Source organism: Cetorhinus maximus, chromosome 34, assembly GCF_964194155.1.
Source record: "Cetorhinus maximus chromosome 34, sCetMax3.hap1.1, whole genome shotgun sequence".
NCBI classification, from domain to species: Eukaryota; Metazoa; Chordata; class Chondrichthyes; order Lamniformes; family Cetorhinidae; genus Cetorhinus; species Cetorhinus maximus.
In genome coordinates, this window is record NC_135912.1 from 4,470,697 (window position 1) to 4,528,608 (window position 57,912).

A 57,912-nucleotide genomic window follows, 5' to 3' on the forward strand; every position below is an offset into this window, starting at 1 on the left:
CCTCCCCTCCTCCTTGCTCCCTCCCCTCCCCGATTCCGGCCAGCTTCCAACCCTCCACCCTCAGTCGCTCCCCCCCGCCACCTTTCCAGCCTCCATTTTCCCTCCATCTTACCCCACTCCGGGTATGAGCAAGATGTTAAGCCAATGCTCCACCTGCCCTGTCAGGTGGACAGGGGAGATCTCGAGTCCACCATTTCGCCGGCCAGCACTTAACCAAAACTTAGGCATCCCATTTTGCTGCTTGTGGGAGCTTGCTGTGCACGAATTGGCTGCCCAATACAAAAAAAGAACTTGCATGGGTGCAGCACCTTTCATGACCAGCAGACATCTTTACAGCCAATGAAGTACTTTTTGAAGCATCATGACTGTTGCAATGTGAGAAATGTGACAGCCAAATTTGTACACAGCAAGATCCCGCAAACAGCAATGTGGTAACAACCCAGATAATCCATTTCCATCGTTCCCAGGAGTCCATGACTGGAATTTTAAGCATATCCCCTCCCAGGGGCGGGCTGGCAGGCGAGTAGTCGCGGGGAGGGGAGGTGGTTAAAATTAGTGTGATGGGGTGGGCTGCTTTTCCAGTCACCTACCCACCTTCCACTGGTGCATTACCAGTGGCAGGATGGATGGTGGGAAGCCCACATACCAATGGGCCACTTGATGCCCTCAAGAGGCCAATTAGGAGCCTCCTGCTGCCACATTCGGCATTTTACCAGCGATGGACAGGTGCCCACACCATGTGGCGAGGGCACATGGTCTGTGGGCTCAGGAGAGGGGGACCCTCTTGTTTGGGCACACCCCTCCCAGTGGAAAAGGCCACCCTCAATTGAACCCTCCCCCTCGCCCCTCCCACCACCAAACCTGCCCACTTACCTCGCTCAAACTCCAGCCCCCACCCCTGCAGTCCCAGCCGTGGCCATCGCTCCCGGTGGCGCTGCTAGGGTGCGAGCTGCCGGCCCTCTGATTGGCCAGCAGCACTCGGAGGCAGGACATCCTCCCACATGGCAGGGTGCAGCAGCCACGACCCCAGAGAGTTAACGTCGCACCCTAGCAGTGCCACCGGGAGTGATGGCCACTGCTGGGACTGCAGCCAGTGATGGTGACCACGAGTTAACTGCCCAAGCATTGTTTGAAATTTAAACCAGGCAGCTTGACACTGATTCGTCAAGACATTGCCCTGAGGAATGAGCCAGCGAATGGCTGTCACTTATTTTGCTTAACTGAAACAGAAGCAACGTATGTACATGTTCTTTCAGTCTGCAAATAACAGGGCCCTGTGTATTAATATATGTATTAAATACCGGGAAGACAGAAGCCATTGTTTTCGTGCCCCACTCCAAATTCCGTTCCCTAACTACCGGGACTCCATCCCTCTCCCTGAGGTCAGATGAGTTCCCGACCTCGCACTCGTGCCATCGTTAAGGCCACCTCTTTCCGCCTTCATAACATCAACCGACTTCACCCCGTCTCAGCTCAGCTGCTGCTGAAACCCTCATTCACACCTTTGCTGCCCCCAGACATGACTATTCCAGCTGATCCCCGGCTGGTTTCCCACATTCTGCCCTCCGTAAACTTGAGGTCACCCAAGACTCTGCCTCCCGTGTCTTAATTCACACCAAGACCCGTCCCCCTATCATCCCCTGTCCTCACTGACCTACATTGGCTCCTGGCCTTGATTTTACAATCCCTATCTTTGTGTTCAAATCCCTCCATGGCCTCACTCCCTCCCTATCTCTGTAACCTCCTCCAGCCCCACAACCCTCCGAGATCTCTGCTCTCCTCCAATTCTAGCCTCTTGTACATTCCCAATTATAATTGCTCTGCCATTGGCGGCTGTGCCTTCAGCTGCCTGGGCCCCAAGCCTTGGAATTCCCTCCCTTCACCTCTCCACCTCACTTTCTACCTTTAAGACACTCCTTAAAACCTACCTCTTTGGTCAAGGTTTTAATCACCTGACCTAATATCTCCTTATGTGTCTCGGTGCCAAATTTTGTTTTATAATACTCCAGTGAGCATAGCTTTTTGGTCATCTGTTTTTGGGATATTGGTTGAGGGATAAATATTAGTCCAGCACACCAGGGTGATGCCCCCTGTACTTCCTCAAAAATACTGATAGTGGGATCTTTTACTTGCGCCTGAGGGGGCAGATGAGGGGGGCCTAGGTTTAATGTCTCACCTGAGAGATGGCACCTCAGACAGTGCAGCACTCCCTCAGTGCCGCACTGGAGTGTCAGCCTTGCTTTTTGAGCTCAAGCCCAGGAAGTGGTTCAGGGGCAAACATTCGATTCACTCACCCACGGCCGACACACAAATCCAACAGTGACTACACTTCAAAAGCATTTCAAAACCCACGAAGCGCTTCAGGCTGCCCTGGGGTCATGAAAGGTGCTATATAAATGCAAATCTCTCTTTAATTGAACTGAACACCTGCAGTTGAACAATTAGTTTCCTCCTTACACCCGAAAAAAATGACTAGACCTTATTGTAAAGTCTATCAGTTAACCTGTGGCATGTATGACAAGTCAATTATTTATCTGTAGTTGCGCTCTGGTAAATGTTTAACTAAAATAGACTCCTAGATTGATGCAATAACACATGACTCTCCCTAGCTCTGTAATCTCCTTTAGCCCCACAGCCCTCTGAGATCTCTGCGTTCCTCCAATGCTGGCTTCTTGAGCATTTCCGATTTTAGCCGCTCCGGCACCGGGGTCCGGGCCTTCAGCTACCTGGGCCCTAAGCTCTGGAATTCCCTCCCTAAACCTCTCTGCCTCTCTCTCCTCCATTAAGACCCTCCTTAAAGCCCCTCCCACCCCCAGAACATAATTTGGCCACATTCTCTGAAATATCCTTTTTGTGGCTCGTTGTTGGGTTTTGCTTGATAATGCTCCTGTTAAGCTTGGGGCATTTTGTTACCTTATTGCAATTTGTTGTAGTTGATAGAAGGAAGGGGGAGGGAAGAGGTGAAGGCATTAGAGAGGTTGCGGAAGAGATTCACCAGAATGGCCCCAGCGTTGAGAAGCTTTAGTTACGTGGATAGATTGGAGAAGTTGGCACTGTTTTCCTTGGAGAAGAGAAGGTTGAGAGGAGATTTGATTGAGGTGTTCAAAATCATGAAGTGTAGATAGTGTGATGAAACCCGTAGATTTTGGATTTCTTTTGTCTATGTGTGTTAGGTGTGGAGCCAGGGGAATTTCACACCTGTGGGAGTGACCTCTGGTTAACTGGAGACTGCAGCATTTACCCAGAATATACCCAACCTGGATACATCAAATCATGCCTAGGAATTGGAGTGGAACCTTGTTGGGAAATATTAATCGATCCCATGGAACAGTTGACGGAGTGGGGTGAACAGTAGCCCATAGGGAGCAGATGGAGAGGAGAGTCAGCTCCATGCAGCTGAGGTGATGCCGTTTGTTCTGCAACGCTAAAGGGTCTGGGGAAACCCCGACACCCAAAATGAAAAGACAGTAAAAACTGGGAAATAAGAGTACTGGTCCGAACTGGCCTTGTATGCCTTAAAATGGAACACCAGTAAAAACTGGGAAATAAGAATACAGGTCCGAACTGGTCTTGCATACCTTAAAATGGAACACCAGTAAAAACTGGGAAATAAGAGTACTGGTCCGAACTGGTCTCGTATACCTTAAAATATTCAGTGACCCCGCCTCCACCACCTTCTGCGGCAAAGAATCCCAAAGTCGCACAACCCCCTGAGAGAAAAATATTCTCCTCATCTCTGTCCTAAAAGGGCGACCCTTAATTTTAAAACACTGCTCTCTAGTTCTGGACTCCCCCACAAAAGGAAATACCCTTTTGACGTCTACTTTGTCAAGGCCATTAGGATCTTGTATACTTTATTCAAATCACCCCTCACTCTTCTAAACTCCAGTGGAAACAAGCCCAGTCTGTCCACTGTTAATTCTGGATGTTAGAGTGTAAGATAAATATTATTGACTGTTTGCTTTGCTGACTCTTGTATAATAAAAAATCTTCTGCTTGGCTAAAACCGTGGAATCTTGTGGCTTTATTCTCTTAATAAGTAACTGGGGTTTCACATTTTGTCTGCTTTAATTAAAAAAGGTCACTGGTCCCTAACCAGATCGTAACAAATTTTGGGGTCTTGTCTGGGATCATACCAAAATTTGGGGGTCTGGTCTGGGATTGTAGGGAAACAATATTACCATTGGTGTCAGGATTGAGAATGAGAGGGCGCAGATCTATGGTGATTGGCAAATGAAGCAATGGAGACATAAGGAAAACCCTTTTCACGCAGCGAGTGGTTAGCGTGTGGTGGAGGCAGATTCAGGCGAGGGTTTCAAGAGGGAATTGGATTGTTATCTGGAAGGGAAGAGCGTACAGGGTTAAGGGAAGGAGGCGGCCGAGTGGTACTCGGTGAATGGCTCTTTCTGAGACCCCGCACCGACACAACAGGCCAAATGGGCTCCTTCTGTGCTGTGACCATTCTGCGATTCTGTGATAGTTATTTGAACACAAAGGGGGCATTGAACATTTTGACTGTCCTCCTTGTTTCCTGGTAAATTATCAGGTATGAAGGGAGAGAAGGAAGGGGAAGGGGCAATCAGCGTCTTTCTTCGCCTCAGGGGATTATGTCATCCTTTGCTGCGGGGTCACCCTTGGTTCAAAATTCAATGGTCACGCCCTTAAATTGACTATTGCTTCCAACTAACAAGCAGAGCACAAAGCCACTATTTTACAATATATAGAGAGATACGTCATCGTCACAGTGCCTTGCTGTGTAGCGTAGATGACCATGCTCTTCAAGTCGTTCCAATCATAGCAACAGTGGACAGCCTCGCTGTTGGAATTCTGGTTAATCCAGTCTTTAATGTTGTCTAACTGCTTCCTTCACTAACAGATTCTTGCCCTTCTTTCCATTAATCCGTCCAATGGTGATTAGACACTCCAGCCCTTCAGCACTAAGAACATGTCTGAAGAACGCCATTAGTCTTCCTTTGAGGTTATTTCAGAGTTCTCTTGTTCTTCTGGCCTCCTCCAGTGCTCCCTCGTTCATTCTCCTCTCCACCCAGCTTACCCTTAGGATCCTTGTTAAGCCCCACATTTCATTGCCTTTTCCTGCTCTTTCCCAATGCCCCCAAGATTCACAGTCATGATTCATGACTGACCAGGCATTGCATTTCAGTGCACGGATTTCTCATTTCAAGGTTCAAGCTTGCGTTTCTTAGAATGTTGCTCAATTTTGGGAAAATACTTTTGGCTTGTCCAATCCTTTCTCAGATTTCAGTACTGCTTTTGACATTGGATGTTCCTGTGGTTCCTGGGCAGTTGAGTTGGTTGACATGTTCTAACTTGCTTCTATTTAGTGTGATGTTGCAAACTGGAATGTCCTTTTTCTTTATCGTTCCCATACTGTATGTTTTCTTGCAGTTGGGTCCAAGCCCATATCCACTAATTTCCTTCACCAATTTTTTATCCGTTCATGGGATGTGGACATTAGTGAACCGGATGGGTTTTTACGCCAATCGATGATAGTTTCATGGTCACCATCACCTGAGACTAGCTTTATATTCCAGGCTTTATTTTTAATTAATTGAATTTAATAAGTCACAGAATCGCAGAACTGTTACAGCACAGGAAGAGGCCATTCGCCCCGTCGTGTTCCACCTCTGTCACAGGGGGTCTTGTGGCGCAGCGGGTAGCGTCGCTGCCCCTGAGCCAGAAGCTCCGGGTTAGATTCTCCCCCACCCCCACCCCCGCCCCCGCCCCCGCCCCTCCCCCAGGACTTGACTGCCAAGGAAGATGTGTTCATAAGGCAACCAAACAGGTGGATTATCAACCTGCAAATCCTTTCGACACATGCCAATGGCAGGCGGGTAAGAGTGGCAGGGATTCCTGGTCGGCCATGTGATGGAAAGAAAGCTGGAGCCTCTACCCTTGCCACAGCTCCAGACTGCCAACATCCAGGTAAAAGGTGCATGTTACCAAAGCAACTCAGCCACCACCACCTCTGTAATAGCGCCAGCCTCCACCTACCTCCTGCTCACCCAAGCCCTTTGTTAGCTTCAGTCATGAGCCCCCTACAATCTGTGTCCTAGCTTGTACATGTTCTCCTATCACCCCCAACACCGCCACCCCCCAAAACCTTCCGATGTGCTGTCTGAGCTACGTTGGTTCCCACCAAGCTACGCCTCGGTTTACAAATTCTCAACTTGGTGTTCAAATCCCTCCACAGCCTTTCCCCTCTCTGTGACCTCCTACAGCCCCATAACGCTCTGAGACCACTGCCCGCCTCCAACTCTGGCCTCTGATTCGAATCGCTCCACTCTGCCTGGAGCCAAAGTTGTGGAATTCCCTCCCTCACCCTCTCCTCCTTTAAAATGCGCTTTAGAACCTGCCTCTTTGACGAAGTTTTTGGTGCGTTAAAGGCGTTACGTAAATGAAGGCCATTGTTGTTGTTTATTGGCAGGTCGCCCTCGTATCAACGAACATCATGGATGATGGGCATACCGTTGTGTTGGAAGGGTTGAGAGTGGCACCAAAGGAAAGGGGCAAAGGAATCGCAGGCCTCATCCAGGGGTATTCCTTGGACCTTATCAGGAAGCAGTTCCCAGAGGTCAAAGTGCGGAGACACAACAGATCCGGCCATTTTGAGGCAGAGTCTTTATCCAAGTTCCGATTGATATGCAGACAGGTAACGTCGCACATCGTCAATGGCGTCTGCTGGGCCAACATTTATTGCCCATCCCTAGTTGCCCCTTGAGAAGGTGGTGGCGAGCTGCCTTCTTGAACCGCTGCAGTCCATGTGGTGTAGGTACAGCCACAGTGCTGTTAGGGATTCCAGGATTTTGACCCTACACCACATGGACTGCAGTAGTTCAAGAAGGCAGCTCACCACCACCTTCTCAAGGGCAATTAGGGATGGGCAATAACTGCTGGTCCAGCCAGTGAAGCCCATATCCCGTGAATGAATTTAAAAAAACATACCATAAACGAATTTTTAAAAAAAAGACAAGGAGAGGAGCTTTGAGGGACAGAATGTGCCGGAGACAGAGATGTAGACCAGCCACTGAGCTCAAAAGCCCGAGGGTTATGGGTTCAAGTAACAGTCCAACGACTTGACTGCATAGCCTAGGCAGACACGGCCAGTGTATGCACAGTCAGAGCAGTGATGTTCAATGGTTTAATTGTTCTGTGTTTGAGTATGTAATTTCTGGTAACTGATCTGTGGTAGAAAAAAAAAGGTAGGGAGATCACTCCTCTGTTTGAGGGCCAGCAAACATCCCTCAACCAACATCACTGAAGCAGATTATCTGTCATTTATCACACTGCTGTTTGTGGGAATTGCGGTGCGCAAATTGGCTACCATGTTTCCTTGATTCAAACAGGGGCTACACTTCAGAAAGCACGTCACTGGCTGCTTTGTGTACCCTGAGGTTGTGTAAGGTGCTATATAAATATAAGGACTTTCTTTCATGGTTACAGGAAATACTAGCGCTGCACTTCAACTTGGAAGAGGTCCGCCCAAAGCTGGACGCAGCCATTGCCCGGTTGAAGGTGAGTGGGACAGAATGGGAAGATCCCATTCTGCTTCAGGCCTCTGATGTCAAGCGCGTGTTCCTGAACCCGAGCGTGGTGGACAACGTACTGCCCGGGCGGACCATTATTCAGGACTGGTCGCCGTACAAACCGCTGGAGAGCAACCTGGAGACGTTACTGAAGCGAGACCTCTTCTGGATGGCGGACAGCAAGGAAGAGCCAAAGGTCCTCACTCTGGGCACTGCCCCCTACAGAATACCCATAGAGGCCGAGTGCCACCGCTTCAATGTCAATATATTTGGGAAGCATTTCCCTCATGCCAGAAACCAGTTTCTCGCTCAGCTCCAACATGGGACTAGCGCCTTGCAGGGTCCCTTATACTGTCTGTTGTACTTGGAGCCATCTCTGTGGAAGGAAATGCTTTCCTTCTGCCAAAGCTCCTTAGGCCTCCACAAGGAAAGGGACATTGAGGGGCAGAATGTGCTGGAGACAGAGATGTAGAGCTCAAAGGCACTAGGGTTGTGGGTTCAAGTCACAGTCCAACAACTTGACTGCATAAACTAGGCAGACACAGCCAATGTATGCACAGCCAGAGCGGTGATGTTCAACTGTTTAATTGTTCTGTGTTTGAGCACGTTATTCCTGGTAACTGATCTGTGGTAGATTAATTGAGCCTGAGTGTTGACTCAAAGCAAAGTAAAAGACACCAGAGAAAGACCTAGCTGCTGAGTTACAAGCACGGATCCAGACAATTTTTGTGATTGCCGAGATATTTCAAAATTCATAAATAAACCTGTTGCACACTTACAAACTAGTGTCATTTCTGCATTGCTCGGGAATATATATAAAGTATACCCTAAGGACTGCCGGGCTTGGGATGGGATGTTAAACCGAGGATTCCAGCCCCGCTTGTTTAATTAGGTCAACATTAGCAAAATGTGGTGCTGTTTGAAAAGCAATGTTGGGGGTGGGGCGGGGGGTGGGGGGTGGTGGTGGGGAGAGGTGTGGGAAATTCTCCCCTCCCACACTATCCACAACAAAACAGCACCAAAATTGTCCAATGACTCGTTACCGTTTGCGGATCCTGCTGTGCACGCACAATGGTTCGCACTTTTGCCTGAAATGTGACGCTTAGTCACTGCTAGACTGTCATTTGAGGCTGATTGCTGTGCTTAAGTTCCAGAACAAGATATAACACCCCCCGTCTTCTCTGACCCTACTGCATGGCAATGGCGGGCGACTGAATCAATCCGACAAGTGAGACAGACCCCCCCTCCCACTCGCAGTCCCATTCAGCAGGGCCCCAGAGCTCCATATCGTGATAATATTTCGGTAGAATACACACAACAGCAGCAGATCAATGGGCTGTGCCCAAATGCTTGTTTCATCGCCTCCGTGGCACATGAAAAGAGTCTTCAATCCTACGCGCACGCCCTGTTAACTTTCCCGTTATAAATGACCTATGTCAATTTTCAGAATGGAAAATGCGTGCGTAAACATGTCACGCTGTAATTACACTCCCCCAACAGCGGTGGTGCTGTAGCGCTTCAGTTCTGCCTCTCACAGATCCTCGGCCTGCACTTCACGGAAACTCCAATCAACTCCCTCCCTGAGCCTCAAAGTTTTCGCTTTTAAAAAAAAAACCATCTAAATTAAGATATCATATCAAGACATAAAGAGGATGCCCTTCTTTAAAATAGGGATTGAGTTACCCCTAAATCAAATTCTCCCACCTTGTTGTCTAACCCTAAAGCACCTGATGACTCCTATGGGCGAAGTGACAGGGGATTCGCATGTACAAATGGTAAAACTGAAACAATTTGTTGGATAATTTTACAAATTAAATGTTATGAAATCTGATTATTGAAAAGAGTTGCTAGGATCACAGTTTACCTGTTTCATTGTTCCTTCCCTGTCATTCTAGGTTTTGTAGCTTCGTTGAATGATAACAGTGCGTAGGGCAGCTGTATATAGGAGCAGGGGGAGGCCATTCAGCCCATCGAGACTGTTCTGCCATTCAATAAGATTGTGGCTGAACTTATTGTGGCCTTAATTTCATTTTCCCGCCTGTCCGCCCCATAACCCTTAACTCCCTTGACAATCAAAAATCTGTCTAATTCAGCCTTGAATATATTCATAAAATGCGAATTAGGAGCAGGAGTAGGCCATTCGGCCCTTCGAGCCTGCTCCGCAATTCAATAAGATCATGGCTGATCTCATTTTAGCCTCGACTCCACATTCTTGCCCGCCCCTGGTTCACCCCCTTGCTTATCAAGAATCTATCTACCTCTGCCTTAAGAATATTCAAAGGCTCTGCCTCAATGACCCAGGGAGGGACTTTCCACACCCACCCGCCTCTGGGATCGCCCAGTCCCGCTGCAGGCCAATGGGCTTCTGGCTGGGGCCAGGAGAGGGCCGGGAAAACCCCAGCCTCCACTCCTCACTGGGAAAGAGACTTCCAAACACCGCCGACTCTCCGAGAGAAGCAATTCCTCCTCATCTCCGTCTTAAATGGGAGACCCCCCCCCTTTATCCTGAAACTGTGGCCCCCCCCCACCTCGTTCTAGATTCCCCCCACGAGGAGAAACATCCTCTCAGCATTCACCCCCTCCCCCCTAAAAATCTGATGTGTTTCAATAAGATCACCTCCCATTCTTCTAAACTCCAAAGAGCCTGCTCAACCTTTCCCTAGTAAGGCAAAGCCCCCTTCATCCCAGGAATCCGCCAAGTCTCTGAACCGCTTCCAGAGCAAGCGCTATCCTTCCAAAACTGCACTCGGTACTCCGCCAAAAAAAAAACAACCAAGTGGCCATTTGCCCAGCGCCCTTTGTGGGATCTTGCTCTGCGTGAGAGCAGCGCCGTCACCGTTGACACATCGAGCAACGCCACGCTCTCCGCCGGACGTCAAACTATCCCAGGGCGCAGTCGGGAGTAGCATTTGGACCTTGAATATATTCCGACGTACAATCACACGAATGAGGGACAGGAGAAGGCCACACGGCCCTTCGATAAGATCATGTCCAAAGGCGCACTCTGGTGAGAAAAGGCACCTTTCGCAAAGTTGTTAACTTTTTAAGTTAAATCAACAACAGGGCTATAAAGTTATTCAGCAAAAGGGCGGTTTATTAAATATTAACAGCAGATTAGTTATGTGCGTAGGCTTCGAGTTCACTGGGGGGTTATCATTTACAGAGACAATCTGCCTTGATGTTCTCATTAACATGGGCAGTAATTAATTTATCAGGCGCGGGTTGCCTGGCAATGCCCACTCAGGCCCTTAGTTATATCCGAGAGAAAGTTATCGATCTGCTGGTGCTTTCTAAATCTAATTAGTGTCCCACGCTTGCGTGGATCCCGAGGCTCCAGAGGATTTCCAACATGTAGCGGCGGGGAGGCACTGTTGGCTAGGCTGAGGCTGGCCGGTCAGTCAGCTCCCTGTCAGCGCGCACCGACACAAGGGAACAGGCTTCAGATCATGCACAGGCAGCGGTAATCTCCACGGGGGGGGGAGGTGGAAACAGTGTCCCTGTTCCTCAGCAGAAGACTGAAAGGGAGCAAAAAGCAGGACTTGCATTTATGTAGTGCCTTTCGCGACGTCAGGACGTTCCAGAGCGCTTTGCAGCGAGCGAGTGGGGCGAGGTGGCGGTCACCGTTGTAGTGTCGGAAACGCGCCAGCCAATTTTGCGCACAGCAAGCTCCCGCAAACAGCGAAGCGGTAAAGACCCAGGTCACCTGTTTTTGTGATGTTGGCTGGATGGGGGGGGAGGGGGGTAAATATTGGTCCCGGAGTCCAGGCAGAACTTCCCTGCTCCTCTTTGAAATAGTGGCCTCGTGATCTTTAATGCCCATCTAAGCAGGCACGTGGGGCCTCGGTTTAATGCCTCACCTGAATGTGGCGCTCCCCCCCCACCGACAGTGCAGCACTTCCCAAGTACTGCGCTGGGAGGGTTAACTTGATTTCCAAGCCCGAGTCATTGGCCAGGATTTTCCAACATTGTCGCGGGTGAGGTGGTGCCCCGGCCAGAAGCCCATTGGCTTGCAGGGGGACCAGAAAATCCCAGCGGCGGGCGGGTGCAGAAAATACCGCCCATTGAGTGAGACTTAAGCTCGCAATCTTGTGGCTCAGAGGTAAGGTTCTACCCACTGAGGCACGACTCATACTCTGAAACGCTCTGTTCCCAGGGACCAACGCTTTAGAGAAGCTCCTTTGTTTTTGGTTCCTTCATGTGATGTGGTCTTCTCTGGCTGGGCCAGGATTTATTGCCCATCCCTAGTAGCCCCTTGAGAAGGTGGTGGTGAGCTGCCTTCTTGAACCGCTGCAGCCCATGTGGTGTAGGTACACCCACAGTCCTGTTAGGGAGGGAGTTCCAGGATTTTGACACCAGCGACGGTGAAGGAAAGGCCGATATATTTCCAAGTCAGGATGGCGAGTGGTTTGGAGAGGAACTTCCAGCTGGTGGTGTTCCCATCTACCTGCTGCCCTTTGTCCCTCTAGATGGTAGAGGTCGTGGGTTTGGACGGTGTTGTCGAAGGAGCCTTGGTGAATTCCTGCAGTGCATCTTGTAGATGGTACACACACTGCTGCTACTGTGTATCGCTGGTGGAGGGAGTGACTGTTTGTGGATGGGGTGCCAATCAAGTGGGCTGCTTTGTCCTGGGGTCCTCTTGACCCCACATGAAGTGCAAAAAGAAAACCTATTATTTAATCTTTTTCAAACTTCATGTGTACATTATTATTTATTCTTTTTCATACTTTATTTCATGTATGTCTTATTCATTGAATTTGACTAAGGACCCTCCTCCTCTTCCTGGCACCAGGCTCTGAAGGGCATTGGTGACCATGGACTTCCATTGGATTGGTCCATGATGGTGCTTGGAAAAGTACTGCTGTGGCCTTCTGCAGTACAGCTGAGCAGGAAGCTCTCCCACTCTTACTACCTACCATCAGGCCCATGGGAAGGATTGACAGGCTGATAATCAGCCTGTTTGGCCATATTATGAACGCACCTTCTGTGGCTATTGGGTCCTGGAGTGGGGCTTGAACCCAGCGCTCTTAGCCCAAAGGTGCCCACTGTGCCACAGCACTTCCCCCCCACTTGTTTTAGGATAGATTTTATTAAAAGCAAAATACTGCAGAGGCTGGAATTATGAAATAAAGCAGAAGATGCTGGAAAAGGCTCAGCAAGACTGACAGCGTCGGTGGAGAGAGAAACAGAGTTAACGTTTCAGGTCAGTACGACTCTGAATGAGAGTCATACGGACTCGAACCGTTAACTCTGTTTCCCTCTCCACAGATGCTGTCAGACCTGCTGAGCTTTTTTTTCCCAGCATTTTCTGCTTTTATCACCAGGTTTTATTGTCCAAAATCCAGGGAAACCCGAAATCTGGCACGATCTTGGTCCTGAGGGTGTCGGATTTTGTGCATCCAAACTTTATTTATTGCATTACCATTGCCGGACCGAAAGGTTTCGAGAGGGTGGATTCAGGGAGGATGTTTCCTCTTGTGGGGGAGAGCAGAACTCGGGGGCCATCAATGTAAAATAACCACCAAAAAATTCAATGGGGAATTCAAAATAAAAAGCTTCTTCACCCAGGGGGTGATGAGAATGTGGAACTCGCTGCCGCTAGGAGTGGTTGAAGTGAAATACTATCGATACATTTTAAGGGGAGGCTGGACATTGATGAGAGGGAGAAGGGAATTAGATTAGATTAGGAGAAATAAACACGAGAGGACGTGGCTTTAGGTGAAAGGGGAAAGGTTTAGGGGGAACATTAGGGGGAACTTCTTCACTCAGAGAGTGGTGAGAGTGTGGAACGAGCTACCATCTGACGTGGTAAATGAGGGCTCACTCTTAAGTTTTAAGAATAAATTAGATAGATACATGGATGGGAGAGGTCTGGAGGGTTATGGACTAGGTGCAGGTCAATGGGACTAGCGGATTAATGTTTCGGCACAGGCTAGAAGGGCCGAATGGCCTGTTTTCTGTGCTGTAGTGTTCTATGGTTCTATGGAATAGAGCGTCATGAAGATAGATCTTCGATGAGAAAAGGTGGGAAGACGCTTGAGTGGAGCATTAATGCTAGCACGGACTGGGTTGAATGGCCTGTTTCCATGCCTTAGATCCGATGTGAAGGGTGCAGGTTTCACAAACAGCCCTAACCTGCACCTGAACCCAAACTCGTGTGAATGGAATGGGATATGTTTCGCTAGGAACAGTGTGGCATAAATCCCCTGTGGACTGTGAAGGCTTTGGGCACCAGAGACCAGAAGGGATGCCCACCATTCTCTCGTGCTCCCCTTCAAAAGTTGGCAAGCATCACACTTGGCAGTTGATCACATCCAGGCTAGAACTAATATATTTATCTACAAGTTAGTTAGACAGAAGCAAGGGTGGTTTAAAAAAAAGCATAAGATGCTTATAAATGTAAAAATAAATCACAAGATTTAATAAATCCTCCGCAGCCTCCTCCAATTTGAGTGTTCCTGGACAAACTCATCATCAGAATAGCTTCTGGATAAAGCAGGCAGTCGGAAATATGCAAGTTTGAGCTTTGTACATTGTGAGGTAATGCTTTAGTCTGTTGCAGAGGGGGTGCGGAGGGAGAATGGAGGTGGGCTGGTGCTTCAGCTGCTGGCCAATTTTAGACACAACTGTAACTGAGCTGAGGAAAGGGAATTACAGGAAGGTTCTTCCACAGGCATTCCCAACTGAGCAGGCCTCTGGATAAAGAACTGTCAAGACAAACCAGATCAAGGACACAAATGGTGCTTTAAGTGCATAGAGTAAGCCAGGAGCTGCAGTCCGCACCCCAGGCAGAGTCTGCATTATTTAATCGCATTAGTTCGATTGCGAGTTTTATCACCACCAGCTAATTGGCCTTCCAAAGGACCCGGCAGATAGCTGGGTCCCTCATGGGCGCTGCATGTCCCAGGGGGGTGAGCTGTTACATATTGGCGGCTGGGTTGATTTAGGGGTCAATGAAAGTCTTTCAAAGGTTGTGTTTAGTAGCACAGGCCCTGTCCCAGCCAGAATAGTAATGATTGGGTGACCTTTGTCCTTGTCGATCATACCTGCAAACCGCACCCCTTTAAGTGACTACTTTTCAATTCGTGCATATAATTTGCGTTAACTATCCCCCACTCACTGTACTTTGATGGTGATATAATCAATTTACGTTATGTAACTGTCCTCCACTCTGTATTTTGTTGGTAATATAATCAATTTGTATTATGCAACTGCCCTCCACTCACTGTATTTTGATGCTGATATAATCAACTTACATCATGTAACTATTCTCCACTCGTTGTATTTTGATGGCGATAGAATCAATTTGCATTATGGAACTGTCCCCCACTCACTGTACTTTGATGGTGATATAATCAATTTACATTGTGTAACTATCCTCCACTCACTGTATTTTACGAACATACGAACATAGGAAATAGGAGCAGGAGCAGGCCATTGGGCCCCTCGAGCCTGCTTCTACCATTCGATATAAGATCATGGCTGATCTGCTTGTGGTTCGAATTCGAATTCCACATTCCCGTCTACCCCACCCCCACACACCCCCCTCCCCCGACCCCCGATAGCCTTTGATTCCCTTGCCTAACAAGAATCTGTCAATCTCTGCCTTAAGAATATTCAATGACCCTGCCTACACCGCCTTTTGAGGCAGATGGTGCTATAACCACTTTGCATTATGAATACTGTCCCTCGCTGCATTTTGATGGGAACATAATTCATTTGCATTATGTAACTAACATGTCCTCACTGCATCTGCTGGAGAAACTATCCTGATGCACTTGAGAGAGGGTTTGCTGGGGTTTTGGCCATGGGTTTGGAGAACTCTGAGAAGAACCACAATTCCCAAATTGCCTCTAATTCATTAGATGACACAGCGGAAATACCACCAGCCCGACGCAAGTCATTAATTTATATTCACTGTATCTAAAGTCATGCAAAAAATATATAATAAAGAAAATCCCTTCCGTCTATCACTTTCTATGCTGGGTAACATTTAGAAATTCCAGCTGGCTTTGGAAGATGTGTTAATTTATGTAATTAAACACTTACAAGGATGATGCCAGAGCTGAGAGTGAAAATCTGAATGGACAGGGTCTCTCCTCTCTTGAAAAGAGAATGCTGACGGGTGACCTAATAAGAGATCTCTAAACCTCATAGAAGAGGTTTTACAGGGTAGACATAGAGAAAAACCTGGGCGAGACCAGACTTTAGGGGACCATCCATATAAGATAAATCCCATCGAGAATTCAGGAGAAACTTGTCCAGCCAGAGAGTGGCGAGAATGTGGAACTCGCTATCACAGGGAGTGGTTGAGATGAATGGCAGACATGCCTTTAAGGGGGAAGCTGGATAAACACATGAGGGAATAAGGGATAGACGGACATGGTGATAGAGTGAGATGGAGAGGAGGAGGAGGTTGATAGACACCAGCGTGGACCAGTTGGGCTGAATGATCTGTTTCTGTTCTCTACATTCTATATAAGGCTATGGAACCTCCCCGGAGCCAATTGCCACTGGGCCCCAACCACAGCTTAATAGAGGCGTTAAAGCAATGGAAAACAACCCGTTAAGTCAAGGGCCAGATTCTCACGGAGTCTTCCCCAACTCCAAGGACCTTTAAAAATGGTGGGCGGGACACAGATGTGGAAGTCCCGCCCACCACTTCTGGCTCAGTGCTGAGTTCTAACAGACCCCATTTTGGCTATTGTAGGAGCGTCAACATGTAATGTGGGAGTCATGACTAAATGAAGTAGACATGAACACTCTTGCAGGGCGGATATAGGGCCTATTTAAGTGCCATGGTCTGAATTTAATTATGTTCTTAAATGCCACATACTTTAAATATTTTAAGAAAAAACAGGCTGAGGCTATCACTGGAAGTTAAAGAAAAAACACATTTAGCTGAGCTGCTTTGATTGACATTCATTTGATAAGGCTAGACAAAAAAAACATGCACATCTGTTCCAGCAGTTTCAATAGAGTCCTTTGTTGAGTCTTCCCGAAGGGTTGTTATTATGGCATGATGAATGCTTGACTGAGTTTCAAAACTTAAACTTATCACAGCAGGGGGTTTTGAGTTCACCACTTGATTGACTGTTTAGTGAGGCTATTAAAGGATTAGCTGTCTTTGATGTGGGGTCTGAATCGAAGTTTGTTTGTTTTTTATAAGAGATTAACCACTTGAGGAGCTTTATTTGGGGATTTCATTAATGGGAGCATTTTCACTATCAAATGTGTATAAGAGAGAGCTGTATTAGATTGATGCAAGTTTATTTTATTTTCATCTCCACCTGGCTTCTGAGGTCTGCCCATGGTGGATTCTGGGTAAGTGGCTATGGTGATGAAATGAAAGGTAACTACTGGAAAATTATCATTGTAAAACCCATGAAGAGCCTATTAAAGCGTGGGGAGTGTGGAAAGGTTTGCACCAGCAAGGCTTGTACTCAGGCAGAGACTCATCAAATTTTGTTGACAATGGAGGCTCACGGAAGAATAGGAGGCCATTCAGCCCATCCAGCCTCTGCCAGCCCGCTGCATGCCGTGGAAGAGAAATGCTGTGGATTCTGGAAAAGTGAAATAAAAATAGAAATGCTGGGAGCGCTCAGCAGGTCTCGCATCGTCTGAGTGTTAATGGTACTTTAATTATATTGTTAAGAGACACAGGTGAAGGGCATTAGTCAGTTAAGTAATTAGAGCACCTATAAAGAGAGACTGCCCTCCTCTCCGGCTATATTCGCGGCCGGGTAGAAGCATGCAGTGTCCAGCTGGAGGCCTTCCATGATCGGTGGACACCGCGGGGACTAGGGTGTATTATTGACACCGAAAACCACTTTGTAATTAGAATTTTTGAAAGTTTCCTTTAACATTCTGTTCCTTAGTCACGGTGCCCCTTTAAGGGGTTGTCCACTTGCATTAGTTCTTTTTACCTTTTGTTAACTTGTTCATTTGTCCCCTTTATTATTAATTGGCTTTTTCAAAAGAGCATAAAGACAGACTGCCCCTCTCCTATGGCTATGTTCGTGGCTGGGTGTCCCTGGAGAGGGAGCACGTGGTGTCCACTGGCACGCTTGAGACCATTAGTGATCAATAGGCACCGGGGGGTACTGGAGTGCATCACTGGCCCCCAGAACAACATTTTGACTTAATTAGATAAGTTTTTGGTGTTTTGGTTCTGTTGCAATGCCCCTTTAAGGGGTTATCAACTTAATTCCCTTTGTTAATTAGTTAATTTGCCCCATTTGTTTATTTGTAACGCAAAAAAAAGAGTATAAAGAGAGACTGACTGGCACATTGTGCTCCATTGACGTCCGGTTGGTGGCCAATGCCATCCATGGCCTCAAAACAGTGGTGCCCGGCCCCGACTGCACCGGCGGTGTTGAGGCTGCTCAAGCTTGCAGCGGACTCCCGTCTGGACTGACCCCTGTTCAGACGGGATTTCACATTGGGTCCCAAGCCGCAAAACCTCCCTCGAGACCCGAAGGCCTACAATTTGAGCCCCACAGATCCCTCTGCGCCCCTTCTTTCGGCACAGGCGGCTTTCCTGTGTGGGCTGCCTCCACGCCCTCGCCCTGGGCAAGCGCCCAGGCATGCTGTGGCATTCTGTCCTGCCGTCTGGTGGCAGGGGCCGGGGGCGGGGGGGGTGGGAGGTCTCCAGCGGAGGGCTGTCCACGAGGGAGTCCTCTCCTTCACCATCAGGGGTCTGGCCTGGAGGGCGTTGCATGCAGCAGTCCCCGTACGATCGTAGTTAAGATGGCTCACGGGTCCCCAGGCCGCCTGTATTGCCTTGAGGAGCCCATGTTCCATGTTTACGTGGAGTGCACGGGGTTATTTTAAATTCGTCCACTTCTTTGTTCATTGGTTAGTCCAAGAGAGTTTTTGCTCCTCACGTTTAGGGCCACACTTCAGCCCCGCACTCCTGATCTTTGGCCACCCAGTGCGGAGGGGGAAATCGGGCAGCGGGGAGGAAGGCCTCCTTATAAGCCTGCTCCTGGGCCTAGCCAAGCTGGCCGTTAACAGGTCCAGGCTGCGGGCAATCAAGGGGGTCATCCGGCCCGACTGCCTGCTTCTCTTCCACAGCTACATTCGCACCCTGGCATCCTCGGAGAGGATACCGCCTGCGCTGGTATGGTTCAATCCTCCCACAACCGGTGTGCACCCCAGGGGCTAGAATGCTTCATCGGCCCCCAAAACAACATTTTAATTTAGTTAGATAAGTTTCCTTTGGAGTTTTGTGCCTGTTACATTAACCCTTTAAGGAGCTATCACTTTAATTTAATTTTTAATTTGCTAACTTTGCCAATATGTTTATTGTAGCACTCAAAAGAGAATAAAGGGGGATTGCTGGGACACTAGGTGAGTGGTTGGGAGAAGGACATATGGAATGCTGCATCCTGTATATAAACCAATTACCAAGAAAAGGATTTGTGTCTAGTTTTATACTTCACCATCCGGTTTGAGATCCATTTATCACCGTGGAGGGAGAGACGGAGTTAACATTTCAGGTCAATGGCCTGTAATCAGAATTGGAAAAAAGCTAGCAACGTGACAGGTTTTAAGCACGTACAGAGGCTGAGAATGTGGGAGAAAAGAGCAAATGAGAAGGTCTGTATTACGGTGGAATGCAGGAAAAAATAAACGACGAGAGGGATGATGATGCAAGGCAAAAGGAGATGGTTATGGGGCAAGTGAAGAATCAATAGGCAGGTCCAGATGAGGTGTGAATTGCAGCAGCAGTGACATTGCCAGCGGTTGCTCTGCAAGAAAATGGGAGCAGTGGTTAGCACCTGAAGTTAGGGTTAGGGTTAACTCAGTTAGCTCAGTGTCGACTCTACACGTTTGGGAAGTGTCGAAATCGAAAAGCGAGATTCGGTTTCTCAGTCTTACACTGAACTGCGTCTGCTCCTACTCTCAGCCCATAATCCTGCCTCAATCTAAAATTGCCTCTCCATAACCCTCTATTTTCTTTTGGTTCCAGCACGTATCCACTGTTCCATTAAGAGATGCAATGGTTCACACCTTGCTCACTCCCTGCAGTGAAACATTCTGTGCTTCTCTGTGCAAAGAAACTCCTCCTGACCTTAAAAATTCACTCTCTTAGTGACAGAGGCCAATATTTATCTCCTAATGGACATCGCTATCATTAAATGAGCACATCACTACTCCCGGTATCTTGCTAGGCACAGATTGGCTGCTGACTTGCCTTCCATGACAACAGCTTCAAAGTAGCTCATTGGCTGTAAAGTTGTTGGGACCTGTTGAGGTTGTGGAAGCCATGGTAACAATCCAAGTTCTTTTGTCTTATTAGCCTGGGCCCTAGAGATGCTTCACAACGCCCCCCTCCCCCTGGGCTCCAGTAAGCCTAGCTGGTATACGACCATCCATCAAGGAATAGCGCCTGACCTGCACCAGGTTTCAACTCTGACCTCAGTGAATATATCCATTCGAAAGTGGAGGACCCTCATGTCGCTAGACCAGTAAACTGGAGGCCCAGGCTAATGATCAAGGGCCATGGGTTCAAATCCTACTGTGGCAGCTGGTGAAACCTAAACTCAATTAATAAATTCAGTCCATTAATAAAAACCTGGAATTGAAAGCTAGTATCAGTAATGGGACTATAGTTGATTGTTGTAAAAGCCCACTTGGTTCACTAATGTCTGCCGTCCTTACCCGGCCTGGCCTACACGTGACTCCAGGCCCATAGCAACACGGTTGACTCTTAACTGCCCTGTGAAATGGCCCAGCAGGACATTCAGTTCAAGGGAAATTAGGAATCGGCGACCAACTCTGGCCGTGCCAAGCGATGCCCACATCCGATGAAAGGGTAAAAAAATTTCCGTGCCCGCTGGCGTTGGGCATGTTTGGTGATGTGGGCGGACAACATAGGGAGGAGACGAAAATTCGGTTTCACGACGTCGTGAAACCAGTTTGCGATCGTCCGCTCAGCCCATCCCCGCCATCAGACCCCAGGAGCCTCATTGCAATACATCGGTATATCATTATGAGGCCAGCCCACCAGGATTTTGGTTTCCCCCCCGCCCCCACCCAGCTACTGGATCGTCCGCCACGTCTTGACAACTGTGACGTGCAGAAGTCGGGACTTCGCGCCAGGGCCTTGCGGACATCCGAGGAGCAGAAGATGCTGGAGCCCAACACCAACGGGATCCTGGAGCAACACCCATGGCATGCTGGGTGGATTCCCATGGACATGGCTCCACCGCGTAGCAGCTCATGGAAGTGGGAAAGTCACTGTTGATGCTCACAACAGGTGACGATTGAGGGGCTGGGGAGCCGACGGTCTAGGGTTGAGAGTAAGGGCTGTTGGTGGTGGGCGAAATGAAGGTGTCGAGGGGGTGAGGTTAGGAGGGGGGAATTGAAGGTGTCGGGGGGGTGAGGTTGGGGGTGGGGTAATGAAGGTGTCAAGGGAGGTTGGGGGTGAGAGAGTGCAAATGAAGCAGGGGGGTAACAGTGGAGATGACGAAACTGGGGAGGTGGCATAAGGGAGGAATGGAAGGTACAAGGGAAGGAGTTCAGAGTGGGGAAGGAGTGCGGAGAGGGGAGGGAGTCCTGGGGTGGGGAGGAGGGGGAAGGAGTTCGGAGAGGGTAGGAAGGAGCGCGGAGAGGGGAGGGAGTCCGAGGAGAGGAAGGATTGCAGAGAGGGAAGGGGAGTAAAGCTGGAGGAAGAAGTAAAGGTGTCTGAGGGAATCAGGAATGGGGAAGGAGTAAGGCTGGAGGAAGAGGTAATGCTGGAGGAAGGAGTCAGGAAGGGGCAAGGGACTAAGCAGGGGGGAATCCAGGGGAGGGGGGAAGGGGTGGGGAGGGGGGCAAGGGTTCTGGAGCAGGGGAATGTGGGATCTGATGAGTCCATGTCTGCCTCCTGGGGAGCGAACTGAGGGTAGGGGGTGGCACGAGGGAATGGCGAGAATGACCAAGGGCAGAGTGAGGCAGTAGGATGGGAGAGTGAGGGTTTGTCGGTAGCGGTAGAAGGGATGGCGAGGGTGGTTGGTGGGGACTCGGAGGCAGACACGGACCCTGGGGGTGGGAAGGAGGAGGTGAATGGGGATGGAGGTGGGATTTTCGGGAAGGAAGGGAACGTGCACGTTCACCTGGGGACATCCCCGAAGGAAAAGGGTTGTGATTGGTCGGTCACGGAGGGGAGGTGGAAGGTGATGCCAGGGGAGGTCAACTGTGATGGGGGAAAGGAAATGGGTAACTGGGGGAGGGGAAAAGACGGGGGAGCTTACAGAAAACCGAATCCAGGCCAAATCAAAAGTGAAACAACAGTCATGGTGGGTGAGATCAGGTTCTGTAGGGGAGGGTGATTATTGGGTGGGCGGAGATGCAGGTCAGCTCAGATGGACACCTGAAAGTGAACCCCGGCAAGCACCATTGAAAATGCTCAGGACATTGAGGTGAGTGTGATACAGGAAGGATCCCTATCCGTGGGAGAGTGCTTGCATGAGTCTCCGAAAGGCCCTGCCACACACACACTTCTCCCTCCGGAATCACTCGTTGGCCGGCTGCCCCCTCTGTGGTGACAGAGGGTGAGGTTGAGGGGCTCACCGGCAAAGGGGACTCAGAGGGAGCGGACGGCCTCTGAGGCTCCTCAGTGGATGACCCGGGGGTGTCCAGCTGCCACTCCTCCTCCCTTCGGGTGCCCGAGGGCCCCGGCCTGACTCCTTGAGGGGAAGGGGCATCTGGAGGGATGTCGAGGTGCCCTGTGTCTCTCTCACATCACCACTGCAGGAACTCACCCATGGCCCCTGCGATGGGGTGCAGGTCTGCGCGCATCTCCACGTTCTGCTGGACCAGGGTCTCCATGGCATCTGCCATCCTTCTCACGGAGACCTCCACGCGCGCACATATGGGCACCACATCATCAGAGAGCAGGAGGACACACACCTCTGGCTCACATGCTACTCTGTTGAGGGCTCCTAACAGCTCTGCGTGCTGTTCCTCCACCTTCTGCTGACTCTCCAAGATGAGTTGGAAGGCCGAATCCAGAGGCTCGTCATCTGAGTCCGACCTCACAGACGCCTCTTCCCCAGCAGTCCTCCGAGTGCCAGGGAGCTCGGCTGACCCTGCCTCCCCCTCCTGCGGACACGTGTCTGTGCGGTGACCACCAGGTTGTGAACCTGAGTCTTCTCTAGATCTAGACCCCACCGAGGTGTGTGTCTCTGCGCTGGTGGAGGGTGTGGGTAAGCGCTGTGACGGGATCTTCCAGGCTGCTTATTTCCATGGAGGAGGTGTCCTCTTGGCTGGAGGTGAGGACCTGGATGGAGCTGAGGGACTGGCTGGCTGAGGGTGTCGGTCGACAGGCAGAGCTCCCTGTGAACCAAAGTAGAGATAATGAGTGCATGGCAGCAGAGTCAAAAGCAGGAGAGAGAGGCACTCACAGTTGCGTTGAGAGAGGGATGATGTGGTGCTGGTTCCTGAGGTGGGTGTTCACCACCAACCTCACTGTCACCGCAGGCAGGGTCCACGTCCTCACCAGTCAGTGCAATAGCACACTCCTCAAAGCGAGCGAGGGGCCTAATGTGGGCCACTCCACCCCGGGCCTGGGACCTCTCCCTGCTGTTGTGGGCCAGCTTCTCCTGCATGAAAACAGATGGAGAGAGTGTGAGGAGGGCACATGGCACTGTATGGAATGTTTGTCCAGAGAGTAGAGGCCCAGTTTACTCAGCCTCTCATCATAGGACAAGCTATTCATCCCAGGGACCAATCTAGTGAACCTTCCCTGTACTGCCTCTGATATGCATCTCTCCTTCCTTAAATATGGAGACCAATACTGCGCAGAGTACTCCAGGTGTGTCCTCCCTAAACTAAACAAGTAGCTTTGAAGAAGAGTCATATTCGACTTGAAACATTAACCCTGTTTCTCTCTCCACAGACTCTGCCAAACCCACTGGGTATTTCAAGCACTCTCTATTTTTATTTTAGATTTCCGCAGTATTTTACTTTTATTTTAGCCGTCCCACTAAACCCCTGCACAATCGTAGCCAAGAAAGAGGGGGTGTTGTTCATGTGCACTATCTGTATGTTAAACGCGACTACGTGACCTGTATGCAGATCCAATCTGCAAACTCTGATCTCGGTGGCTGACAGGCCTATTGATTTGAGGAGCAGATTAATCAGTGATGGAAACCTCCCCCTAACTGGCCACTTTAGGTGCCCATTGGGGGCCTTCATTCGTCACAGAGGGAGATTGGCAAATACCAGCTTTAAGATTGGCTCTGCAAAGACAGTAATTGTGAGTAGCTTGACGGGGGGTCTTTTGCTGAGCTCGGGAAGAAGCTCAGGTATCGACATCCAGAGAACACATCCGTTTCAATGAAATACCAGCCAGCAGGTTACCCGGCTGGAGTCCTAGGACTAATGGTTTTACTTCAAAGAACTCAATGTCCTTATGCTGACAGTGCTGTCTCCTGTGGTGCTGTTGCCCTTCAACATTTTGTATTTGTGTTATGCTCAGCGCGGTGATGAATGTTCGTGCTGGACTCGGTTCGGTGTGGAGGAACAGGGGGTTGGGGTGGGGGCTGGGGAGGGGAATTTTAACGGCTAGTAGCATGTGGGAGCACTCCCACCGCATAGGAGGCAATGAGGAATGGGGAATAAACATCAGTGTTGCCATCAATGCTCACGTCCCAAGAATGATTTTTTTTTAAAAAAGCAGAGGCAGAGAGAGAACTGCTTCATGAGAACACAAGAAATAAGAACAGGGGTGGGCCTTATGGCCCCTCGAGCCTTGTCACGATGATGTGGCATGTGCATGAGTGATCTCAATCTGTAGATTCATCGGCTAATCAAACATATATTGAACTGCTTAAAAAGGATATAAAAAAGCGAGAAAAGATACCGACTTAAGATGGCTGCCACAAGTCACCTGACATCTGGTGTTGCAAGTTGACTAGTTTCTGGAAAGTTTCAAGGTGAATTACAAGTCAGACATGCCCAGACACCATCATGGAATTTCACACCTGCAGATGTCAAGGACTACTTCAAATGGATTTACTGGACACTGTATTGGACCTCACATTTGCATTTCTATAAGACTACCTCTCAAGTGGAGACAGAAAGCCTACTAGGATGATCACTGCATGGAAATGGGTTTTTCCTGCCTCATCAAGATGGATAACGAATCACTCGGGAGTTAATGGATGGGACATTACAGAATCTAATCACCTCGGCCCTTAAAGCCACAGTCGGTTCAGGCATCAGCTAAACAAATACCTTCTGAATTCAATTTGGGGGGGGAGGGGGGGGGGGCGAGAGAGGTCATGTGATTGAAGTAACCATTTTTCAAATCTCTTGAACAAGCTGTTAAAATAGTAGTCTGGAAAGACCTGCCAGTTGGTCTTCCCTTCTCCCTCAAGTCAAGTCCCTATCTCTATTAAAGTTAAAACTCCATCACAGATCTTTCAGCATTGAACTTTAATTTGGCTAAGAAAATAACTACCTACAATATAGCTTGTTAATTTTGCATGCTTGTGTGAGTTGCAAAGGTCAAGATAGGGTTTACCTTTTGAAATTTTTTTTAATACCTTCACCTGGGTGGCTTTTTACTGAATAAATAAATAACTCAATAAAAACTAACCTCTTTTTGTTTTAAGCTCAAGAAAGCCTGTAAGACTAGTTTCCTTGTAATCCGTACATAAGTGGTTAAGCATAAACAGCGAATAAATATCTTCATCCTTCTAAATTTACAGAGCACCTGCTACAGTCAGACTCGGAGTTACTTGATAAAGGAGTCATATTTTTACCCTCCTCACACGGCCCCTCGAGCCCGCTCGGCCATTCAACAAGATCATGGTTGATCTAATCCTGGCTTCAACTCTGCTTTCCCGCCTGATCTCAATATCCCTTCATCCCCCCGACAAAGTCCAAAAAAATTCTTTAGAGCCCAAAGCGTCAAGCGTTTATCCAAGAATTTAGTCGGCATAGCCTGTTTCCGGAATACTGTCGATTCTGGGTTGAAGGTTCCAAGTTTGCAAAGGAAAACACGAGGTTTACTAGGACAAAAAAAATGGGTCCAGGTGGAAGGTCATCGACCTGAAATGTTAGCCTCCTTTCCTTGCTACGCCAACGCTGCCTGTCTCCTGTGTGTTCCCTGCATTCTCCCATTTCATCTCGGCTTTCCAGAATCTGCAGCATTTTGTTTCCTCCTTCCTTGAGGGAAACGCACTCCTTGTGAATCATTCTGTGGAGAAGGGTTAGAATTCCAGAGGGCAAAGTTTGGGTGGGGAGGGGGAGTTGGGTGTCAGAAATGAGGGAGGGGGAGTTGGGTGTCAGAAATGAGGGAGAGGGGAGGGTGCATAATGACGCTCAAAGTGTATGTAAAGAGTGGGCAGATGGAGTGAGGGTGTAAATCGGCCCTGGCCTAGTTGAATGGTGGAGCAAGCACGATGGGCTGAATGGCCTCCTCCCATTCCTAATATTCCGAGGTTACTAAGGGGTAATCAAGTTCTTCAAACTGTTGCCAGGAAAGAGCATTCAGGCAGCTGATATGAATGGGGCCAAAGAGCATTAAGGCAGATTGTATGAATCGGGTCAAAAGGCATTTAGATGGATGGGGTCAAAGAACAATTGGAAGCGTTTCAAGAGAGTAAAGTTTGTAGAATATGGCGGGTAAGTAGGCTGAACGCTAACGACCATATACATAGTTGCGTTGTAGTTATGGTGCTGAATTAGCATGAGTTCAGATTCTGCCATGGTAACTGGTGGTGTTGAATTCAAGAAATCTGCTGCTTTTTGTGTTGGCAACAGAAATCCATTGGAGTTATCAGAAATGCCCAAATGGTTCATTAATGACCTTCGAGGAAGGTCGCTTTCTTAAGAGGTTGACTCTTAATCTGCTCAGGGCATCAAAGGATGTGCAATAAATGCCAGCCCAGCTCACATAGGACCCCATACGTGGGCTTTTGCTCATGTTTAAGAATGTTCACGCACCAGGAGGTCTCTGCACTCCTCCAATTCTGGCCTCCTGGGGGGGGGCGATCCCTGATTTCCATCCCTGCACCATGGGCGTACGTGCCTTCAGCTGCCTGGGGCTCGAAGATCTGGAAATTCCCCACCCCCCAAACCCACCTCTCCACTTCTCTCCCCTCCTTTAAGATGCTCCTTAAAGCTCGTTCTTTGACCGAGCCTTTGGGTCGTCTTGTCCCTAACGTCTCCTTTTGTGGCTCGCTGCGAATCTCCATCTGATAATGCTCCCGTGAAGTAACCTGGGGGGCTTTTTTCTTAAATGCAAGTTGTTGTTGAAGCTGGAATGGAGTGCTTTGCAATGCAGTCCTACATGTTGATCTAGCCGTCACACTTTCTCAGGCTGATTAACAGTCGTGAGCCAATTTTGGCATTGCCATCCTTACCCGATTCTATTTTGAAAAGTTGCATTTCAATCCCACTCCACTCTTCTCTCTAAACAGCCAAACAGATACCAGGCTCTCTGAATTTATAAAATGTTTAAAAATCAGGCGGCTATAGGGAAGTGTCAGGTTAAGTCAAATTAATGGCCAGATGCCTGTAGAGTTAAGGGCAACACCGAGTTATATTCTATTAAAATTGTTTTTAATATCATCATCTCTTCCCTTATCACGAATTCCTCGGTTTCTCAAATTTTAATTTGACAAAAACTATATTGACAAATAGCTTTTTCTATCAGTCAACATCATAGAGTTAAAGGCAATTCAGAACTGATCATCAACTATTTATAGTGAGCTATACCACCCACAGTTAGCTACGTACAAGATGCACATACCTTCTAAAACCTCCCATACAGATTATTAAACTTTCCCACCAACTGATAGGGTGAAATGAAGTAGAGGTGGGAGGAGGCTCATGTGGAGCATGAAGACTAGCATGGACCAGTTGGATCGAATGTCCAGTTTCTGAGCTGTACAGCCTAATTAAGTCCACATAATAAATTTGTTCCGCACTCGAGCTCGGACATATGATGCAAAGTCAAATGTTCAAATCCTGGCCCTCTTCTTCATGTAGCAATCTCGTTTGTAGAGTGCTCATGGGGGCTCCATTTGGGTTAATGCCAAAACTTAACCCAGAATTAAACATCGCCCTCCTCCCCCTCTTTTACCCAGTGCTAATTACAAATGAAGAATTTGCTTCGGTCTTCTTTCCCCTTCAATGCGTAGGGCTCTGCTCTGGTCTTCTCTTGTCGGAAAGTCTTTAAACTGATCTTCCTTGATTCCTTATATTGGACTGTAAAATATGTGAAAGGTTCAGGGTCCTCTTTCTCAGGTGAATTTGGAAATGACAAAGTTTCAGTCACTTTTGAGCATTAAAACCCTATTAAAATTGATTTGGTTAATTGGTAGATTCATCCCCTGTCTTCCTTGCTTGACAATTGAGGCAGCGATGATAATTTAACAATCTGGAATTAACATTAGTACCCTGACCTTCAGTTGTAGATTCAGCACAGAGAATAAGACTTAGCTCTCCAGTACCAATGGCAACGGCATCAAGGAACTTGACTCTCTTTTCAACACCATTCTGTTCCAATGCTGGCAAAGACTGGTGGCCCAACAGAAGCAACTACCCAGTCCAAACACAACCTGAGCTTCTTCAAATCACTAGCTCCAACAGTGCTCAAGTGCTCCGTTTTCTTCACTAGCGTCGCTCAGAGTGTCACGACTCACGGAGTCAAATTCGTCGCTTCCTCACATGCCTTTCATGCCAAAGACAGCAAGAATATAAAAGGAAAAGTTGGTTTCTTCATGAACCTGGGCTCTTCTCCTGACAAAACGCTTTGCAGTCTTGTCTTTGCCGAGATCTCGCTCCAGCTTCTCCTCCCTCGCTCTTCCCTCTTGTAGGCTGAATATGAGGAGCCAAAATCTGATCTTCCTTGCAGCTTGCAGTTGTTGGTTAGTCCGCGAAGGGTCACATCTCTTCCTCTTCACTCGCCTTGTTCCAGCGGTGGCAACAGTTGGCAGTTATTCCCAGGAGGAAGTTTGTGGCGACTGAGGCAATGGACACGATGAAGCCAACAAAGGCAATGAAGAGATAGTCATCCAAAGTCAAAGAGAAGCGGCAAGCTTTAAAGCTCTCTTCAGTCAAGGTGAAGAGCAGAATACCTTTGACCTCCGCTGGACCAGCACACTCCACTTCCCTGGAATCTGAAACAAAGCCTCAGAAAGTTACAAGAGAACAAATGACCTCGATAGTCAATTCTATTCAACACATATTGGACAGAGCCATATACATATGACCAGCATTTGTGTTTATACTGTTTTGGAGACTGTAACAATTGTGCTGGATGGGGCCTATCTCAAAATTCAAGAGAGTTCACAACATTGATGAAAAGAGAGGCATGTTGTCAAAGCTTTTCATCTTGCACTCAGCAGGACAAACGCAAGAATGCCAAATTTCTAACAGCCAATTCAGGATAAACTCAAAACGTGGCTCATTTATACTTGCTAGAAATGGCATACGTTCATACGCAGGGACCCATTCTCTGCAAGCAAAAGGAATATGTTCAAGCCTTGTGCCTTTTTTGAATTACCCGGGAGCTTGGGGAGCCTAAAGTTCCTCATTGTTGTCTCCGTGGCCTCAGCCAATCAGAGTCGACTTGCCAAGCAGTCAGCGCCTGTTTCTCCTGCAGTACAAATTGTTGTGATTGCTTGAAATTTGGCATTCTTGCATTTGTCCTGATGAGTGCAAGAGGAAAAGCGACGGCAACATGTCTCTCTTTTCAGCAGAACTTTCAATATTAAATTTAGCTTCTGCCCTAATGCTCTTCTGCGGTGTTGCAGAAACTCCGCTAAACGTTTGTGATATGAGAAAAATGTATTCACACAAAAAGAATGAACATGCACGAGCATATCGCCATTCGCATCTTCAGGTCAACCCAAAGCATTTTACAACCAATGAAGTACTCCTCTGAAGTGTCGTCACGGTTGCAAAGTAGGGAGCATGGCAGCCAATTTACACACAGCAAACTCCCACAAATGGCAATGAGATATACCATTCCCTTAATGGAATTGGTGAAGGGAAAAATGTTGGCCCAGGACACAGGAGAGAACTCCCCTACTCTTCTTAAAATAGTGCTGTGGGATGTTTTATGTCCAGCCAAGACAGCAAATGGGGTCTTAATTTAACACCTCTCTGGCAATACAGCACTCCCTCAGTATTGCCCTGCCGTGCCAGCCATAAGACCATAAGACCATAAGACATAGGAGCAGAAATTAGGCCAATCGGCCCATCGAGTCTGCTCCGCCATTCAATCATGGCTGATAAGCTTCTCAACCCCATTCTCCCGCCTTCTCCCCGTAACCTTTGATCCCCTTACCAATCAAGAACCTATCTATCTCGCTCTTAAATACACTCAATGACCTGGCCTCCACAGCCTTCTGTGGCAATGAATTCCATAGATTCACCACTCTCTGGCTAAATAAGTTTCTCCTCGTCTCTGTTCTAAAAGGTCTTCCCTTTACTCTGAGGCTGTGCCCTTGGGTCCTAGTCTCTCCTACTAATGGAAACATCTTCCCCACATCCACTCTATCCAGGCCTTTCAATATTCTGTAAGTTCCAATCAGATCCCGCCTCATCCTTCTAAACTCCATCGAGTATAGACCCAGGGTCCTCAAACGTTCCTCATATGTTAAGCCTTTCATTCCTGGGATCATTTTCGTGAACCTCCTCTGGACCATCTCCAGGGCCAGCACATCCTTCCTGAGATATGGGGCCTAAAATTGCTCACAATATTCTAAATGTGGTCTGACCAGAGCCATATAAAGCCTCAGCAGCACATCCCTGCTTTTATATTCTAGTCCTCTCGAAATAAATGCCAACATTGCATTTGCCTTCCTAACTACCGACTCAACCTGCAAGGTAACCTTAAGAGAATCCTGAACTAGGACTCCCAAATCCCTTTGCACTCCAGATTTCTGAATTCTCTCCCCATTTAGAAAATAGTCTATGCCTCTATTCTTCCTACCAAAGTGCATGACCTCACACTTCCCCACGTTGTATTCCATCTGCCACTTCTTTGCCCATTCTCCTAACCTGTCCAAATCCTTCTGCAGCCTCCCCGCCTCCTCAATACTACCTGTCCCTCCACCTATCTTTGTATCATCTGCAAACTTAGCCAGGATGCCCTCAGTTCCTTCATCTAGATCATTAATGTATAAAGTGAAAAGTTGTGGTCCCAATACTGACCCCTGCGGAACTCCACTAGTCACCGGCCGCCATCCTGAGAAGGACCCCCCTTATCCCCAATCTCTGCCTCCTGCCAGACAGCCAATCTTCTATCCCTGCTAATACCTTGCCTCTAACACCATGGGCTCTTATTTTACTGAGCAGCCTCCTGTGCGGCACCATGTCAAAGGCCTTCTGGAAGTCCAAGTAGATAACATCCATTGGCTCTCCTTTGTCTAACCTACTCGTTACCTCCTCAAAGAATTCTAACAGATTTGTCAGGCATGACCTCCCCTTGATGAAACCATGCTGGCTTTGCCCGATTTTACCATGCACTTCCAAATATTCTGAAATCTCATCCTTAATAATGGACTCTAAAGTCTTACCAACGACTGAGGTCAGGCTAATCGGCCTGTAATTTCCTGTCTTTTGCCTCACTCCCTTCTTAAACAGGGGGGTTACATTAGCGATTTTCCAGTCCTCTGGGACCCTCCCTGACTCGAGTGATTCCTGAAAGATCACCACTAACGCCTCCACTATCTCTTCAGCTATCTCCTTCAGAACTCTGGGGTGTAATCCATCTGGTCCAGGTGATTTATCCACCTTCAGACCTTTCAGTTTTCCTAGCACCTTTTCCTTGGTAATGGCCTCTGCCCCCTGACTCTCTTGAACTTTGGGGATGTCACTCGTCTCTTCCACTGTGAAGACTGACGCAAAGTACCTATTCAGTTCCTCCGCCATTTCTTTGTTCCCCACTACTACTTCTCCAGCATCATTTTCCAGCGGCTCAGTGTCTGCTTTTGCCTCTCTCTTACCTTTTATATATCTAAAAAAACTCTTGCAATCTTCTTTTATATTACTGGCTAGTTTTCCCTCATATTTAATCTTCTCCCTCCTTATTTCTTTTTTAGTTGTCCTCTGTTGGTCTTTGTAGGCTTCCCAATCCCCTGGTTTCCCACTGCTCTTCGCCACATTGTGTGCTTTCTCTTTAGCTTTTATGCTGTCCCTGACTTCCCTTGTCAGCCATGGTTGCCTCGTCTTCCCTTTAGTATGCTTCTTCTTCCTAGAGATGAATTTTTGCTGTGTCTCCCAAATTACTCCCAGAAACTCCTGCCATTGCTGTTCCACTGTCTTTCCTGCTAGGCTCATCTCCCAGTCAATTCTGGCCAGCTCCTCCCTCATGCCTCTGTAGTTGCCTTTATTCAACTGTAATACCGTTACATCTGATTCCAGCTTTTTCCTCTCAAATTGCAGGGTAAATTCTATCATATTATGGTCACTTCCTCCTAAGGGTTCCTTCACCTTAAGCTCCCTTATCAAATCTGCCTCATTACACATCACTAAATCTAGAATTGCCTGTTCCCTAGTGAGCTCCACCACAAGCTGCTCTAGTATCATAGACATTCCACAAATTCCTTTTCTTGGGATCCACTACCAACCTGATTTTCCCGGTCTACCTGCATATTGAAATCCCCCATGATCACTGTAACCTTGCCTTTCTTACACGCCTTTTCTATTTCCTGGTGTATCTTGGGCCCCACATCCTGACTACTGTTCAGAGGCCTGTACATAACTCCCATTATGGTTTTTTTACCTTTGCGGTTCCTCAACTCTACCCACACAGATTCTACATCATCTGACCCTACTTCATTTCTTGCTATCGATTTAATTTCATTTCTTACTAACAAAGCAACCCCACCCCCTCTGCCAACCTGCCTATCTTTTCGATAGCATGTATATCCTTGTATATTTAGCTCCCAGTCCTGATCCCCTTGCAGCCATGTCTCCGTAATGCCCACCACATCATACCTGCCAATTTCAATCTGCGCCACAAGCTCATTTACCTTATTTCGTATACTGCGTGCATTCAGATACAACACCTTCAGTCCTGTATTCCCCATCCCCTTTCTCATTGTCATCCCTTTATCTGATGTGCTTGAAGTTAGATTCCTAGCCCTTTCCAAACAGTCTGTCCTATTTTGTGTTCTGGAGCCTTTAATAGCCTCTCCTGGGCTCTCCTTTCTTTTCAGTTTTTTCATAATTTTCCATGAAGTTGAATCCACCCCCCTACACGCTAACCTTCTGCTTTGTTTCCCATTAGTCATACTTCTTGGAGTTTTACCCTTCCCTCCTGGTGACCTCATTGAGGTCACCCAGCTTGGTGACCTCATTGGCTATGAAGTATTTTGCAGGGGGTTGTTTGGGGCGGAGGGGGGGTGGGGATTGGTGGGGGGGTGGCAGGGGATGGTGGGGCGGTGGTAGTAACGAAATTGTGAAAGAGGGGGAGGTGGTGGCATAGTGATATTGGCACTGGAATAGTATTCCAGAGACCCAGGATAATGCTCTTGAGACCTGGGTTCAAATCCCATCATGGCAAATTGCGAAATTTGAATTCAATAAAAGTCTGGATATAAAAGTCTGCTGTTGACCATAAAACCATTGCTGACTGTCATAAAAACCCACTTGGTTCACTAATGTCCTTCAGGGAAGGGCCTTCCTGTGACTCCAGGCCAACAGCAATGTCCCTTAAATGCCCTCGGCTGAGGGATGGGTAATAAATGCTGGCCAAGCCAGTGACACCCATAAACAAGTATAAATATATAAGCACATTCTTGCTTTACAGGTCTGAATACTTTGGTTTCAATTTTAAATACTGAGCACTCTCTGTGTGAAGCAGGACTTCCTGCCAACCATCCTAAATTTGCCTAATTACTAGTTTGACCTTCTGTCCCTTTGTCCTACACCGATAGATCAGTTGGAAGTAGTTCTCTGAATCTATCTTTTTGATAATATTTACTACTTAATCTATCACAATAGAGTTCGTTCTCAGATGCCTCTGAGAACTGGAAGATCCACATTTCCCCAACCAATATACCCATCCTCCTCCCTTAAGGACCTGCCTATTGGCTGCTGATTGAACCACCTTCATTGCTGACCAAATCTGATAGATTTTCAACCAAACAATCTTCACCAGGCAGCTTACCCTGAAGAGGGAGCCCATCTGACATCTCCCTCCTAGAGTTACTCACTGACCAGGTCCCCATTCCTGTAAAAATGGTATTGGGGGGGAGGGGGGATCGGGTCCTGCTTCACACAGGGAGTGATTAGTCCATGTTACACATCTGATTGCCCTGTCGTCAGGTTTTACCACTCCTCCGCCTAACATTGATGGGACAGCAAACAAATCGGTTTGGGGTTTATTCAGGGCTATAGGGAGAGAGTGGGGCGGTGAGGTTAGTTTGGGATTGATACAGGGCTATGGAGAGAGAGTGGGGCAGTGGGATTAGTTCGGGATTTATACAGGGCTATGGGGAGAGAGCAGGGCAGTAGGATTAGTTTGGGATTGATACAGGACTTTGGGGAGAGTGCGGAGCAGTGGAATTAGTTGGGATTGATACAGGGCTATGGAGAGAGAATGCGGCAGTGGGATTAGTTTGGGATTGATACAGGACTATGGGGAGAGTGTGGGGCGGTGGGATTAGTTTGGGATTGATACAGGACTATGGGGAGAGTGTGGAGCAGTGGGATTAGTTTGGGATTGATACAGGACTATGGGGAGAGTGCGGGGCAGTGGAATTAGTTGGGATTGATACAGGACTATGGGGAGAGTGTGGGGCAGTGGGATTAGTTTGGGATTGATACAGGACTATGGGGAGAGTGTGGGGCAGTGGGATTAGTTTGGGATTGATACAGGACTATGGGGAGAGTGCGGGGCAGTGGAATTAGTTGGCATTGATACAGGGCTATGGGGAGAGTGTGGGGCAGTGGGATTAGTTTGGGATTGATACTGGGCTATGGGGAGAGAGCGGGGCAGGGGGATTAGTTTGGGATTGATACAGGTCTGTGGGGAGAGAGTGGGGCAGTGGGGTTAGTTGGGATTGATACAGGGCTATGGGGAGAGAGTGCGGCGGTGGGATTAGTTTGGGATTGATACAGGGCTATGGGGAGAGAGCAGGGCTGTGAGATTAGTTTGGGATTGATAGAGGGTTATGGTGGGGAGAGTAGGCAATGGGATTCTCTCAAACACTTTGCATTGATTGTGTTCTCACATCCTGAAGTTCTATGGAGCCACTGATGAGAAGTGAAGAGGCTCCTGGTGTCTGACTGTCTGCACACAAGCTGCAGCAAATGGGAGTTTGAAACAAGTGTTGGCTAATTCAGCTGTGTTACAGGCAGACAGTGAATGAGATGTTGTTTTGAGAAATGAGGTGTAAGCTTTAAAATGGGCAGGGTGCCAAAAGCAAGGAGCTGATGTTCATTCATTTCAGTTGAAGAACTTATGAGTCACTCCCTAAACCAATGTCACAAACACTTTGGTGTGAAGCAGAGCTGGGCCCACAGTGACAGCAAGGCTTCATCATCCATTTCCTCTGCAAAGTCAAATCAAAGACTCTCAACAAGCTCCTGATCTAATGAACTCTGTATTTGACTCCAATGAACAATAATTAGACACTTAGAAAATGGACTAATATTGTGCACGAGTCACAGTTCATTTTTCTGAATCTAGCACTGAGTGTTAAGCTCTCTCTACACTGTCCCCATCAAACGCTCCCAGGACAAATACAGCACAGGTTTAGATACAGAGTAATGCACCCTCTACACTGTCCCCATCAAACACTCCCAGGACAGTTACAGCACGGGGTTAGATACAGAGTAAAGCTCCCTCTATACTGTCCCCATCAAACACTCCCAGGACAGGTACAGCACGGGGTTAGATACAGAGTAATGTACCCTCTACACTGTCCCCATCAAACACTCCCAGGGCAGGTACAGCACGGGGTTAGATACAGAGTAATGCACCCTCTACACTGTCCCCATCAAACGCTCCCAGGGCAGTTACAGCACAGGGTTAGATACAGAGTAAAGCTCCCTCTACACTGTCCCCATCAAACACTCCCAGGACAGGTACAGCACGGGGTTAGATACAGAGTAAAGCTCCCTCTATATAGTGTCCCCATCAAACACTCCCAGGACAGGAACAGCACGGAGTTAGATACAGCGTAAAGCTCCCTCTACACTGTCCCCATCAAACACTCCCAGGACAGGTAAAGCATGGAGTTAGATACAGCCTAAAGCTCCCTCTACACTGTCCCCATCAAATACTCCCAGGGCAGGTAGGTTAGATTTAGGGTAAAGCTCTCTCTGCACTGTTTGTTTAAACACACTCCCAGTGCCTTAATGTTTCCCTCAGACCAGCTACCTTTGTTGTCCCCATGTGGTATTTATCGATTTCTCTGTATCCCTCCACTAATTCTTGATTTTTAAAAATGTATCCATTCACCGGATGTGGGCTTCACTGACTGGGCCAGTATTCATTGCCCATCTCTAACTGCCCTTGAGAAGGTGGTGGTGGGCTGCCTTCTTGAACCACTGTATTCCATGTGGTGTAGGTACACCCACAGTGCTGTTAGAGAGGAAGTTCCAGGATTTTGACCCAGCGACAGTGAAGGAACGGCCGATATATTTCCAAGTCAGGACGGTGAGTGACTTGGAGGGGAACTTCCAGGTGGTGGTGTTCCCATCTATCTGCTGCCCTTGCCCTTCTAGATGGTAGTGGTCGTGGGTTTGGAAAGTTTTGTCCGAGGAGCCTTGGTGAATTCCTGCAGTGCATTTTGTAGATGGTACACACACTGCTGCTATGGTGTGTCGGTAGTGGGGGGAGTGAATGTTTGTAGATGTGGTGCCAATCAAGCGGGGCTGCTTTGCCCTGGATGGTGTCAAGTTTCTTGAGTGTTGTGGGAGCTGCACTCATCCAGGCAAGTGTGGAGTATTCCATCACACTCCAGACTTGTGCCTTGTAGATAGTGGACAAGCTTTGGAGAGTCAGGAGGTGAGTTACTCACCGCAGGATTCCTAGCCTCTGACCTGCTCTTGTAGCCACAGTATTTATATGGCTAGTCCAGTTCAGTTTCTGATCAATGGTAACCCCCAGGATGTTAATAGTGGGGGATTCAGTGATGGCGATGCCATTGAATATCAAGGGGCAATGGTTAGATTCTCTCTTGTTGAAGATGGTCATTGTCTGGCCACTTGTGTGGTGCAAATATTACTTACCACTTATCAGCCCCAGCCTGAATTTTGTTCAGGTCTTGCTGCATTTGGACATGGGCTACTTCAGTATCTGAGGAGTCATGAGTGGCACAGAACACTGTGCCATCATCAACGAACATCCCCAGTCCTGACCTCCTGATGGAGGGAAGGTCACTGATGAAGTAGTTGAATACAGTTGGGCCTAGGACAGAACTGGGGACCAGCAAAGCTGCAAGTATGGCCGTCAATGGTGGAGCGAATAAAACTGGGGGATGCGCACGGGATTTGAAAACGGGGGTGAAAACTTTAAATTTGCAGTGTTGCTGGGTAAAGATCCAGTGTAGGTTATTGAGCAGGGGGGCAGTGGGTGGGGTGGAAGGGTGGACAACGGGTGAAGAGGACTTGATGCAAGTTAAGTTACAGGCGGTCGAGGTTTTAATGAGCTCAGGTTCATGGGCGGACCAGACAGGCCTTTTTAATTATCCATCAGTTCTCAGATGCCTGTACGAAATTCCCATCATTGGAACATTGGACATAGGACGTAGAAGCAGGAGTAAGCCATTCAGCCCTCCGAGCCTGCTCCGCTATTCAGTAAGACCATGGCTAATCTGGTTGTGGCCTCAATTCCACTTTCCTGTCTGTCCCCATAACCCTTGACACCCTTGTCGATCAAGAACTTATCTAACTCAGCTTTGTATATACTCAATGACCTAGCCTCCACTGCTTTCTGGGGAAGAGAATTCCTGCTGGGAGAAAAAAAATTCTCCTCATCTCTGTCTTAAAAGGAAGACCTCTCATCCTGAAAATGTGTCCCCTACTTCTAGTCTCCCCACAAGCAAAAACATCCTCCCAGAATCTACCCTGTCAAGTCTCCTCAGAGTCTTATGTGTTTCAATAAGATCAGCTCCCATTCTTCTAAACTCCAATGGGTATGGGCCAACTGTTCAACCTTTCCTCATAAGACAACCCCTTCATCCTAGAATGAGTCGAGCGAGTCTTCCCCTTTACTGTTTCTAATGCAATTATATATATTTTTCAGGTAAGGAGACACAGTACTCCAGGTATGGCCTCACCAAGGTCCTGTAAAGCCTTCCCTACTTTTATATTCCATTCCTGTTGCAATAAAGACCAACATTCCATTTGCCTTCCTAATCCCTTGCTGCACCGGCATGCTAGCCTTTTGTGACTCATGTCCCAGGACACCCAGATCCCTCCGCACTGCCAGATTCTGCGATCCCTCTCCATTTCAACGCCTCTCCATTCTTCCTGCCAAAGTGGGCGAATCCGCATTTTCCCACCTTGTACTCCGTCTGCCAATTTTTTTTTCCCCGCCTTCTTAACCTGTCCACATCCCTTCGCAGGCTCCCTGCCTCCTCGTGACAATTTACTTCCCCACTTACGCTGGTGTCATTCGGCAACTTTAGCTGTCATGCACTCAGTCCCTTCATCCAAGTCACTGATGTAGATGGTAAACAGCGAGGTTTTAATTCAGCCTTGCACTTTGACTACTTAACTTCCACCTGCTGTAAAGTGTGATTGAAATCGGAAAAAACCCCTCTCAGTAGAGCAAGGGAGACAATTATTTATCTTCTCTACCATTGCACCAAGAGCTAGCGCAGCCATCCTGGACCCGAGATTTATTACTGCCTCTAAATTGTCCTCCCAACCTCCATTCATTTATCTTCTTCTCTATCTTCTTGTCAAAGAGGCACAAATTGAATGTGGAAGAGCTCGTTATATTTCCTCTCTGTTGGCAGGTTCCTTGGGTCCCCTGTGCTGTGTCGCAAGTTTATCATCGTGCACGATGACCCAGTTCTGAAGAAGTTCGGTCACCGGTAGTTTTTAATTTTCTTCGTTCTTTCACTGTCGCTGGCAAGGCCATTGCATTTGTTGCCCCTCCCCACTTGCCCCTTGAACTGGCTTGCAGGGCTGGAGTTACGTGTAGGCCAGACCGGGTAAGGGTGGCCGATTTCCTGCCCTAAAGGGTTTTGGTGAAACGGATGGGTTTTTAACAAGACTAGCTTACAATTCCAGGTTTTACTAAAAGTTGCTGGGGTGGGATTTGAACCGATGTCCCTTGGGCATTAGCCTGGGCCTCTGGATCGCTAGTCCAGTGACATTACTGCTATGCCACTGTCACTCCTTACAAGCTCATCTTGGACCCTGGGCCACTGGTCACCTGGATATCAGTCATGGGTCCATAAATCAAAGTCTTTTGAACCTAGAAATAGTCCACACTTATTTTTTTGAGGGTTTTTTTTGACGATGCCAATGCACTTGTGACTCAGGGATTGCCCCTAAAAACCCAGCCCGTTCTTGCCTGCGCCTAAGGAGGTTGACGGAATGGTTGCCCGGGGTGGGAGTGGGGGTGGGGGCGGGGCCACTATTGAGGGTCCTCAGGGTTTCTCCCACAATAACTTCAGTGGAAACCCAGAGGCTTCAACTCAAGCTGTGCCTCAAACAGCGAGTGACCACCTCACACAGCGAGTGACCATCTCACACAGCGAGTGACCGTCTCACATAGCGAGTGACCGTCTCACACAGCGAGTGACCACCTGACACAGCGAGTGACCATCTCACACAGCGAGTGACCATCTCACACAGCGAGTGACCGTCTCACACAGCGAGTGACCACCTCACACAGCGAGTGACCGTCTCACACAGCGAGTGACCATCTCACACAGCGAATGACCACCTCACTCAGCGAGTGACCATCTCACTCAGCGAGTGACCGTCTCACTCAGCGAGTGACCGTCTCACACAGCGAGTGACCGTCTTACACAGCGAGTGACCGTCTCACAGAGCGAGTGACCATCTCACAGAGCGAGTGACCATCTCACACAGCGATGGCCGTCTCACACAGTGAGTGACCATCTCACACAGTGAGTGACCGTCTCACACAGCGAGTGACCATCTCACACAGCGACTGACCATCTCACACAGCGAGTGACCATCTCATACAATGAGTAACCGTCTCACACAGCGAGTGACCATCTCACACAGCGAATGACCTCTTCACACAGTGAGTGACCTTCTCAATAGTGAGTGACCGTCTCACAAAGCCAGTGACCATCTCACACAGCAAGTGACGGTCTCACACAATGTGACCGTCTCACACAGCGAGTGACCATCTCACACAGCGAGTGACCGTCTCACACAGCGAGTGACCATCTCACTCAGTGAGTGACCATCTCACACAGCGAGTGACCATCTCACACAGTGAATGACCATCTCACACAGCGAGTGATCGTCTCACACAGTGAATGACCATCTCACACAGCGAGTGACCATCTCATACAGTGAGTAACCATCTCACACAGCGAGTGACCATCTCACACAGCGAGTGACCACCTCACACAGCGAGTGACCATCTCACACAGCGAGTGACCATCTCACACAGCGAGTGACCATCTCACAGACCGAGTGACCATCTCACACATTGAGTGACCATCTCACACAGCAAATGATGATCTCACAGTGAGTGACTATTTCATACAGTGAGTGACCATCTCACACAGTGAGTGACCATCTCACACAGCGAATGATCATCTCACAGTGTGACCATCTCACACAGCAAGTGACCATCTCACACAGAGTGACTGTCTCACACAGCGAGTGACCATCTCACACAGCGAGTGACCATCTCACACAGCGAGTGACCATCTCACACAATGTGGCCATCTTCCACAGCGAGTGACCATATCACACAGAGTGACTGTCTCACACAGCGAGTGACCATCTCATACAACGTGTGACCGTCTCATACAGCGAGTGACCATCTCATACAGCGAGTGACCATCTCATACAGCGAGTGACCACCTCACACAGCAAGTGACCATCTCACACAGCGAATGACCTCTTCACACAGTGAGTGACCATCTCAATAGTGAGTGACCGTCTCACAAAGCCAGTGACCATCTCACACAGCAAGTGACCATCTCACACAGCAAATGACCTCTTCACACAGTGAGTGACCTTCTCAATAGTGAGTGACCGTCTCACAAAGCCAGTGACCATCTCACACAGCAAGTAACGGTCTCACACAATGTGACCGTCTCACACAGCGAGTGACCATCTCACACAGCGAGTGACCACCTCACACAGCGAGTGACCATCTCACACAGCGAATGACCTCTTCACACAGTGAGTGACCTTCTCAATAGTGAGTGACCATCTCACAAGGCCAGTGACCATCTCACACAGCAAGTAACGGTCTCACACAGCGAGTGACCATCTCACACAGCGAGTGACCATCTCACACAGCGAATGACCATCTCACACAGCGAGTGACCATCTCACACAGCGAGTGACCAACTCAATCAGTGAGTGAAAGCCTCACACACCAAGTGACTGTGTCACACAGCGAGTGACCTCCTCACACAGTGAGTGATTGTTTCACTCAGCAAGTGACCTCCTCACACAGCAAGTGCCCATCTCACAAAGTCAGTGACCATCTCACATCGTGAGTGACAATCTCACGCAGGGAGTGACTATCTCACACAGAGAGTGACCATCTCACACAGCAAGTAACCATCTCACACAGCGAGTGACCATCTCACACAGCGAATTACTACCTCACTCAGCGAGTGACCATCTCACACAGCGAGTGACCACCTCACACAGCGAGTGACCACCTCACACAGCGAATGACCATCTCACACAGTGAGTGACCATCTCACACAGCGAGTGACCATCTCACACTGTGAGTGACCATCTCACACAGCGAGTGACCATCTCACACAATGTGGCCATCTTCCACAGTGAGTGACCATCTCACGCAGAGTGACTGTCTCACACAGCGAGTGACCACCTCACACAGCGAGTGACCGTCTCACACAGCGAGTGACCACCTCACACAGTGAGTGACCATCTTACACAGCGAGTGACCATCTCACACAGCGAGTGACCATCTCACACAGTGAGTGACCGTCTCACACAGCGAGTGACCATCTCACATCGTGAGTGACCATCTCACACAGCGAGTGACCATCTCACACAGAGAGTGACCATCTCACACAGCAAGTAACCATCTCACACACCGAGTAACCATCTCACACAGGGAATGACCATCTCACACAGCGAATTACTACCTCACACAGCGAGTGACCATCTCACACAGCGAGTGACCATCTCACACAGTGAGTGACCGTCTCACACAGCGAGTGACCATCTCACACAGCGAGTGACCACCTCACACAGCGAGTGACCATCTCACACAGCGAGTGACCATCTCACACAGTGCGTGACCACCTCACACATTGAGTGACCATCTCACACAGCGAATGATGATCTCACAGTGAGTGACCATTTCATACAGTGAGTGACCATCTCACACAGCGAGTGACCATCTCAAAAAGGGTGACCGTCTCATACAGCAAATGACCATCTCACACTGTGAGTGACCATCTCACACAGCAAATAATCATCTCACAGTGTGACCATCTCACACAGCGAGTGACCATCTCACACAATGTGGCCATCTTCCACAGCGATTCACCATCTCACACAGAGTGACTGTCTCACACAGCGAGTGAATGTCTCATACAGCGAGTGACCATTTCACACAATGTGACCGTCTCACACAGTGAGTGACTATCTCACAAAACAAGTGACCATCTCACACAGCGAATGACCACCTCACACAGCAAGTGACCATCTCACACAGTGAATGACCTCTTCACACAGTGAGTGACCTTCTCAATAGTGAGTGACCGTCTCACAAAGCCAGTGACCATCTCACACAGCAAGTGACGGTCTCACACAATGTGACCGTCTCACACAGTGAGTGACCATCTCACACAGTGAGTGACCATCTCACACAGCGAGTGACCATCTCACACAGCGAGTGACCATCTCACACAGCGAGTGACCATCTCACAAAGCGAATGACCTCTTCACACAGTGAGTGACCTTCTCAATAGTGAGTGACCGTCTCACAAGGCCAGTGACCATCTCACACAGCAAGTAACGGTCTCACACAATGTGACGGTCTCACACAGTGAGTGACTATCTCACACAGTGAGTGACCATCTCACACAGCGAGAGACCATCTCACACAGCGAGTGACCAACTCAATCAGTGAGTGAAAGCCTCACACACCAAGTGACTGTGTCACACAGCGAGTGACCTCCTCACACAGTGAGTGACTGTTTCACTCAGCGAGTGACCTCCTCACACAGCAAGTGCCCATCTCACAAAGCCAGTGACCATCTCACATCGTGAGTGACCATCTCACACAGCAAGTAACCATCTCACACAGGGAATGACCATCTCACACAGCGAATTACTACCTCACTCAGCGAGTGACCATCTCACACAGCGAGTGACCATCTCACACAGCGAGTGACCACCTCACACAGCGAATGATCATCTCACAGTGTGACCATCTCACACAGCGAGTGACCATCTCACACTGTGAGTGACCATCTCACACAATGTGGCCATCTTCCACAGTGTGTGACCATCTCACACAGAGTGACTGTCTCACACAGCGAGTGACCGTCTCACACAGCGAGTGACCGTCTCACACAGCGAGTGACCACCTCACAAAGCGAGTGACCATCTCACACAGCGAGTGACCATCTCACACAGCGAGTGACCACCTCACACAGCGAGTGACCATCTCACACAGCGAGTGACCATCTCACACAGCGAGTGCCCATCTCACACAGCGAATGATCATCTCACAGTGTGACCATCTCACACAGCGAGTGACCATCTCACACTGTGAGTGACCATCTCACACAATGTGGCCATCTTCCACAGTGTGTGACCATCTCACACAGAGTGACTGTCTCACACAGCGAGTGACCGTCTCACACAGCGAGTGACCATCTCACACAGCGAGTGACCACCTCACACAGCGAGTGACCATCTCACACAGCGAGTGACCATCTCACACAGCGAGTGACCACCTCACACAGCGAGTGACCATCTCACACAGCGAGTGCCCATCTCACACAGCGAGTGACCATCTCACACAGCGAGTGACCGTCTCACACAACGAGTGACCATCTCACACAGCGAGTGACCACCTCACACAGCGAGTGACCATCTCACACAGCGAGTGACCATCTCACACAGTGAATGACCACCTCACACATTGAGTGACCATCTCACACAGCAAATGATGATCTCACAGTGAGTGACCATTTCATACAGTGAGTGACCATCTCACACAGCGAGTGACCATCTCAAAAAGGGTGACCGTCTCATACAGCAAATGACCATCTCACACAGCGAATGATCATCTCACAGTGTGACCATCTTCCACAGCGAGTGACCATCTCACACAGAGTGACTGCCTCACACAGCGGGTGACCATCTCATACAGCGAGTGACCAACTCACACAGCGAATGATCATCTCACACAATGTGACCGTCTCACACAGTGAGTGACTATCTCACAAAACAAGTGACCATCTCACACAGCGAGTGACCACCTCACACAGCAAGTGACCATCTCACACAACGAGTGACCTCTTCACACAGTGAGTGACCTTCTCAATAGTGAGTGACCGTCTCACAAAGCCAGTGACCATCTCACACAGCAAGTGACGGTCTCACACAATGTGACCGTCTCACACAGTGAGTGACCATCTCACAAAGCGAATGACCTCTTCACATAGTGAGTGACCTTCTCAATAGTGAGTGACCGTCTCACAAGGCCAGTGACCATCTCACACAGCAAGTAACGGTCTCACACAGCGAGTGACCACCTCACACAGCGAGTGACCATCTCACACAGCGAATGACCTCTTCACACAGTGAGTGACCTTCTCAATAGTGAGTGACCGTCTCACAAAGCCAGTGACCATCTCACACAGCAAGTGACGGTCTCACACAATGTGACCGTCTCACACAGTGAGTGACAATCTCACACAGCGAGTGACCATCTCACACAGCAAGTGACGGTCTCACACAATGTGACCATCTCACACAGTGAGTGACCATCTCACACAGCGAGTGACCATCTCACACAGCAAGTGACGGTCTCACACAGCGAGGGACCATCTCACACAGCGAGTGACCATCTCACACAGCGAGTGACGGTCTCACACAGCGAGTGACCATCTCACACAGCGAGAGACCATCTCACACAGCAAGTGACCAACTCAATCAGTGAGTGAAAGCCTCACACACCAAGTGACTGTGTCACACAGTGAGTGACCTCCTCACACAGTGAGTGACTGTTTCACTCAGCGAGTGACCTCCTCACACAGCAAGTGCCCATCTCACAAAGCCAGTGACCATCTCACATCGTGAGTGACCATCTCATGCAGGGAGTGACTATCTCACACAGCGAGTGACCATCTCACACAGCAAGTAACCATCTCACACAGGGAATGACCATCTCACACAACGAATTACTACCTCACTCAGCGAGTGACCATCTCACACAGCGAGTGACCATCTCACACAGCGACTGACCATCTCACACAGCGAGTGACCATCTCATACAATGAGTAACCGTCTCACACAGCGAGTGACCATCTCACACAGCGAATGACCTCTTCACACAGTGAGTGACCTTCTCAATAGTGAGTGACCGTCTCACAAAGCCAGTGACCATCTCACACAGCAAGTGACGGTCTCACACAATGTGACCGTCTCACACAGTGAGTGACCATCTCACACAGCGAGTGACCATCTCACACAGCAAGTGACGGTCTCACACAATGTGACCATCTCACACAGTGAGTGACCATCTCACACAGCGAGTGACCATCTCACACAGCAAGTGACGGTCTCACACAGCGAGGGACCATCTCACACAGCGAGTGACCATCTCACACAGCGAGTGACGGTCTCACACAGCGAGTGACCATCTCACACAGCGAGAGACCATCTCACACAGCAAGTGACCAACTCAATCAGTGAGTGAAAGCCTCACACACCAAGTGACTGTGTCACACAGTGAGTGACCTCCTCACACAGTGAGTGACTGTTTCACTCAGCGAGTGACCTCCTCACACAGCAAGTGCCCATCTCACAAAGCCAGTAACCATCTCACATCGTGAGTGACCATCTCATGCAGGGAGTGACTATCTCACACAGCGAGTGACCATCTCACACAGCAAGTAACCATCTCACACAGGGAATGACCATCTCACACAACGAATTACTACCTCACTCAGCGAGTGACCATCTCACACAGCGAGTGACCATCTCACACAGCGAGTGACCGTCTCACACAGTGAGTGACCGTCTCACACAGCGAGTGACCGTCTCACACAGCGAGTGACCATCTCACACAGCGAGTGACCATCTCACACAGCGAGTGACCACCTCACACAGCGAGTGACCACCTCACACAGCGAATGACCACCTCACACAGCAAGTAAACATCTCACACAGGGAATGACCATCTCACACAACGAATGACTACATCACACAGCGAATTACTATCTCACACAGTGAGTGACCGTCTCACACAGTGAGTGACCACCTCACACAGCGAGTGACCATCTCACACAGCGAGTGACCACCTCACACAGCGAGTGACCACCTCACACAGCGAGTGACTACCTCACACAACGAGTGATGATCTCACAGTGAGTGACCATTTCATACAGTGAGTGACCATCTCACACAGCGAGTGACCGTCTCACACAGCGAGTGACCATCTCACACAGCGAGTGACCATCTCACACAGCGAGTGACCACCTCACACAGCGAGTGACCACCTCACACAGTGAATGACCACCTCACACAGCAAGTAAACATCTCACACAGGGAATGACCATCTCACACAACGAATGACTACATCACACAGCGAATTACTATCTCACACAGCGAGTGACCGTCTCACACAGTGAGTGACCACCTCACACAGCGAGTGACCATCTCACACAGCGAGTGACCACCTCACACAGCGAGTGACCACCTCACACAGCGAGTGACTACCTCACACAACGAGTGATGATCTCACAGTGAGTGACCATTTCATACAGTGAGTGACCATCTCACACAGCGAGTGACCATCTCAAAAAGGGTTACCGTCTCATACAGCAAATGGCCATCTCACACTGTGAGTGACCATCTCACACAGCGAATGATCATCTCACACAATGTGTCCATCTTCCACAGCAAGTGACCGTCTCATACAGCGAGTGACCATCACATACAGCGTGTGACCATCTCACACAGCGAGTGACCATCTCACACAATGTGACCGTCTCACACAGTGAGTGACTATCTCACACTGAGAGTGACCATCTCACACAGTGAGTGACCTTCTCAATAGTGAGTGACCATCTCTCAAAGCCAGTGACCATCTCACACAGCAAGTGACGGTCTCACACATCGAGTGACCATCTCACACAGCGAGTGACCAACTGAATCAGTGAGTGAAAGCCTCACACACCAAGTGACTGTGTCACACAGTGAGTGACCTCCTCACATAGTGAGTGACTGTTTCACTCAGTGAGTGACCTCCTCACACAGCAAGTGCCCATCTCACAAAGCCAGTGACCATCTCACACAGCGAGTGACCATCTCACACAGAGAGTGACCATCTCACACAGTGAGTGCCTATCTCACACAGTGAGTGACCATCTCATACAGCGAATGACCAACTCACACAGTGTGACTATCTCACACAGCGAGTGACCATCTCACACAGTGTGACTATCTCACACAGCGAGTGACCATCTCACACAGTGTGACTATCTCACACAGCGAGTGACCATCTCACACTGTGTGACTATCTCACACAGCGAGTGACCAACTCACACAGTGTGACCATCTCACACAGCGAGTGACCATCTCATACAATGAGTGACCATCTCATACAATGAGTGACCATCTCACACAGTACAAAGCTGTTCCAAGGTCCCCCTTTCTCAAGATGTTACTTTAACTCCAAGGAGACACTCTAACCCCATGGATGAATTCTCAATCCCATGGAGATAGCCACACTCATCAAAGGTAGTGTCATTGCAAGGAAAGAGTCTCATCTCAAAGGCCTAACCTCGTGGTGTTAGGCTTACCTCATGGAGATAGACTTACCTCAAGGAGATAGCCTTACAGATGGCCTCACCTCGAGACAGTCTCACCTCAAGGAGGTAGCCTCATGAAGCCAGTGGTCTCATCTGAAGGGGATGGGCTCACCTTAAGTCAGTAGTCACACTCTTTGAACCAACCTCTGATTCCTAGGACCTATACCTTTTGCCATTGATAATATAACTAGGAGCCTCTTGTCTAGCTAACTATTGGTTAGCATTACAATTTAGCCCATCATTTGCTCATTGTTGGGGGCGATGTGTGTTGTGGGGGTGGGGGGTGGTGGTGGTGTGGAGATGGGTTTCCCATAACCCGACAACCATGTGCAGCTGGTAATAAACTCAGGTCTGCAAGCTCCACTGTACCTTAAACATCTCACCCAGTCTCTGAAAAGGAACTGCCCATCATAAAGGCGGACTCACAGCATGCCCTCATTTTCATCTGTGTGACAACATCTGCACTGAAAGATTAATGATCTCTGCACATTTATCCAGTCATAATTAAAGCCAGGCACAGGAAACTATTGGGGTCAGTACATCTGCTACTTTACAGGCAACTATAACGGAAGCTTGCGTTTATCAAACTGGATTATCAAAACAAAAAATAAAGTAAGTATTTCAAACTTATGTGGGCCAAAGTTTCATTTCTGAAGCATTCAGGTAACTGTTCTATGGGTCATACATTTTATGCCAGAGAGAGGAAGTGGGAGAAAGGGAGAGAGGGAGATGCATTGAGAGACAAAGAGAGGTGAAGAAAGAGAGACATGGATAGGAGACAGATAGCTAGAGAAGTTGACAGAGAGAGAGGGATAGAGAGTGGGACAGTGAGACACGGAGACTGACAGAGAGAGAGATCGACAGGACAAGTGATAGAGAGGTAGACAGAGAGCGAGGGAGAGAGAGACAGAACGGCAGAGCAAGAGAGACATTGAGAGAGAGGCACAGAGTGTGAGCGATAGAGTGAATCAGGTACAGAGAGAGGGAGAGAGAGAGACAGAGACAGAGCCAGAGAGAGAGAGACAGACAGACAGAGACAGAGAGAAAGGTAGAGCAAAAGAGACATTGAGAAAGAGGCACAGAGTGTGAGAGAGAGAGTGAATCAGGTACAAAGAGTGAGAGAGAGAGACAGAGACAGAGCCAGAAAGAGAGAGACAGAGACAGAGAGAAAGGCAGAGCAAAAGAGGCATTGGGAGAGAGACACAAAGTGTGTGAGAGAGAGAGAGTGAATCATATACAGAGAGAGAGAGAGAATCAGATAGAGAGAGAGAGACAGAGACAGTGAGAGAGTGAAAGAGAAAGAGAGAGAGACAGAGTTGAAAATCTATAGCAGAGAACAAGAACCCAGGAATGGAGAGGACCTGCAAAACATCTGGCTGATTCCAAAAATAATATTCTACCACTCAGTCACACGCTCTCTCAGATGTCTGAGTTGTGAGATGAACACTGTGTATTTATAGGTGGATCAAGAAAACTTAGGGCTGCAGAACTGCATGTCCTTAATTATAACAGAGTTCTTCTATTTTGTAGCCAATGTCTCCCACTAGTCAGGACAACCTCTGGATACAAAAACGCTGTAAATAATACATCTTCATTGCACCAGGAGGCTGCAGGTACAACTCTCAATCTCCAGCTATTTTTTGTGGACCTCCCCCATCCCTCCTCCCCACAGCTACCATGCTGGAGGCCACCCAGACCTGACCCCGGGGCCTCAATCCAGCAAGTGAGGTCGCTCACGGATTGTTTGCCAAATTTAAATGTGGGGCGCCCCCACCCCCCTTTTCACTCCCCTACTCAGTGACCCAAAGGCCAACCCATGGAGTGTGGCACACTGGGGGAGGAGGGGGTCCCATTCCCACGTCGATCTGGAATGACCTGGGGCCTTGATGCCCAATCTACCCAATTTGCCCAAGCCAAATGCCCCTTGCCACCTACGTTGAGCATGTGGCGCGAATGGTCCTGTGGGTGCATCCTCCCACCCTTACATCATTTCACCCTATCAGCATACCCTGCTATTTCTTTGTCCCTCGTGTACTCCCTCGTATACTCCCCATAAAAGCTATTCACCTCAACTACTCCACAGAGCAACAAGTTTACATTCTAGCCACTATAAGTAGGGAGGAGGCTAATGTTTAATGTGGAGCATAAACATTGGCAGAGGCCTGTTTCTGTGCTGCCGAAATTCTATGAAATGTAAGCCATAATTATGAAGATCCATAAATTTAAAGACAAGACATATCCTCAGATGACCTTAATCATAGAAGCACATAGCACAGAAGGAGGCCATTTGGCCCACTCTACCTCTGCTAGCACGGCTTTGGTAAAGCTGTCCAATTAATGTTCCCTTCCCTTCCCCCTTGCCCCTGTCATTTCTTCCCCTTTTCAAGTTTTTTTTAATCCGACTGCCCTCCGAAAAACCTGTTTCCACTGCCCCTTCAGGCAGCTACCTGCTGTGTTTAAAAAAAAGTTTACTCAAGTAGCCTCTGGTCTGTTTGCCAATTCTCTTCAATCTGCGTCGCTCTGGTTACTGTCCCTCCTACCACTGGTAAACAGTTTTGCCTTACTTACTCTAGCAAAATGCTGTATGCCTCAATTATATCTCCCCTTAACCCTCCTCTACTCAAAGGAGAGCGACCCTGGTTTCCCCACTTCTCTCGTTCCTGGCATGTCTCCAGTAAGCTGCTTCAGTGCCCCTTCCAAGGCTTTTGGAATCTTTAGATGTACATGTGGTGCTTCTCTCTGGTTCCACAGCTAGTTTTCTTTCTTGGAACCAGTCGCTAGCCTGTCACCAGAGGGACACCACTCTGCATCAAACATTGCTGACCAGGAGACTCACCCTTGCTGCCTGCTACAGGCAGGGTTTACAGGGTGATAATCAACGTCCTTGGCCATGTTATGAACTCACCTCCCTTGGGCATCAAGTCCTGGGGCGGGACTTGGACCCAGAGCTTCTAGGCTCAGAGGCAGGGATGCTACCCACTGCGCCACAAGACCTCCCCGGTTGACAGTTTTGCAAGAATGTAAATTAAAGCATAGGCCGGGTGAGCCCATTGAGATTCTGATCACCACAGCCCCCCCAACCCCCACCACTGCCCCCGCTACCCACTACATCACCCACCCTTCAATTCCCACCCCACCCCCTCCCCAACCCCATTCCCTTTACCGGAGTTGCACTGGTGGAGATTCCTGTTCACCCATTTGAGAAGAGGCTCCATGGAGCAGCCACAGAACCAGGGGTTCCCGGCCAGTCGGATGGAGGCGGCGGCCGGGAGGCTGTCGAAGAGGTCCTGGCCGACGAAGGTGAGGCCATTGTAGCTGAGGTCCAGGTGCTGGAGACGGGGCAAGCCGGAGAGGGCCTGGGGGGCGATGACGGACAGCCCGGGGTTGTGGCTGAGGAGCAGCCTCACCAGGTTGTGGGTGGGCCTCAGCAGGTCCCGGGTCACTTGGCTGAGGTTGTTGTAGCTCAGGTCGAGGTGGGTCAGCTTCTGGAGGGGGACGAAGAGGCCGGAGGGCAGGTCGGTGAGGGAGTTGTTCCGCAGGTCCAGGAACATCAGTTCGGTATAGCAGGCGAAGTAACCCAGGGGCAGGGCCAGCACCTTATTGTGGGCCAGGCTGAGGTTGGTAATGTGCAGTGGCAGACCAGAGGGAGCCACAACCAAATCCTTCTGGCTACAGTCCAATGCTTTATTCCAGCAGGAGCAGGGTGCTGGACAGCTCCTCGCTAGTCCCCTAGCCACGAGCACCAGGAGCAGAGAGCTCACATACATAATCCTGGCCTCTGTTCGGTCTCCCTTCCTTCTCCCCCTCCACCTTCTCTTTTCCCCCCGAAGCGAGGAGGAGCCCAGGTCTCAAGGCTCCTTTTCTCCAAAGTAGCAAAGGTATCCCCTTAATCACTTTCGCCCACACACCGCTCCCATGGACCCTGTGAATGAGAAGGGAAATCTCGACAATATGCACAAAGAGACGGAGCAAGTCAAGAATTGACGGGTTAGAGATATATATATATATTATTCACATTAAACTCACCACCACAAGACACAGAGACAGCAACAGGAGACAGGGAATTGATGCACGTTTTGTTTTCTTTAACCTGCCTGTATACCTCCCGCAAAAGCGTCTGCAAATGCCACTTACTTACCAAAGCTTCTGTTTCAAGGCAGGGAAGGACAAAGATGCCTCTTTCTCTCTCTCATGCTCTCCAGCTTGAAATTGCTCCAAGGAGAGGTCCTCCTCCCATTAGGAATGCTGTCTCCTCCCTCTCTTAGCATTCCCCCCCACCACCCTCCCCAGCCTCATCTGTTAGAAGAGAGAGAGAGAGAGGGAGAGACACACACACACACACAGAGAGAGAGAGAGAGAGAGAGGGAGAGAGGAGGGCTTTATCTATCCACAGTCAGATTAAACTGTTTTCTTTATATTTTTCCTCCCTGTTGGGCCCAGAGCATCCGATGACGTGATGCAGTCGCCTAGCAACTGTCTCCACATCCCCAAACCAACTGTAGCATTAAAGCAGAGATTCCAGTTCAAAGCATTTGTCAAATCCCCTATTGATAGATTTGGGTACTCCAAACTCACAGTGTGCAGATTGCAAGCAACTTAATGCTGACAGAGAAATGCTGGGGAGGAATATTTTTTTCACCTAATTACCCCCTCCCCACCCCCAGCAGGTTGACCCTCCTGGCAACACAGTTTTTTTTTCCCAGTGACTTAACCATTTCCAACAGCTTTTTTGGCTTCAGTCTTCCTATCCTTTATTCTTGTTTCCACCCCCTCCCCAAGTCCTTATTCCAGAGAGGAGGGGAGATTTTTCAGCCTTGCGGGAGCGCATAGGCTCTCTCTTGTGTGCTTCAGCCGCCCACACCCCCCGGCCCCCTGGCCTGTGCACTTGTCGCAGTTGCACACCTCCTTTTAAACTTACGCCCTTATTTGCCACCTGCTCTTTGAAACTTGGGTGACTGCTGAGCCGCAGAGGCGAGCGATCAGCCAGAGAGCGAGGGAGAGCAAGGACAGAGGCTGGAATATTCAGTGTCATCACATTTAATAGGGCTATGCCCAGGGCAGTGAAATGTACCGAGCAATTCGCACAGTCATCAGCCAGACACTGTGAGGGAGACAGGAGAGAGATGAGTGGACAGATATAGCGATATATAAATAGACTGAGTCATGTATAAATAGATAGCCAGACATTTGTACATACATATTATATATATACATATATATATATATATATGTAGTCAAATAGGCAGACAAGCAGCTAGCCAGACCAAAGCACAGACAAAGAACCAGAAAGACAGACTGAGACACAGAGACAGACAGAGAAACACACACACACACACACACACAGGCAGACAGAGACAGAGAGACAGGGACAGATGAAGAGACACAAAGAAAGATAGGCAGAAAGATAGAGACAGGCAGAGAGACAGACACACACACACACAGACAGAGGTAGAGATAGAGAGACAGAGGCAGATAAAGAAACAGAAAGATAGGCAGAAAGACAGAGACAGACAGAGAGACAGACGCAGAGAGAGGGAGAGATAGAGAGGCAGAGACAGATAAAGAGACAGAGAGAAAGACAGGCAGACAAAGAGAGGCAGAGAGTGATAAAGAGATAGGGACAAACAGAAAGACAGACAGTCAGAGACAGGCAGGCAGAGAGACAAACAGATGGAAATACAGACAGACAGACTGAGACAGACAGACAGACAGAGACAGGCAGACAGAGATAGACAGAAAGTCAGACATAGAGAGACACAGACAGAGACAGACAGAGAGACAGACAAACAGATGCAGACACAGAGACAGAGAGAGACAGGTAAACAGAGAGAAATAGACAGAGACAGAGACAGAGAGGGAGAGAGATAGATATTTATACATAAATAGAGGCAAACAGATGGACAGACGGTCAAACAGACAGACAGATTAATAAATAATAAGAGAGAGAAACTGGTGGAATATTACTTCATAATTGACAACACACCTGGGTTATGGAACATATCTTTTATTAAACACAAATCATTTGCATGTTCAGTAGCAGGTCAGGCACAGTGAGTGATAAGCACCAAGTTCAGTTGATCAAGTTACAAACAAGACCATTGCAAACGTGTCTGAACCATGAACAACATTATTCTGGTTAATGAAATCTGGTTGAAAATAAGCTCACCAACTCTATCACAAAGGAGCATCGACTGAGAACGGAATAATTTACCTACTCAGATAGTTTGTGATAGGACAAATAGAGAGAGAGAGAGAGAGAGAGAGAGGCATAGTGATATATAGATAAGATAGATAGTCCAGTGAGTGCCAATATACCCCAGTGAGAGTTAATGTATGAATATCTATCTCTCTCCCTCTCTGTCTCTGTCTATGTCTCTCTGTCTATTTCTCTCTGTCTACCTGTCTCTCTTTGTCTCTGTGTCTGCATCTGTCTGTCTGTCTGTCTCTCTGTCTGTTTCTGTGACTCTCCAGTGAGAGCCAGTATGCCTCCAGTGAGTGACATTGTACTCCCAGTGAAAGCCCGTGTGCCCCCATTGAGAGCTAGTGCACCCCCAGCGAAAATCAGTGCCCCCCCAGCGAGAGACATTGTACCCTCATTGAAAGTCAGTACATTCCAGGAAGAGACATTGTGCCAGGCAATGACCATCTCCAACAAGAGAGAATCTAGCCATTTCCCCTTGACATTCAATGGCATTACCAGCGCTGAATCCCCCACTATCGACATCCTGGGGGTTACAATTGACCAGAAACTGAACTGGACTAGCCATATAAATACTGTGGCTACAACAGCAGGTCATAGGCTAGGATTCGTGCGATGAGTAACCCACTTCCTGACTCCCCAAAGCTTGTCCACCACCTACAAGGCACATGTCAGGAGTGTGATAGAATGCTCCCCACTTGCCTGGATGAGTGCAGCTCCCACAACACTCAAGAAGCTCGACACCGTCCAGGACAAAGCAGTCCCGCTTGATTGGCACCCCACCCACAAACATTCACTCCCTCCACCCTGACACACATTGGCAGCAGTGTGTACCATCTACAAGATGCACTGCAGGAACTCACCAAGGCTTCTTCACCAGCACCTTCCAAACCCACAATCGCTACCACCTTTGGACAAGGGCAACAGACACAGGGGAACACCATCACCTGCAAATTCCTCTCCAAGCCATTAATTATCCTGACTTGCAAATACATCACCGTTCCTTCACAGTCGCTGGGTCAAAATCCTGCAACTCCCTCCCTAACAACACTGTGGATGTGCCTACACCACAGGGACTGCAGCGGTTCAAGATGGCGGATAACCATCACCTTCTCAGGCAAATTAGGGATGGGCAATAAATGCTGGCCTAGCCAGTGATGCTCACCTCCCATGAACAAATATTTAAAAAATTGTGCCCCCAGTAAGAGACATTGTATCACCAGTGAGAATCAGTGCAAGCCAGTGAGAATTAGTTAACCCACTGTGAGAGACAGTGTACGCCCAGTGAGAGACAGCGTACCCCCAGTGAGAGATATTGTACCCCCAGTGAGAAACATTGAGCCCAGTGAGAGATATTGTACCCTCAGTAAGAGACATTGTACCCTCAGTAAGTGACATTGTATCACCAGTGAGAATCAGTGCATGCCAGTGAGAATTAGTTAGTGAGAGACAGTGTACGCCCAGTGAGAGACAGCGTACCCCCAGTGAGAGATATTGTACCCCCAGTGAGAAACATTGAGCCCAGTGAGAGATATTGTACCCTCAGTGAGAGACATTGTACCCCAGTGAGAGACATTATACCATAGTGAGAGATATTGTACCCCAGTGAGAGACATTATACCCTATTGAGAGATATTGTACACCAGTGAGAGACATTATACCCTCAATGAGAGATATTGTACCCCAGTGAGAGACATTATACCCTAGTGAGAGATATTGTACACCAGTGACAGACATTATACCTTAGTGAGAGATATTGTACACCAGTTAGAGATATTGTGCCCCAGTTAGAGACATTGTACCCTCAGTGAAAGTCAGTGAAAGGTGGAGTACCCCAGCATGAGTCAGTGTACACCCAGTGAAAGACACTGTACCCTGGTGAGTGGCATTGTACTCCAATGACAGGCATTGTACCACAGTCAGGGGCATCGTGCCCCCAGTGAGAGATATTGTACTACATTGAAAGTCAGCACACTCCAATGGGAGTTGGAGTATTCCAGTGAGAGACAGTTTATCCCGGTGGGGGACATTGTACCCCCAATTAGAGACATTCTGCCCCAGTGAGGATCAGTGTAGCCCAGTATGAGACATTATACCCCCAGTGAGAGTCAGGCCACTCCAGTGAGAGTTGGTGTACCTAAGTGTGAATCAATGTAAACCCAATGAGAGACATTGTACCCCAGTCAGAGACATTGTGCCCGTAGTGAGAGACAGTGTATCCCTAGTGAAAGTCAGTGCACTCCAGTGAGAGTTGATGCACCCCGGTGTGAGTCAGTGTAGCCACAGTGGGAAACATTGGACCCTCAGTGAGAGACATTGTGCCCCCAGTTAGAGATATGGTACCCCAGTGAGAGATATTGTGCCCTCTGTGAGAGCCATTGTCCCCTATTGAGAGACATTGTACCCCAGTCAGAGACATCGTGCCCCGAGTTAGAGACTTTATACCCCCAGTGAAACACAGTGCGCCCCAGTGTTAGTTGGTGTGCCCCAGTGTGAGTCAGTACAGCCCCAGTGATAAACATTGTACCCTCATGAGTGGCATTGTATTCTCAGTGAGAAATATTGTACCTCCAGTTAGAGACTTTGTACCCCAGCGAAAGTCAGTGCATGCCAGCAAGAGACATTGTATCCCAGTGAGAATCAGTGTAACCCAGTGAGAATTAATTAACCCCCAGTGAGAGACAGTGTACCCCCAGTAAGAGACATTGTACCCCCAGTGAGAGACGTTGTATCCCAGTGAGAGACAGTGTACCCCCAGTAACAGAATTTGTACCCCCAGTGAGAGATGTTGTATCCCAGTGAGAGACAGTGTACCCCAGTGAAAGACAGTATACCCCAGTGGGAGGCATTGTACCACAGTGAGAGTTAGTGTACCCCAGTGAGGGAAATTGTAACTCAGTGAGGGACATGATGCCCCAGTGAAAGACTATGTATCCTAGTAAGAGTCAGTATAGCCCAGTTAGAGGCATTATACCCCAGTGAGAGATATTGTACCCCAGTGAGAGACATTGTACCCCAGTGGGAGATGTTGTACCCCCAGTGAGAGACATTTTACACCAGTGAGAGACATTGTACCCCCAGTGAGAGACATTTTACCCCAGTGAGAGACATTGTATCCCAGTGAGAGTCAGTATACACCAGTGAGAGTCGGTATACCCCAGTGAGAGACATTGTATCCGCAGAGAGGAACATTGTACACCAGTGAGAGTCAGTATACCCAAGTGAGAGTCAGTATACGCCAGTGGGAGGCAATGTACCCCAGTGAGAGACATTGTACCCCAGCGAGAGTCAGTATACCCCAGTGAGAGACATTGTATCCCAATGAGAGGCATTGTACCCCAGTGAGAGTTAGTATACCCCAGCGAGATACATTGTACCCCAGTGAGAGACATTGTACCTCAGTGAGGGTCAGTATACCCCAGTGAGAGTTAGTATACCCCAGTGAGAGACATTGTATCCCAGTGAGAGTCCGTATACCCCAGTGAGAGTCAGTATACCAAAGTGAGAGACATTGTATCCCCAGTGAGGGACATTGTACACCAGTGAGAGTCAGTATACCCCAGTGAGAGTCAGTAGATGCCAGTGGGAGGCATTGTACCCCAGTGAGAGACATTGTACCCCAGTGAGAGTCAGTATACCCCAGTGAGAGTCAGTATACCCCAGTGAGAGACATTGTATCCCAATGAGAAGCATTGTACCCCAGTGAGAGTCAGTATACCCCAGCGAGATACATTGTACCCCAGTAAGAGTCAGTATACCCCAGTGAGAGACATTGTACCCCAGTGAGAGTCAGTATATCGCTGTGAGAGTTAGTAAACCCCAGTGAGAGACATTGTACCTCAGTGAGAGTCAGTATACCCCAGCGAGATACATTGTACCCCAGTGAGAGTCAGTATACCCCAGTGAGAGACATTCTACCCCAGTGAGAGTCAGTATACCGCTGTGAGAGTTAGTATACCCCAGTGAGAGACATTGTACCTCAGTGAGAGTCAGTATACCC

At 48.7% G+C, this 57,912-nt stretch overlaps 2 protein-coding genes across 2 annotated transcripts; one reads left to right on the top strand and one right to left on the bottom strand.

Moving 5' to 3' along the window:
* Positions 1 to 6,395: 6,395 nt before the first annotated feature.
* Positions 6,396 to 8,326, top strand: LOC144671823 (histidine N-acetyltransferase-like). Its single transcript, XM_078533874.1, has 2 exons — positions 6,396 to 6,670; positions 7,462 to 8,326. The coding sequence occupies exons 1-2, from the start codon at positions 6,416 to 6,418 to the stop codon at positions 8,014 to 8,016; spliced, it is 810 nt and encodes a 269-aa protein (XP_078390000.1). The 5' UTR covers positions 6,396 to 6,415; the 3' UTR covers positions 8,017 to 8,326.
* An 18,576-nt stretch (positions 8,327 to 26,902) lies between these two features.
* On the bottom strand, positions 26,903 to 52,150 carry LOC144671822 (leucine-rich repeat-containing protein 55-like). Its single transcript, XM_078533873.1, has 3 exons — positions 51,852 to 52,150; positions 50,877 to 51,635; positions 26,903 to 28,663 (listed from the first exon to the last, which is right to left on the bottom strand). Exons 2-3 carry the CDS (start codon positions 51,478 to 51,480, stop codon positions 28,428 to 28,430), a joined length of 840 nt encoding a protein of 279 aa, XP_078389999.1. The 5' UTR covers positions 51,481 to 51,635; positions 51,852 to 52,150; the 3' UTR covers positions 26,903 to 28,427.
* Between the last annotated feature and the right edge of the window lie 5,762 nt (positions 52,151 to 57,912).

Bases quoted from the DNA above. Each gene is read 5' to 3' on its own strand.
- LOC144671822 (XM_078533873.1), bottom strand. From the start codon at position 51,480: ATGTATGTGAGCTCTCTGCTCCTGGTGCTCGTGGCTAGGGGACTAGCG. The intron at 28,664-50,876 runs GTAAAGGGAATG...GCTTTGTTTCAG, and splicing joins TCTCCACCAGTGCAACTCCG to ATTCCAGGGAAGTGGAGTGT.
- LOC144671823 (XM_078533874.1), top strand. From the start codon at position 6,416: ATGAAGGCCATTGTTGTTGTTTATTGGCAGGTCGCCCTCGTATCAACG. The intron at 6,671-7,461 runs GTAACGTCGCAC...TCATGGTTACAG, and splicing joins TCCGATTGATATGCAGACAG to GAAATACTAGCGCTGCACTT.